The sequence below is a fragment of the Salmo salar genome, chromosome ssa03 (genome assembly GCF_905237065.1).
Source record: "Salmo salar chromosome ssa03, Ssal_v3.1, whole genome shotgun sequence".
Taxonomy (NCBI): domain Eukaryota; kingdom Metazoa; phylum Chordata; class Actinopteri; order Salmoniformes; family Salmonidae; genus Salmo; species Salmo salar.
In genome coordinates, this window is record NC_059444.1 from 33,673,022 (window position 1) to 33,745,110 (window position 72,089).

The window sequence follows — 72,089 nt, forward strand, 5'->3', positions numbered from 1 at the left end:
CTCATAGACTGGAATATCTGCTTTATTTGCTATCCAGGGAAAATAACCCAATAGCTGGGTGGGCGATCTGAGTATTTTTGTAGCGCTCTTGAATAAGATGAATTGTGCAAGTATATCAACCACTAGATGTCAGCATTGTGTAATGAAATTATAGTTTTACTTCTCATTGAGTATTGTTCTGTTGAGTTTCCTTGTCTCCTTTTGTTATATAGACTATATTTAGATTACTGGCAACAATTATCAGACATAAAACAAACAGATCTGACAATCAATAGTGGATAATTAAATATTTGCTCATTTCCTGCAACAGTATGTGTTCTCTAACAAAGAGATATTAAAGTATGATTTGTTTTTTACAGACAAGATAACAAAACAAAATGTCAAGCTACAAGTCTAGCCAAACTGCATGTCAATCACCAACTCCCAAAAATTGGTTTCAGGTTCAGTTACAAAACCATGCTTATGCAAAATCAGCATTCAAACACAAACATTGACAACTACAACGGCAATTGACCAAGATGTGTACAGTATCCCATCTGAGCTGTAACGGCACGGTCAAATGTTTCTTGTCTGGACCACAATTCCGCTATGTCCTGACTGTGAGTGAGTTCAAATGCAGTCAACAGGAACACATAGCAGCGGGCCAGGCCAGGGAGACACAACCTTTTGATTAAATACAGCCATCCATTTCTCCAGCGCTGCTGCTCTGTTTACATTACAAAGTTCCCAAGGAAAAGAGAGAAGGGAGTTAGCTGTGCCTTGATAAGTGTCAGTCTAAGTCAGGACACACCCCAGGAGAAGCTCAGCTCACACCTGGAAACTACCCATCAATTTCCCCTTCACTTAAAGACATGGGAAACGCTGCTCCTCTTCGGCAGGATAGGCGCTGCCATTGGTGTTGACACCACTATGTCTCCCTCTGAGGTCCGGCCCTAGCCTTTTGAGGGTCCTAGGCGAGATTTGGTCAGGGGGCGCCTCTACCTTGCGGGCAAAACATTTTAGTGGTGGCTACCCTCTAAATGGAGGAGAGAAACGTTTTAAGTTCAAACGGCTAATTGAGTGACTGTCAGTGACTGACATAATATTAATAAGACACATCATTGAAGGTGACCTCCACTCTGGACACATCCTCTCTGGACAGTCTCTAGGACAGTAGAGTCACCAACATCTGTGGACTGGGTGTGTATGACATCATACTATGTCAGGACGGATGGACATGGTCGTGGCCGTTGTACTTCCAGTTTCTGAGGACTAAGGACACAAATTGACAGGCAGGCGTGTGTGTGTGTGTGTGTGTGTGCGCACGCATCTGTGTCAGGATGAGCTATGATCCGGATGGGTGGGAAGGGAGGGAAGCTGTAGGTAACCTGTATAGCCTCACTCCGCCCATTGCTGTGCCCTCCATCTGCAACTGGTCTTAACCCATTGCTATGCCCTTTATCTGCATGTGTTGCCTTAGCCCTGGCCTTTGATCACTGGGCTCTTCCTCTAAGGCACTTGGACAGTTGTGTCAGAGCTGAGGTCACAGATAAAGCAGTGGAGTGTCTGAACAGGAGAGTCAGTCAGTGGAGGTTTTGACATTACAGGAACACCCTCCTTGTCAACTCAGGACAGAATGGCTTTCATCAGCTGCAGCTTGTCAGGACGGACACAGGGAGCAGGGACACAGGCATCTCTCCTCCACGTATTCTACCTCCCTCTCTCTCTTTCCCTCCCTCTCTCCTGCCTCCCTCTCTCCTGCCTCCCTCCCTACAGACAATGACAATATCTCCGGGTCCTCCCGAATCATCATTGCTGACTAAGAGAGACGCCAATGACCACAGCTGTTCCTTTAGTTATTCAAAAAGGAAAAATAAAACTGAATCATGTCAACACCATAACACATTCCAATGGATACACATTAACTCTATCAAATAAAATGACTTACTGTTTAACATCTCGCAATGTTCAATGCTTTTTCCTGTTTAAAAAAATGTACTTGGGTGCTCAAGAGAGTAAAGGCAAATAGCAGATCCTGGAGATTTGTCACTCTGTATACATGGTTTACACTGAGTGTTCACTGTTTGCTTGGCAACCACTGGACTGATCATATCTTGTGGTTTTGGTGCATAACTGAATAATATGTAAGTCCGATGGGGGTCAATGCAAATTACAGACTGTATGTTCTGGGTTTATAATGCACAACGAGTAACACTTGCTTGAAACGGAATGTAGTCAATTGAGTGAAATGTAAATTTAAACAAATCCAAACATTAAGATATAGTGTTTTGTTAATAAATAGACCTTTGAAATATGACATCAACTTGTTGTGCTTCCTAGGCTAACCCGCATGCAGTGTAATTCTCTACTGTCCATGATAACGTACTGAAATATGGACTTTGTTGAACTAAGATCAAACTTTACTATCATGAGGAAATGTTTCATCTCGCAATGTTGATGTTGTTATTCTTTGCTTTGGAAGAATAACAAGGCAAAGAAAGACTAGCACTTTCAGTTGAACTCAACCCTCACCCAAAAACATTGCAGTACTCCATTAGCAAAGTCTCCATAGCAAGGTGTCATTTAAACAGAGATTTTCGAGAATGGACATGCCACTACATGCACATACAATTTGGCTCACGTATGTCATAACATTTCACTAGAAAATGTGCAGGGACCATAAGTTACATGTCACAAATGAAGTCTTGGGATTAAGTTCCATTAAAGTATTCATTGGGACTGGAGAGCTCCCACTTAAATCTGCTATATAACCTACTGTATTATCTTAAAAGCTATAGACAATCTATATATATATATATATATATATATATATATATATATATATATATATATATATATATATATACAGCACCAGTCAAAAGTTTGGACACAACTACTCATTCAAGGGTTCTAAATTGTAGAATAGTAGTAAAGACATCAAAACTATGAAATAACACATATGGAATCATGTAGTAACCCAAAAAGTGTTAAACAAATCAAAATATATTTTATATTTGAGATTCTTCAAAGTAGTCACCCTTTGCCTTGATGACAGCTTTGCACACTCTTGGCATTCTCTAAACCAGCTTCATGATGTAGTCACATGGAATGCATTTCAATTAACAGGTGTGCCTTGTTAAATTTCTTTCCTTCATAATGCGTTTAAGCCAATCAATTGTGTTGTGACAAGGTAGGGCTTGTATACAGAAGATAGCCCTATTTGGTAAAAGACCAAGTCCATATTATGGCAAGAACAGCTCAAATAAGCAAAGAGAAATGACAGTCCATCATCACTTTAAGACATGAAGGTCAGTCAATCTGGAAAATTTCAAGAACTTTGAAAGTTTCTTCAAGTGCAGTTGCAAAAACCATCAGCAGAAGTAACTCTGGGTCTTCATTTCTTGTGGCGGTCCTGATGAGAGCCAGTTTCATCATAGCGCTTGATGGTTTTTGCGACTGCACTTGAAGAAAGTTTCAAACCCTGGAATGAGTACTGTAGGTGTGCCCAATCAATCTGGAAAATGTCAAGAACTTTGAACATTTCTTCAAGTGCAGTTGCAAAAACCATCAAGCGCTATGATGAAATTGGTTCTCATGAGGACCGCCACAGGAAATGAAGACCCAGAGTTACCTCTGTTGCAGAGGATAAGTTCATTAGAGTTTCCAGCCTCAGAAATTGATGCCAAAATAAATGCTTCACAGAGTTCAAGTAACAGACACACCTCAACATCAACTGTTCAGAGGAGTGCGTGAATCAGGCCTTCATGGTCGAATTGCTGCAAAACACCAATAAGAAGAAGAGACTTGCTTGGGCCAAGAAACACGAGCAATGGACATTAGACCAGTTGAAATCTGTCCTTTGATCTGAAGAGTCCAAACTGGAGATTTTTGGTTCCAACCGCCATGTCTTTGTGAGATGTAGAGTAGGTGAATGGATGATCTCTGTATATGTGGTTCCCACCGTGAAGCATGAAGGAGGAGGTGTGATGGTGTGGGGGTGCTTCGCTGGTGACACTGTCTGTGATTTATTTAGAATTCAAGGTACACTTAACCAGCATGGCTACCACAGCATTCTGCAGTGATACGCCATCCCATCTTGTTTGCGCTTAGTGGGACTATCATTTGTTTTTCAACAGGATAATGACCCAAAACACACCTCCAGGCTGTGTAAGGGCTATTTGACCAAGAAGGAGAGTGATGGGGTGCTGCATCAGATGACCTGGCCTCCACAATCACCCAACCTCAACTCAATTGAGATGGTTTGGGATGAGTTGGACCGCAGAGTGAAGGAAAAGCAGCCAACAAGTGCTCAGCATACGTGGGAACTCCTTCAATACTGTTGGAAAAACATTCCAGGTGAAGCCGGCTGAGAGAATGCCAAGAGTGTGCAAAGCTGTCATCAAGGCAAAGGTTGGCTACTTTGAAGAATATCAAATACAAAATATATTCTGATTTGTTTAACACTTTTTTGGTTACTACGTGATTCCATATGTGTTATTTCATAGTTTTGATGTCTTCACTATTATTCTACAATGTAGAAAATAGTAAAAAAAATAAGAAAAACCCTTAAATGAGTAGGTGTGTCCAAACTTTTGACTAGTACTGTATATAAGCACTTTGTGACAACTGCTGATGTAAAAAGGGCTTTATAAAATAAATGTGATAGAATTTAATTAGTGTACAGATTATACAGTACTGTCCCATTTTGAAAAATATGAACAAAGACCTCTGCATAATCTCTATACTACATGTATAGTGAGCTACAGCTCTGACGTTAATTCAAGTATTTGTTATTGTAAGATTTCCTTTTTACCTTTACTTCATTATGTAATACATGCCAGAAACCTACACTGTGAATAAGTACATCATTGGGGAGTTCAGATGATGAGGTGAAGTTGCATGTGGGAGATCCTGGTGATGTCACTAATTTACAACAGAACTAAATACCTGTTGCCTGGTTACACTACTCCAAATCCAGGCCCCCTAGATTGATTACAGTATTTGTTATGATATTCAATCAAGTCTGCAGGTCTGTGGTTAAATAATGTGTAATTAACAGAGTTGATGAGGGTATCTCCCCTCCCCCCACATAGTTACCTCACTCCTCCCCATTTAGCAGTGTTGGGTAAGTGGATGAGTTATGTCATTTAGAGTGTACCCAGGGACACAATCAAAACAATCCAGGGATTGACAGTGCATGTATTGCCGTTTCAAAAACAACAGTTACTTATCCGGTTCCGAAGGAAGAGTGACTGGCTGGCTGGTCCTGAGAACTGCACAGTGCACATGGTGCGACCCGAACAACCGGACGCCTGAAACAGCAGTGAGCGCAGACGCACCGTCAGCCTACATCCCAAGCCACAAATTATGTCTGGGGCATGGAAAAGATCTTGTGGGCTGGCCGGGCAGAGTAGGGGTGGTGAGTTCAAGAGAGGAGGTTGGTGGTGGTGGTAGCAGAGCCGGATTGGACGGATACGGTATCAAGACAAGGTCAGAGCAAGGCTAATACGCAAGAGACTGGAAGTACTAGAACCCTATGTTAGAACTTCTCTGGCGTGTCCTGAGCTCACTGTTTCAGTCACAGGACTGACAAAGGACAAACTGTTGAGGGCATCACTGTGGGCATCAGTTGTGTCTGAAAAAGGTGCAGATATTCTACACATGTTAAGATATCTGGGGCCATGCAAACATTGGCCATTGGGTTTAGGTTTAGCCTGTTGCTGAAAGAAATACCTCGAACTTCATCAACATCCTACAGCACATTCCAGCTCATTGGAATAGTCTGTGCTCAGAAGTGCTCCTAACCTCAATGCCCAGAGGAAACTCATTGTAATTGCAAAGAAATGCAACACTGCAGGCTAACTCCTAATCCTGTCTGAGTATTGTAGTCACACTATGAGTTGAGACTAGGTTGGCTTTTTCACAAGAAAAGACAAAAGCTACACCCGCATTTAGTTACGGATACCTTTCACGTGATATTTGATATTTCGACGTACAAAATCATTTATATTATTCATGTTCCTCAATGCAAAAGGCATAACAAATTGATGAAAAAAATTCAGTCAGGCATCATATCCGCCATATCAGAGGTGTGTGTGTGTGTGTGTGTGTGTGAGTGAGAGAGAGAGAGAGAGAGAGAGAGAGAGAGAGAGAGAGAGAGAGAGAGAGCTTAAAGTCAAGAGGAGTAAAGAACAGAGGAGTAGGGTAGAGTAGTTGCAACACGTTTAAGGGAAAAGTACTGACACACACAAACACACACCAGAGAAGGACTGTTTTCCTGGTTTCTCAGTCTGGTGTAATGAGAACGGCGAGCATTTAACGTAAGCAGGGTGTGGGAATCAATTACCCCACTCACCAGACATGCAGGACCAGTGGGTAATGCCTGCCAGGATTACTGTTCATTCTTGTCATGTACTGTAGCCGACAAACCCTCCAGCTGATCTCCTTTAAACAAGGTGTTAATAAGAAGCAGACCGGGGACCTCTCGCTTACTGGGGCGCAGATTCAGAACTGAACTGACGGACAAAAGTGGGATGCAAATGGACACCTGTATGTAATCATACCAAGCACAACACTTCCTTGGACTCATTTCTCATTCACTCTTATCCCCTTATTTTTGATGCTTGTCTATCTAGCAGAACTGGCCATTCGGTAAACAGAAACTTGGCAGAAGCTTGGCTGTTCCTGGTACAGGTGTGAACGTTACTGTGATCTTTGGGATGAATGGGGATGTATTGTTTAATTTGGGGGATGAATAGACTTCATCCCCGGTTCTGGCATGAGTTTTCCCCAAGTGCAGGCTAGGATAAGAAAGCTGGATCATTCCCAAGCCCAGATCCATATCTATCTTTTACTCCTAGCTTCATAGATTAAAGTGTGGGCGCACAAGATGTCATGCAGCAGGTTACTGTTAAAAACAAAACGACGATCCTAATGCGTCTGAAAATCATCCAATGTATTGATTACGTGTGTAAAATTATGACGACGAAAGTTTCTATTATGCAACCGAATACTATAGATCGGAATAGAAGTACCAGAACGAGCATAGACAATCTTTTCCTAAGCATGCTTGCCAAAATCCTATTGATTTATGGCTTTGAGTATGAATTTCTGATTACTAATAAAAGGTTCCATCTTCTGCTCTTGCGAAATATTAGCCTAAAGAAATATGCTTTGCACATGCAGTTGCGAACTACAAATGAACCGTACTTAGTTCAGTTTGTACCTAGTTCAGTTCAAACTTAGTTAAGTTTTCTTCTCTTGTGAGAAATAACACTGAAAAGGATATTCCACAAATGCTATAGGCACATACACTGATCTTTGATGTAGGTGGAGAATATTTAACCAAAAAGAATGAATAAAGGTTATACTGTCTGTGATATATTATGTTTTCGCTATACATATGCAGGCCAGCTGCAGGCTTCTGCAGGTGATCTAAACAGTGTTTCTCTCCGTGTAGACAATACATTCACTTTTGGGAGCAGAGCAACATGGGCGATTATATTCGTCCATAATATCTTTTTGACAGATTTTCCCAGCACCAGAACACATTTTGAATGAGCATATAGTGCCAACTGAGAATACAAAACATTAAGAACACCTGCTCTTTCCATGACAGACTGACCAGGTGAATCCAGATGATCACGTATGTTCCCTTATTGATGTCACTTGTTAAATCCACTTCAATCAGAGTAGATGAAGGGGAGGAGACAGGTTAAAGAGGGATTTTCAAGCCGTGAGACAATTGAGACGTGGATTGTGTATGTGTTCCATTCAGAGGGTGAATGAAAAAGACAAAATATTGTAGTGCCTTTGAATGGGGCATGGTAGTAGGTACCGGGCGCTTCGGTTTGTTCTAAGATCTGCAACGCTGCTGGGTTTATCATGCTCAGCAGTTTCCCGTGTGTATCAAGAATGGTCCACCACCCAAAGGACATCCAGCAAACTTGACACAACCGTGTAAATCATTGGAGGGGGGCATCTCATCTCATGTTTGGTATAGTCAGTGTAGTCACTGCTACACAGAATACCGTAGCAATAGAAGTGATGATTCAGTGAAAAATAGGTAATGCATAAACTTTTCCAAGCCAAGCCATTTAGTAGTGTAGGCTAGGCTACATGCAACTATTGCACAACCCCTAGCCCCTAAAGGCTAGCTTGCCATTCCAGAAATGACATGTCATTGACCAATTGGCAGTAAAAACGAAGGATATAGCAGACTGACACCTCTGCTCAGCTGACCTCAGTTAGCATGCTGCACAACGACTACTGGACACCTTCCAACACAGAGGGACAGCTCATGAATGTCAAAATCAGGTGTTGTTGACTTCACTAGCTTATACTTCAAAGGTCCTAAACATGCTCTTGACAAGTTCACCCAGTTTCAAAGTTCATTAGGCCTACTGTCTGTATGCAAGGAAATTACTCCATAAAAATAATATTGTTGGGTTATAACAAATACTTTTAAATTAAAAGGTCTATTGTCAGTCTGTAAAGTAAGGCTGTGGTTGTGTGTGCATGCTCGTGCCTGCGCACATTTGGAAACATTTCACAATATCATTGATTTCATAATGTAAAATATTGAATATTGAACATAATGTATAATTATAATCTCTAACAATCAGCTCCACAAAGCAAGTGCTCTCTCTCTCTCTCTTTCTCTGTTTCTCTCTGTTACCCACTCCTTCTCTCTCTCTCCCTCACTCAGACTTGCTCTCTGCTAATGGGAGGAGCGCAAAATTCCTCTCTGTATAAGAAGTGCCGAACGTACAACAAGGGATTTTACACAGCTACTCAGGAGAAACGAAATGATCTGCCTTGGAGCCGCAGCAAAATGCTGGATGGACACCTACTCCTGGGATGGTTATCGTTCACAGTTATAGTGTACCTTTTCAACTTGCCCGGACCGACCACAGCGTATTTCGGGTAGGCACTGGATCCATCCACATGTTCATGACACTGTCATTGATTTGAGTTTGTTCCGAGATATGTCATGCGCTCTTAGATCAACTTTGATAGACCGGATAAATTACGTTACTCATATTAGCCTACCGTTCATTGAAATGTTTCTACTTTCGTATCGCGCAGTCCTAAATATGGCAGAAAATAATAAGTATCCAATGAAACTTCTTACATTCATCACTGTTGATGTTTCCTCTAAAATCAAATGCGTTGCAAATTAATCAGATACTGGTGTCCTTGTAGCTACATTGTGATTTGTTTCAAGTATCTCCAACGTTGTTGCATAGAACTGTCAGTTCAACAGCACCTGTGTAGCGCAGTAGGCTGTCACAACCGGCGGTGAGAGCAGGTTGACGTGAGATGATTCCGTCGCGTTGAAATGGTTGATTTAACTGACCAGTGTAATAGCTCAGGCTACCGAAAGTGTATGCCGAAGCAGATTTTTAAAGGGATAGGGAGGGGTTGGGGGTTCTCAAACACACTTAGAATTAGTGGTGGCTGGAGGAACCCTGGAGATCCTCAAGGAACACCTGGAGTTCCGTTAGGAACAACATGTGGTCAGTGGTTCATATTTGCATCTTCCATTAGTTGAGGGGTTCTTGGAGGAACCTTCAATGTTTCAATGTGTCAAAGGGTGTTCCTGGAGGAACCCTGGACTGGAGGTTTGCCTTAGTAGCGGTGTGGCTTTTAGATAGATCTATTTTGGCCACCTATTAGAGTAAATGTCATTCCTGTTCTGTTGTATTGTCATTACATGTTAATGATGAACACTGACACTTTTGTAGCTTCAACTTGCTGCTTACAGAGGTGTATGAGTTCCTATGCAAATCCCCCAGTTGGAATGGTTAATGCTTTATTACTACATGTAATCAACATTGTTAATATTATATTAGAATATGTCATATGCGTTAATATTCAAGGAACATTTAAATTTGCAGTGCACAAACTTAACATAGTGAACAGGAATGACATTCACTCTAACGGGTGGCCAAAAATAACTGTCTGAAAAGCCACGCCTCAAATAAGCCATGGCTCCAATCTTCTGATAGGCTGCCACATCTACAATATATTATTAAAAAAGTTCCAAATTGAATCTCACCCATCACAAAAAGAGAGAGAATTTCTAATGATCGGTCATTTTTTAACACAACAGGGAACACAACAGGTGTACAAAAGTGAAATAAAACACCCAAAATATAATGAAAATCATGAAAATGTGTTTTGTGTGTTCAGATGCCCTGTGTGGACAAAGTCATGGAAACTTATCACAATCAGATTATATGAACTACATTTTTCAGAGAGAAAACATGTAAATCTTCTGTTAGGCTGCCACATCTACAATATATTATTAAAAAAGTTCCAAATTGAATCTCACCCATCACAAAAAGGTTCCAATTTGAACCTTCACACTGGGGTTCCTCGAAGACCCTTTTCAGAGGGGTTCCTCGAGACTAGTTTTGACAACCCATTCAGGCCCTAAGTGTTGTTTAACAGAAAGGTGATCCCGAAAGCTAGAGATACAGGTATGCTCATTACTCAGACATTAATACCAGGCATATTTAAATGACTGGTAGCAGAAATCTGTGTGAATATTTTGTTGAAACACTTGTAATACTATTGTAAGTCGGCTCTGAAAACAGACATGGAGCGAAAGGTGAGTGTAGGCTTCAGTCGCAACAGCTGGTAACAATAAAGAAATGCAGCTCAACCGGTGGATGAAACGTCTCTTCAGCTTGCAGAGAAAATTCCCCATCCAGCATAAACATCGGGATAGAGAGAATTCTGGTGTTGGGTTCACACACCCACTAAGTTTAAAAACAGTTTAAAACACAATAAATAATGTGTCCTGAATGTATAGTTCATTTCCAAATCTTATGAGATAATCTCATGTCAAGGACAGTATTTTTTAAAATTTAATGAGCACTTAAAAACGTTATTCCCACGCAACGCCTTGTTTTTTTTAAAGGTGTAGCCTGCACCTCAATATACCGAGGTTGCTAGCAGCCTTTGTCCATTCTGACGAATTTCATTCATTATCCTTCAGACTTCTTCTGAAGACTATTAACCTGTCAATGAACCCTAAGGATAGCTCAAATGAATGCAATATCAACAGGACCTTCAAAGCTCTTGTGTAACTATGCTATAACAGAAGGCTCCTTCCCAGGTTGTGTTCTGTTTTCAGTGGGCACCTGCAATCTCACAGCAACTACGAGAGAGTTCAGTCCGAATCTTGATATTCTTTTTTAATGGATCCTTTATTCTACCAACGAACACAGATATATCGTTCTCACATTCTGTCTGCGGTAGGCAGACAATGTTGACGACGGCAGTAATCGATACCCCCTTGTGTTGCAAACAATACTTGTTATGAAGTTGAGGTGAGTCATGCACCCAAACACATTGGAACGACTGGCAGCACCGAAATATTGTGGCTGTTTTAACTGTAGAGTGATGAGAGTGAGTGATGACACCAGCAGTAGTTCCAGGGGTATTAGGTGATAAGGACATCATTTAGCTGTGAACCAGTGGGGGAACACGGGGACGGGCCCCCCAGGACCTGTTGTGGACATTATGAAGTTGTAAACTGGTTTGTTAGGCCTCCGGGGCAGCTGAATTGGATCTTTCAGATCTCATGTAAGGAAACCAATCAATTAGGGAGGACTGGACAAAGTGGACTAGGGTGGAAGGAATAGTTCTGTTTGGAAATAATGACTTTTTGGATAACGTTCGTGGTTTGAGTTGCCAGAAGTTGTTTGAAATAATAGGGGTGTTCATTTAGTCCTAATGTGTCACTTCTCAAAAGGTTAAGTCCCCTGACAGGTACTAGAGGAAGTTATTATCACCGTAAATCAGACATGTTATTGCAGATAATAAACATATGTCACCTCTTCATTTTAGGGTAACTGTCATTACTTAGTGTTTTTACTTTTTTACTGTGGTGTTCAGACCTATTCTAGTTTTGACTGAAGGACTTGGACTGCTATGCTGTCTTGAGGCGTGAAAATTCTCTCTCTCTCTCTCTCTCTCTCTCTCTCTCTCTCTCTCTCTCTCTCTCTCTCTCTCTCTCTCTCTCACTCTCTCTCACTCTCTCTCACACTCTCACTCTCTCACTCTCTCTCACTTTTAGAGGCATAGAGACTTAGTGATAGTGGTAGATCATAACCATCCAGCAACACTACCAATGGCCCTCAGTAACTAGCCAGTTGCATACAATTAAGAAGCGCAAAACTGTCACTCCGTTTAAAGCTGTCTACTTATTCAGGTAGAGCTTTCCAATTCCTTCTAATCAATCTGATCTGTGGCCTTGGAAGTGCAAAGGGTCATCTGGTATGAGGATACAAGTCCAGACTTATGTCCTGAGGATGATGGAGATGATTGTCAGTGGATGATTGAACACTTTAAGCCAGAGATCATGAGACAAACAGAGAGACCCGGCCCAGGTGACATAGATACACGCAACATCTTACTGCTACTTCCCCAAAGCTAAGCTAGAAACCAGACACCATTGACACTGTGCAACACACACACACACACACACACACACACACACACACACACACACACACACACACACACACACACACACACACACACACACACACACACACACACACACACACACACACACACACACGCAGCCCTGGGATGGCTGACATTGAGTGAAGTATACATACTAACACACTCTTGTTCAAATAAATATCTGCCATGAGCACGAGGACAGCACATCCTCCGGCCCTCTTCCTGGGTACTGATTTACTCAATATAGATGGTCGATGTTGCATACCCAATTTCCAGAGTGCGGTGGAGTGTAAGTGTAACATAAACACCGTCTCTGTTGCCCGCAGTCTGCAGCGGCAGAGGGCGGGGCAGGATTCCTAGCGTAGTCAAGCACCCGCTCAAATTGTCATCCTTTGCCACAAGAATGTGAGCACTCATTTACTTTCCCCTGTTCAGCCTGTTGTGGCAGGTGCTGCCTCTCACTCACATCCCAGTATCATTAGGCTTACTATTGGGGAAGTTTGCTGCAGTTTCATTCTTTGGCTTTGACCAAATTGTACCTTGAGGGAATATTCTTTGTTGGGTGGTATTTTCAAGAAGGAAGGGAAAGAGTGAGATTGTTCACTTAGTTAACCCCGACTGAAGGGTTCCTGTTAAGGAGTTTCAGCAAGATGCTGTTAAACAAGCGAACTCCGTTCATTTATACGCTACTTTTGGCCCATATAAAGGCAATTTGTGGTTTTGTTAACTGCGTTCAATGCAAGTCTTAAACTGACTAAAACCGACTTTGTTTTTATTTAGTTCACATGCTGCGGCATATACAGGAATCCTACCCACAGCTATGGTGAATCACCAATCACTATTTCTGCGACAGCTTCATGTACCCTGCCCTCAGTTCAAGCTACCAAAGGTCATGTCCACCTATAGTTTTCAGCCTCGTTATTAAGAGAGTGGTAATTTACCTAATACAATGCCATAAAGCAGATTCATTCATAGCCTGCAATAGATTCACTGTGCTGCTTCTCTACATTCTCCAGTGTTAATGCCTAGGCTTTAGCTCAGCTCGCTAAAACAGTTGTGGTGGGCGGAAGACCCGCGTTCGAACACTAGTTGGTTGGTTTTCAGTGTTGCATGGAGATGAAACAAGAGGTTATAGTCTACTCAACAGTCAGTCTCCATTTAAACACTTCCCTCCTGCTCCCACCCCAGTCTACTGGTTAATGGGAGTGCTGCTGTTAGTATCCCAGTGGTTTGTGGAGAGATGCCGGGTGATTACCAGTCATCAAGAGTGAGTGTGGGCTCAGGGCTGACGTCGGCGTGGGGCTAGGCTGGCAGACAGTGGTGGCGGGCTTCTCATTACAGATGCCTTAAGCACTGATTAGCCCTGATGCTAGAGTAGCTCACAGGCAGGGCACAGGCAGGGCACAGGCAGGGTGGGGAGCGGCTCCCTGCCTGGGATAGAGGGATTTCCCAACATCAGAGGATATCCTGTGGCTGCAGCCACACCTCAAAGGGTATCACTTTACCGTGAGCCAAGAAGATAGGATTCTCTCTCACCGCTGGCTGCCTGGGGTTAACTGTGATCACATGGAGTCTGGCTGGTGGTGAGATCACACCGCGCAAACCTGCTGGAGTCTTAGCTTAAACCCTTTGTGTTATGCCCTTTGTGAATACAGAGAGAGAGAGCTTTGTTATCTTTGTATTTCTGTCTGACCTAATATATTTGGCACAGTATTGTTTCCAGCTTGTCTTATGAGTTAGAGTTTTCACTGTGTAGTGTTTGGTCTATGTCCGCTCAGTCAACCTGGTGAAGGGAGTGCTGGCCACCACAAGGGGGAGCAGCCTCTTTGTGGAGCCCAGGATGGGTCTCAATCAGCACTTTATAACCGCTTTGTGTAACCTTAGGAGAGTGGGAAATGAGATGTGAAAACAGCCAAATCTAAAGGCACCGGACACTGTGTAAATTCAAATTCAGGATAAAATGGTTTCATGTATGCTTAGTTGTGGTCAAAATGCATTATTTGATCCACTTGGATGCCCAATGTCTTTCAACTTAACTCACTCATAGCAGGGCCTTGCTGTATTGTGCTGTAAAAGGAATAATTCATTTCACTCCACGATTGCTCCTTGAATAAGCAGGTTAAGGCAGTCTGCCATGGAAATGGTTCCTCTACCAAATGTTGCCTGTTGGAGTGAGATTGTAATTATATTTTTTAGAAATGAATTATTTGGAGGTTTATATACTCACATACCTTTGTTGTGAAGGTTTTAATGGATGGTGTCTGCAGTGGCTTGGGCAGTGGATAGTCTGGATACACACTGTGCAGTATAATGACATGGTTCTACTGTATGTGTTGAAGATTACATTGTTATTGCATTTGGGAAGGTCTTTAAAATGTGTGTTGGCCCACTCACATCCGAAGGGCTTAAGGTTCTGGTATCGTCAGCATGCCGAGACCGACCACAGTTAAGAAATATTGGCTTTTAAAAGGAGGGAGCGGCTGCTGCTCCTATCCAGCCCTTACCAGTCAGCTGTGTACTTCATGGCTGGGTAGTCCACAGATATGGAATGGAAACATATTCTCATTGGTAAGAGAAGGTATACAGAGTTAGACACATGATGTTCTTTACAGATGGGACTTGGGACATAGCCTCGACAAGGATAATTTGCAAAACAGGAAAGCCAATATAGAATCATAATACTTTTATTGGTCTGAGATTGATGATCTGACGTTAATTAGCGGGTTTGCCATGTCATATGTTGTCCGTCCTTAACCACAGGCCAATTTCCTCCTTTACCCTAGTCTGTGGGAGCATGCTGGTGTGTGTGTGTGTGTGTGTGTGTGTGTGTGTGTGTGTGTGTGTGTGTGTGTGTGTGTGTGATACATGCAGTCTTGCCATGCAGGCAGTCAGCACAGAGGAAATGTATATATAATTGGGTGATAAAGTCTCAGTGTGTGATGATTCTTGCCCATATGGAACACCATAAGAATCTCATTATGACTAGATTGAATGCAGGCGGATGTATGTAAGGTGAGACAAAATGACATCTCTTCCAGTTGTAACCAATGGTTAGTACCTTGATGTTATAACCAGTGTGTAGCTACAGGATGGTAGTTGATCACATGAATGAATGAATGAATGAATGAATTAATTCATGTTTCTACTAAGACTGCAGTGCAGTGGCTCAGTTGGTAGAGCATGGTGTTTGCAATTCCAGGGTTGTGGGTTCGATTCCCACAGGGGGCCAGTACAAAAAAAATGTAAAAAAAATGCATGAAATGAAATGTATGCATTCACCACTGTAAGTCGCTCTGGATAAGAGTGTCTGCTAAATGACTAAAATGTAAATATACTGTACCACTACCACCCTTGGTGGCGTTACAGCTTGAGTATTGAATTTCCCTTCTGCTGGCTTTTCAGCCATTCTAATTTGAATTCCCAGAGAGAGAGAGAAGAAAGGAAACCTTGTCATCTTTCATTAGCAACTGTAAATAACCGTTAATAATATGACTAAACTTAGCCACTTGCAGTTACTAATGCATGGTTGAAACCAGCTACTGTTCATTTATTTTTTTACCCCCTTTTTCTCCCAAATTTCAATCGTCTCATCGCTGCAACTCCCCAGCGGGCTCGGGAGGCGAAGGTCGAGTCATGTGTCCTCCGAAACATGACCCGACAAACTGTGCTCCTTAACACCCGCCAGCTTAAACCGTGGTCAGCCTGCAGGCACCCGGCCCGCCACAAGGAGTCACTAGAGTGCGATGAGCCAAGTAAATGGGCCAATTCTGCGCCGCCCTATAGGACTGCCGATCATGGCTGGTTGTGATACAGCCGGGGATCGATCCCAGGTCTGTAGTGACGCCTCTAGCACTGTGATGCAGTGCCTTAGACCCCTGTGCCACTCTGGAGGCCCACAGCTACTGTTTTTTTGATAGTGGTTTGACATTACATGCTTGGATTACCCCTGGGAAGTGCTCACTCTACAGTAAGAGTAAATTAATAAATGTGTGCGTTACAAATCTATAACCTACATAACCAATTACTTGCTGTACAGAGTATGTACAGAGTCTTATTTAAAAGTACACTTTTGAAATACACTGGTTCCCTTTCTATCTGATTCTCGTAGCTCGTGTGTGTGTGTGTGCGCGTGCGTGCGTTTGTGTGACTGGGGTGTGTGTATCTGAATGGGGTGGGTGTGTATGAATGTGTGCCGTGACTGAGCGTGTTTGGTGCGTCGGTCAGTTGGTGTGCTGGTACAGGGGTGCCCTGCGCTGCTCTGTACCATGGCATAGGCTAGAACAGGGGAGTCATGCGGACACTGTTGCGTTGCGCCCAATCTGTGCCAGTCACACAGTGACTACAATTGAGCCGCTGACCCTAGGAGACTTGAGTTCTCACATTGTAGTTAAACCTCTTACCAAGCTCCATGCTCCCATTCCCCAACCAACCCTTTATGAATACATTACCGACCGCTCAATGGCTAGGGTCTACAGTGCAGTCAGCACCCAGCATTGCACGTTGAACAGAGCCAACAGTTCAGATCAGGGTAGAATTTTGAAAAAAAGGTTGGGAAAGAATACTCTGCTGATGTCTAGCAAAAGGTGATGTATTTAATTTGCTGGATTAAAAAGTATACAGTAGGTCAGGTTCATAATGACTCTCTGGTAGGGGGGAGTGGTCCTGACTGCTGTACAGTACATCCTACATATGTAGGATCTTAATTTGAGCCAGTTTGCTACAGAAGGAAAAGAATCCTGCAGCAACAGGAAATATTATGGGGATTATAATTAATGGGCATTTTTTTGTAGGCGTTGATACATTTTCCGTTAGGGCAAATAAAGTTGGACATTTTAAAGTGGAAATTACAAACTTTAGAAGCCTTTTTAAAACTTGAATACACTACAAGTTTGCATTTGCTGCTGTGCAGAATAATTCTCAGCAACAAAATAGTGATCAATAACCTTGGCTTCTTAAATGACTGTCTCGCCTGGTTCACCAACCACTTCTCAGATAGAGTTCAGTGTGTCAAATCGGAGGGCCTGTTGTCTGGACCTCTGGCAGTCTCTATGGTGGTGCCACAGGGTTCAATTCTCAGGCCGACTCTTTTCTCTGTATATATCAATGATGTCGCGCTTGCTGATGGTGATTCTCTGATCCACCTCTACGCAGACGACACCATTCTGTATACATCTGCCCCTTCTTTGGACACTGTGCTAACAAACCTCCAAACGAGCTTCAACGCCATGCAACACTCCTTCCGTGGCCTCCAACTGCTTTTAAATGCTAGTAAAACTAAGTTTGCCCGACTAGCATCACTACTCGGGACAGTTCTGACCTAGAATATGTGGACAACTACAAATACCTAGGTGTCTGGTTAGACTGTAAACTCTCCTTCCAGACTCACATTAAGCATCTCCAATCCAAAATTAAATCTAGAATCGGCTTCCTATTTCACAACAAAGCCTCCTTCACTCATGCTGCCAATCATACCCTCGTAAAACTGACTGTCCTACCGATCCTTGACTTCGGCGATAGCCCCCAACACTCTACTCAGCAAACTGGATGTAGTCTATCACAGTGCCATCCGTTTTGTCACCAAAGCCCCATATACCACCCACCACTGCCCTCGTTGGCTGGCCCTCACTACATATCCGTTGCCAAACCCACTGGCTCCAGGTCATCTATAAGTCTTTGCTAGGTAAAGCCCCGCCTTATCTCAGCTCACTGGTCACCATTGCAACACCCACCCGTAGCACGCGCTCCAGCAGGTATATTGCACTGGTCATCTCCAAAGCCAACACTTCCTTTGGCCGCCTTTCCTTCCAGTTCTCTGCTGCCAATGACTGGAACAAATTGCAAAAATCTCTGAAGCTGAAGTCTTATATCTCCCTCTCTAACTAATCATCAGCTGTTAGAGCAGTTTACCGATCACTGTACCTGTACACAGCCAATCTGTAAATAGCACACCCAACTACTTCATCCCCATATCATTACTTACCCTCTTGCTCTTTTGCACCCCAGTATCTCTACTTGCACATCATCATCTGCACATCTATCACTCCAGTATTAATGCTAAATTGTAATAGATTTTTCTATTTTTCTTTTCTATTGTGTTATTGACTGTACGTTTGTTTATGTGTAACTCTGTGTTGTTGTTTTTGTCGCACTGCTTTGCTTTATCTTGTCCAGGTCACAGTTGTAAATGAGAACTTGTTCTCAACTGGCCTACCTGGTTAAATAAAGGTTTCCATTTCACATGTAATTTCAGCCAGATATGGGGGAAAGAGTAAATGGTTATTGAGAAGGTAAAGCTAAGATTAGCCATTGGTTGAGAGAGGATTGAGTGATACGGTTATAGCCTGAGATTGATACTGTACACTCGCAGGACACATGACAGATCCTCTCTGTGCCAAAACAGACCAATATCACTTCACATTTCAGTAAGGCATTATCGTTTGAGTAATGCACCTCCCCGAATGAGGAAGATATGATGCATAGTCTGTTAACACTACACAATCTTGTTCACTAAGTCGTAGAGGGGGTGAGGACGGAATCTTCAACAGCTGACCCACAAAGGAAGTGACCAAGCACGATGTCATCTCTGACCCTCTAGTCACTTTCCTATATGGGACATGTCAGAACTGTGACTCAACTTGGACATAATGATGCAAAGTATGATGACAACAATTGCAAAGCGATGTTCATTGGTAGAGTTCGTCAAGTTGTAATGGACCACGTGTTGTTTAATCTCCACTAGTACAGATCAAATGTGGACCTAAACATTCAACATTCAACATTCAATGACCTGGATGCCACAGTCAAAACGTAGTTTTTTTTCCCGATTACTCGAGCTTCAGTTCAGTCAGTGGTAGTACATAGCCTCGGCAGCAGCCTTGGTTTCAGGCTGGGCCAGAGGGAGTACACCACACTGACATTCCTACTACCTCTGGCAGGGCCTGTGAGACACCAGATGGGACGAGGGCTTTGGGCAGGGTGGTCTGAAGTGAATCCAAAACCTTATTTCTGAGGAGAGGAGGACACTTCTTTTCCTGCAGGGAGCATTTAGCTGAAGCATACAATGGAGGAGGGAAGGGGAAACCAAGCAGGGGAATGGTAGGAGGGAAGGAGGGAGGAAGGGAAGGAAAAAACAGGCACACACATGGATCAGGGCAAGGTCACACCAGCCCAGATTTTATTTTCAAAACTCCCCCTTACATCTTTACAATAGCCTGGCTACCACCATAGGGTTTGACAACATTTACACCTTTCTGAGGTGAGCATGGGGGTTTGTCCCTAACAGTCAGGGGAGAAAGGTATACTAACCAAGGGTTTGTATTTACAAACAGTCTTACAGGAGTGCTGATATAGGATCAGTTTGGCCTTTTTGATCATATTGAATAAGATTATATGGACAGGGGAGTGCTTAAATACGGGCAATGGTTGTGTCTGCTAGCCTTACACACTTTTCACACGTCTGTCTGGCTGGCTGCCATTGTTTTGGGTTACCTTTAGTAAGACAGCTGGGTGGTTCGCTTTGTCTGGGAGCAGGCTTTGTTTTGAGCCAACAGCTGGAGGGAATGATTGGCATTTGTTTAGAGTAAATTGGCCTGTGGGGGTAGGTAGGGAGGAGGAAGGGGAGAGGAGGGGGGAGGCAGCCTTGTGAGGGGAGAGGGAGGGATAGGGGATGGAGATGGGAGGGGGAGGCAGAGGGAAAGAGAGAAAGGGGGAGAGGGGGAGCTAGGGGGGTAGGGAAGGAAAGGGAGACAGGGAGGGAGAGAGGAGGGAGTTGACCTTAAAGACACCAGCAAGTTGAGACTAGGCTTGTACGGTATACCGTTTATACCATGTACCGGGGGTATTTTAAAATACCGACGGGAGTGCGTGCTACGCCACTGCTTAAGTTACGTATAACTATAAGAAATCTAAGATATGTCAGATAAATTAAATCGAGCTCAGGGCTCTGTCTCTGCATTTGGTTTGCTAACTTGCTAACTAAGTGGCTAGATGTCAAGATCCACCTTCTTGGTTACAACAGAAATATTTCATTCCCTCCTGGATCGAGATCCCTGTTGCCTAAATGATTGTTCCCCCCCAAAATGCTCTTGTTGTTGAGAGGTTGGGGTGGCAGGTAGGCTAGTGGTTAGAGTAGTTGGACTAGTAACCGAAAGGTTGCAAGATCAAATCCCTGAGCTGACAAGTTGATAATCTGTCGTTCTGCCCCTGAATAAGGCAGAACAACAGGCCGTTGTTGAAAATAAGAATTTGTTCTTAACTGACTTGCCTAGTTAAATAAAGGTAAAAAAAAATTGTTCCAAGCTGTCATTAAGGCAAATGGTGTCTACTTTGAAGAATGTAAAATATATTTTGATTTGTTGAACACTTTTTTTGGTTACTACATGATTCAATATGTGTTATTTCATAGTTTTGATGTCTTCACTATTATTCTTGACTTTAAGTAGCAGCACATGCACCCACACCCACACAGACACACAAAAAGCAGGCAAACGTACAAATGCTGCACACATGCGCACACAAACGCAGACACGCAGTCACATGTACGTACACAGAACCTGTTGGTCAAGTGGGGTGGAGATGGTGAACGGGTACACACTAGCTGCACATTTGTCAAACCTTCAGTAGCCTATGTTTGATATATAGAAGCTGTAGTGAACCTGACCTCAACTATGAAAAGCAGTGGAGAATTGAAGTAGTTAAGACTTTTAACCTTTAACGTATATGCCCCAGTTCAGTTGTGCTATTGTGCTCCTCACAAAACAAACTCCCACACACGTACATGTAGGAATGTGTTTATTGAATTGTCTGACATGTCAGCTTTGTTACAAAACCTTCAACCAATGTTGCTGACCAACCAGTGCAACCAGAATAACCATGCATGGGCAATGGACATAATGATACTCAAGTGTAGTATGCAATGCCTTGTCCCGAATCTCTATTGGAACTCTCAAAACAACCAATGGTGTACAGTCTAAAAAAAGCACTGATCTGATTGGAGTAGGGGGGGGGTCTCTCAGCATCATTGTATGCCAATCAAATCCAACACAGCCTGACACTGTTACTGAACAATCTGTGGAGATCTAAATAGCAATAGTCATTGTCTTCTTACATTCATCATGTAGTTCACAACAGAAAGAGCATGTTTGTTACAGAGCGAACAGTGTGTTGCACTGCAGCTCTCCCTGTCACAGCATGTGTTTTTTTATGTGACTCTGCAGAATTTGCACTGAGCGACCCTTTTTACATACAGCTGTTGTGAAGTGTGACTGACGAGCCAAAATCTCTGCACGTGTTTGCATATTTCCGATTAATCGCATGCTTTTCTGTAGCTAATCGCAATTTTAGAATTTGCAGAAATTGGGCACTAAAGAAAGATTTTTCCATTTAAAAAGCAGTGCACTGAGTTACAGACATACTTTCATTGTAAGGGACGGAAACACAAAATGATCTATGTTAGAAGGTTTTAATAGCGTTTTCACCATAAACGACACAAAAGTCACTGTAACATACAGCTATTAATGCTCCCAATGTTTAAGTAGGCCTTCTCTCTCTCTCTCTCTCTCTCTCTCTCTCTCTGTTTTAAGTACTGTTAAAGCTTCAGGCATTCTAAATGAGTGTGACAATAGGAAGAAAGAACTGGCTCTATGGATACAAAGAGCATTTAAATCCAACAATGTTATGAAAACACTGTAACCATCTTTACTGTTCAGATAACTTTACACACATATGCCTACAACACCCTACATCCCTCCTACACCTCTCTCTCTCTCTCTCTCTCTCTCTCTCTCTCTCTCTCTCTCTCTCTCTCTCACTTACTCCATACACACTCCACTCTAAGAAGCATCTCTTTGAGTAGCCTATTCCTTTTGAATTCTTCTTGTGCCATCCAAATGTGTGCATAGCCTAGCCCTAGTTAGTGGTCAAGTTATCAGGTTGCTAGCTAGCTGGCTAAGTAGGTAACATGACTAGCTAAACAATGTTGTTTGTTATCAAACCAAAGAATAGCATACCACAAGTAATTTAAAGTAGCTAGGAACATATGCAAGAATCTGCGTGTGAAAATAAGACAATAGCTCCGGTAATATTGGACAAAACTGATTTTAGCTAGAGGCACACGGTCTTCAGCGATGGAAAAGGGACTGGCATTGATTGTAGCTGTGTTCCGTGTTGTGTTCTGTGCTTAAAAGTTTCCATGCAGTGAAGAAATGGTGACGCGATTAATGGCGTCAACAAAATAAACGGCAATAAACGTTGACATCCCTAGTGATTACATACTCATTAAGATTAACAATTGTATTAGGCCAAAGATTATGTGATATCAAGGATTATCAAGCTGCTAATATGTGATTGAATGTTCTTATACTACCCCTTCACATGTAACCCTTAATAAACTTTCAAAAACCCTTTATAAACCCCAGATGAAGAGCGACATTAACAGCCATAATATAAACCAGTGCAGCAGCAGTGCAGGCCAGGGTCATGGTAGGGGCTCTGACACGAACACAGAAGGGTGATGACGGCAACGTTTAGTTTCAATACATTATTTCCACCAGGGTCCCAGGGCTGTGTGGCTACACACACACAAATACACACACACACACCCTGCGTAATGAGTCAATAAGATGTCACCGACAGACACGTTCACCCTGTTTCTAGCTCCCAGTATTTTATTTTTGGTGTGTTATTTCTTACATAATTTTTTGTATTATTACTTACAGCCAAAAATAACTTTTTGACATTAGATTGGCGGTCACTCAGAAATTCGACTTCCCTGACCTGGACCATTTTTTTTTACTTGAGGCAGCTCTATTCATCCTGGGGGCTGCACAAAAACGCAGATGCCGGAGAGAATAGCGCTTCTGAGTGTATTAGTCGCTAGCGTTCAGTCCCTGGACAATAAAGTATGCGAGCTCAGGGTGAGGATCTCCTTCCAGAGAGACATCAGGGACTGTAACATACTGTGTTTTACGTAATAATGTCTCTCTCCGGATATATTGTCCCCATCCACTTAGCTGTGGGGTTCTCCGTCCATTGCGCAAAAGAAAGAACTCTCCACTTTTTTTCATGATTAACAACTCATGGTGTGATTGTGGTAACATACAGGAACTCAAGTCATTTTGTTCTTCCGATCTTGAATACCTCACCATCAAATGCTGACCGCATTACCTCCCGAGATACTTTTCCCACAGCCGACACTGTGATGTATCTCAAGGAACTACAATGGACTATGTGCAAAATGAAAACGGCATATCCCGAGGCCGCATTTATTGTAGCTGGGGACTTTAATAAAGGAAATAAGAGGAAACGTTACTAATATTATCTCCTGTGTTACACGGACATAACAAACTCTTGATCATTGCTACTCACCCTTCTGGGTCAGGTACAAGGCCCTCCCCTGCCCTCCCTTTAGCAAATCAGATCACGACTCCATTCGGCTCCTCCCCACCTATAGGCAGAAACTTAAACAGTAAGCACCTGTGGTAAGGACTGTTCAACGTTGGTCTGACCAATTGTAATCTATGCCTCAAGATTGTTTTTATCACGTGGACTGGGAAATGTTCCAGGTCGCCTCTGAGAATAGTATCAGCGTATACACTGACTTGGTGACTGGTTTCTTCAGGAAGAGCATAGAAGATGTTGTTCCCATGGTGATGATTAGAACTTATCCAAACCAAAAACCGTGGATAGACGGCATCATTCGCGCCAAACTGAAAGCGCCAGCCACCGCATTTAACATTTTCCTTTTTCTTTTTTACATTTTAGTCATTTAGCAGATGCTCTTATCCAGAGCGACTTACAGTAGTGAATGCATACATTTCATACATTTTTTTTCCTGTGCTGGCCACCCGTGGGAATCGAACCCACAACCCTGGCGTTAACCATGGCAAGGTGACTGGGAACATGGACGAGTACTAACAGACCAGCTATGACCTCCATACGCCAATCAAAGAGGCAAAACAACAGTACAGGGTCAAAGTGAAGTTGCAATTCAAAGGCTCAAACACAAGACGTACAGTATGTGACAGTGACTCCAGACAATCACGGATTATAAAGGGAAAGCCAGCCACGTCGCCGACGCCTCGCTCCCGGATAAACTAAACACCTTCAAGGAAAACTACATCAAGCCTCTGACGTGGGCCCCCTACACTCACGAGAACTGTGTGCGCTATATCTCTGTGGCCGACGTGAGTCATATAAGCATGATAACCCTCGCAAGGCTGCCGGCACAGACGACATCCCAAGGCGCGTCTTCAGAGCATGTGCAGACCAGATGGCTGGAGTGTTTACGGACATAATACATCTCTCCATATCCCAGTCTGTTGTCACCACTTGCTTCAAGATGCCCACCATTGTTCTTGTACCCCAATATAGCGACGGTCACTGAACTAAATTACTATCACCCCGTAGTTCTCACATCTGTCATCATGAAGTGCTTTGAGAAGCTAGTTAAAGAACATATAACTTCCACCTTACCCGAAAATCTAGACCCACTACAATTTGCATACCGCCCCAACAGAACCACGGACAGCACAATCACCATTGCACTGAACACTGCCCTATCCCACCTGGAGAAGAGAAATACCTATGTAAGAATGTGATTAATCGCCTACAGCTCAGCCTTCAACACCATAGTGCCTGCCTCCCAAGCTCATCCCTAAGCGACACAACAGTGGTAGAACTGATTACCAACAATGATGAGACAGCCTACAGGGAGGAGGTGAGAGCCCTAGCTGAGTGGTGCCAGGAAAATAACCTCACCCTCAACGTCAACAAAATGCTTTGCACACTCTTGGCATTCTCTCAGCCGGCTTCACCTGGAATGCTTTTCCAACAGTCTTGAAGGAGTTCCCACATATGCTGAACACTTGTTGGCTGCTTTTCCTTCACTCTGCGGTCCAACTCATCGCAAACCATCTCAATTGGGTTGAGGTTGGGTGATTGTGGAGACCAGGTCATCTGATGCAGCACTCCATCACTCTCCTTCTTGGTCAAATAGCCCTTACACAACCTGGAGGTGTATTGGGTCATTATCCTGTTGAAAAACAAATGATAGTCCAACTAAGCGCAAACCAGATGGGATGGCGTATCACTGCAGAGTGCTGTGGTAGCCATGCTGTTTAAGTGTGCCTTGAATTCAATATAAATCACTGACAGTGTCACCAGCGAAGCACCCCCCTACACATACAGAGATCATCTGTTCACCTACTCCGGTGTTTCACAAAAACACGGCAGTTGGAACCAAAAATCTCAAATTTGGACTCATCAGACCAATGGACAAATTTCCATCTGTCTAATGTTCATTGCTCGTGTTTCTTGGCCCCGAAGAACAGTTCTTATGCTGATGTTGCTTCCAGAGGCAGTTTGGAACTTGGGAGTAAGTGTTGCAACCAAGGACAGATGATTTTACACGCTACGCGCTTCAGCACTCAGTGGTCCTGTTATGTGAGCTTGTGTGGTCTACCACTTTGCGCCTGAGCCGTTGTTGCTCCTAGAAGTTTCCACTTCACAATTACAGCACTTACAGCTGACCAGGGCAGCTCTAGCAGGGCAGAAATTGAAAAGGTGGCATTCTAATGACAGTGCCACATTGAAAGTCACTGAGCTCTTCAGTAAGGCTATTCTACATGCCAATGTTTCTATGGAGATTGCATGGCTGTGTGCTTGATTTATACATCTGTCAGCAACAGGTGTGGCTGAAATAGCCAAATCCTCAAATTTGAAGGAGTGTCCACATACTTTTGTATATATAGTGTATGTATATTTATATTCCTGACTCAGACATTGCTCGTTCTGATATTTCTTAATTTCATGATTATGTACGTATTGTTTTGTATTGCTAGATATTATTACTAAACTGTTGGAGCGTTCCGTTGCACCTGCGATAACGTCTGCAAATCTGTGTATGCGACTAATAAACGTTTATTTGATTTGATGATTTGAGTCGTTTTCACTCAGCCATTCTGTGCATTGAAACATTTATATAAAGTAAATGTCCCGGGCAATGTGAAGCGTTGACAGGTGGAGAGAAATGCCTAAGCAAACTCCACCGTTCGTTTACCCAGTGAGAGGTGCATTCAGGGAGGGAAAAGGCAAGGCAGTGAGTGAGATTATTCCCGTTTGAAGTCTCGGTTGATGATGTCTATGTGTGAGTGTGTGAGGGAGTTTAAAAAGCAAAGCTGAGCAAACAGCAGTAAGAATCCTACCTCACGTATGATAATAGTGAACTTTATTATGTCTCTGTTGGTGTTATGTTCCATGTGTGTTGCTGTGCCAACTCCTCAAACAAAAACAGCCTCCTAAAATGCTTCATGATAGAAAAACACAGGTCTACATGCTCTTACATTCTAATGTGTAAGACCTAGACCTAGCAGTAGCTCCTAGACCTAGCAGTAGCTTCTAGACCTAGCAGTAGCTCTTAGACCTAGCAGTAGCTCCTACACCTAGCAGTAGCACCTAGACCTAGCAGTAGCTCCTAGACCTAGCAGTAGCTCCTAGACCTAGCAGTAGTTCCTAGACCTAGCAGTAGCTCCTAGACCTAGCAGTAGCTCCTAGACCTAGCAGTAGCTCCTAGACCTAGCAGTAGCTCCTAGACCTAGCAGTAGCTCCTAGACCTAGCAGTAGCTCCTAGACCTGGCAGTAGCTCCGTACACTGCAACCTATACTCCCTTTAGTTCATATGCCTTACATTGTCAACATGTACTGTACACACTGTAGTTTGCACATGTTTCAGGACCATAGAGATTAAGGCATTGTGGTTAGGCTTTCCATTATTCCTAATCAGAAGCTATGTGGTCCTGTGTCCAAAATGGATTTAGAATAAATACTTTTTGACCAAAGATGTGCACCGTACTCTCCTTTTGATTCCATCCTTTGCTCTAAGTCAGTTTAATTAGTTTAGTTCGCTCTGCTGAAGCCAGCAGTGCTCCTATTGAGTGTGTGACACTGGGTTCTGCTCAGCATTGTCCGAGTATGTGTGACGTTGGGTTTCTTTTGGGTCACGTTATGGAGGTAAAGTGATCTTTAGGGATCCAGTACCAGCTAGCTAGTTTACCTGTATGGTTTTGTGTTCTCCTTCTTCGTCTTACACTTCGTCAAATGTGCTTGTTAGGAAATATGCAGTAGCACAATTAATCAAAGCACTGTAACTACCATTGTGCATATTTAGGATAGCTTTAAGAAGTAAAATAATCATTTCCATCAGTGTTTTTAAAAGCCCAAAAAAGTAAAACCTTTCAAACCCAGCCTCCCCTCAGCTAGATATAAGAAATCCTTTAGAAGGCAGGGAAACTGAAATTAAAGCACATCTGGGATATCATTTGACTATACACTGGTCTGCCACAGAGCGGAAACATGCACAAGAATGGAGCCACAGTAGCTTCTTCTCCCGAGACCTGAAGAAGTGTTTCTCCATTCTCTGAAACTTCTCCTCCTATCCACACTTTGCCCCCCCCCAGCCTTCTTGGTAACTGGCAAAAAAATATGCCTTTGTGTGGAAGTCAGTAACAGCTAGACAGGCAGAGCAGTAGTCCAAAGCATTCATATTGTCTCTGGCCTCCCTCCAGCTTCAGAGTATCTTTTTGTCTCAGACAGACGTCACAGCACAAAGACACTTTTGAGAAATTGCATTTGATTTGACTCTTGTTTTGGAGGGCCAGGCAGGCAGCCATCTGTGATCTATGGAGAGGTAACACTAAGGAGACCGTGATAGTGATAGTGGCAGTAGTGGTTGAGGAATGTAACACGTCATGGTGATAGGATTCGGAAAATTAAGACAACCTTTTTGTCCGTGGAGTTTCACCACTGTTGTTATTAATAATAATGGCACACCTATGTATATTTAGTGCAACAGGTAGTTAACATTCTAGAGTTATGCCATTAGCAACAATTGTACCAAACATAATTGAATTGTTGCGTACTATACAACGCATAGACTATATATCAGCATCCGGTTGCTGTTTCTATTGCTCTTACATTCTTCAGAAGCATGATGCATACAACTGTAAAATCTCTAGGAATTTGAAATCATACCAAAAAAATGATGCTTAATTTACTGTGGCTGCCAAGCTTCACAAGTAATCTGTTCCACTTTGCATCTCCTGGGTAACGTCGTTGTTTTCATTTCTCTAGTGATATCTACATTCAGTTAAGTTTGTTTATTGTTGCATATTAGGCATCAATCATAGGACTTGAGTTTATCACGGCTGGAGTTTATATTATCTTGGCTCTCCTGATGACATGTCGAAATTAATTTGCCAGGTACTCTAAATGGTGTTGCAATCAATCAAATATTGAGCCTCAGCCCACAGCAGAAATGTTGTGGAAATGTTGTCAATCACGATTACAACAGTTCGTCAATCACGATTACAACAGTTCGTCAACTGGTACAATTTGCTCTTGAGTTCCTTCTTTTTCTCCTCACGGTGTTGTATATACAGTGGATACACATAGTATCAAAAGGGATAACAATTAAGATTGGATAAATACAGCATTTGTATGTATGTCCCTATACATACAGTGCAGAATGTGGCACAGTCAGACCAGAGTACCGTACTAAGTATTTTAGCTCTTTTCCACCCTAAAGCCAGCCAGGAGAACCATTTTTGTCAAGTCACAGCTTGCCAGGTTTCCATTTAAAAAATCTATAGTGATCAGACAAGTTAGGAAAGGCAAAAAAGAGAGACAAGCCATTTGACTAGCCTCTTCACTCCGGGAGAACTGTAATGTTACACATGGATCTTCCCTCGCTGAAGACGACAATCCCGTACCCAAAAACAGATTTACCATCCCTCTGGGATTACTTATTTCCCAGAAACTTAAAAGACAAATCAACCGAAGAGAAATGTATAATCTGCAATGCCTTACCAGTCATTTCAGGCTATACAATGTGTGAAAAGAACTGTTTATCTCCAACTTTATATCCAACACAATATCTCCCTAAAGGTACGCTGCCATCTGGGATTAGGGGAAACACGTTACAATCAGTTATTATCAGTTCTGAAAGATTTCTCTCTCTCTCTGTAACATGACCTCTGTGACCTCTTCAGTGAGGCCGTTTGGCTCTGAATGGTGACAGAAGACAAATTAGGTCATAAGTGAACGTGTAGCACCATTGACTAGAGAAGTACACAGACGGGAGAAATACACAGTAACTCTCTTGAGGTACAGACAGTGAATCAGTCAGCGTTCACATTCACTGCAACACGGTCTATGCCTGGGACATCTGGAAGGAAGCCTCTATGGCTGTGATTTGGTTAATAGTTGTACCCAAATGACTCATGGGCTGGAAATGGAATTGAATAGGTTTCTAATTCATTGGCAGCAGTAACACGCTAGCTAAATGCTAATAGTGTCTGACTGGCTGGCTGTGTCTTGTTCACTCTCTCTCTCTCATTACCTTGTGTCCTACCAGGCCTGAATCCTTCCTCACTGAAAAGTTACTGTTCGGTTCATAGTTACTTATTAGACTAGCAATCACTTCCTGTTCTGGCCATGTGACTGGTGACGTCTGCATGGGCCTCTCATTGAACATGGCATAATCAGAGCATTGTTTTGTGAATGAGACGCAGCAGGATTCACTTGGACATGACAATTAAACTAAAATAGGATCCTCTCCTCCTCAGCTCTCCTGATAACATGCTAAAGCAGCTAGATAAAGTAAACCTCTGCTGTTTTATCAAGACTGATAGAAGGGATGTTCACTTAAGCTCAACAACATAAATGTCAACATTTTGATGGCAGAGGCCAGAGACAGGTCACCGTGTGGCACTGAGCAGAGCAGTTCAGTTATATAGAGGAGAGAAGAAGAAACAACCTCACATTGTCACCTCCAGAGTACATCTAATATGTTTATCCCTTGTTTACAGTTGTTGTCAGGACAACCTCAGATTGTTAGCAGGTGTCAATATTAGCAGGGAAATGTTGACACTTAAAAGGCATCAAACTCTTTCAGTAATGGCATTATGTGCCAGGGCCCGTTGCAGGAATGTGTTTGTGAGTTCTTCTGTAAATCCATTTATTCTTCTTTTACTTTAACGGTGTAAAAGAGGCCCCGAAATTGCACATAATGAGCAACTACCCTGCCAATCCTGTCAGATGGTGTGACCAAAATGGTCACAGGCTGACAGTCATGTCCCCTGCGTGTTTTTGTGAAAGTAATGCTTCTGCTTTTCCCCATCCATCGCAACCTCAGAACACTAGTTGGTCAGGGAGGGTTTTGCCAGCTATGTGGCAGACCCGGTGCTAGGTTGTGTGTTTTATATACACTTCCTTTAAATAAACTGACGAAAGGAGTGCAACTCTGCCACATGTTCTCCTCCTATACCGTGTTTAGAAACTAAGCTTATACTCATTATATTCCAAATGAATTGCAGCTTTAGGGTCCTGAATACTGGATGTTTGTATGGGGATTCTATAATGAGTGTATGAGAGCCTGCTATGTGATCGTGTTTACATCTATACACCGCTGGTCTCCGTGAGTGACGGTCAGTAGTCCCCGGGATATGATATAAATATTAAGCAACGTTTCTGTTGGTTTGGCTACTGTTTAGCATGCCTGTGATGCCTGTGATGTGACGGACAAATTGAATGTGTGGGACCATTGTTTTAAATCTGTCATATCATCTGAACTCTCTATACTGGCCCCCAAAAAAACGTAATTAAAATACACAGTTACAGTCAGTAACACTCTAACCAGCTCTGTATGGCAAGTAAAATGTTCAGAGTGAGGTGTTCTCATTTGTGTCTGGAATTAGCTAGGAAGCTAGCCAACTTTAGCTAGTTAGCTTGGGTGCTTGACTTCCGTTGTGAGGTCAGAATGTTCGAATCAACCCTACTCCGCCAGAGCGTCCAGTGTGCGAAACGCGCTGAATTTACTAACGGACAATCTGACAACACTCTGAATTTACCAACGCCCAGAGCGCACTCTGAGCTCACTCTGACACCCTTGAGTGAATTTACAAGCGCACCCTTAATGTCCTTTAACCAACCTGTGTCAACTTAGCTAGCTGGCTAGCCAACGATGCTATGATGAGCAACCTTACTGGTAGCTACCCTAAAAGAGACAAATCAGCACAGAACGCTCTTCACCTGCTGAGAATGTGCTATATACACAGCCACGCCTATACTATTATTTTTTTAAATATATTTTTGAACTTTTACCCCTAATTGGTAGTTAGTCTTGTCCCATCGCTGCAACTCCCCTACGGACTCGGGAGAGGCAAAGGTCGAGAGCCACACGTCCTCCAAAACGCAACTCTGCCAAGCCGCACTGCTCGCTTAACCCAGATGCCAGCCACACCAATGGGTCGGAGGAAACACCATCCAGCTGGTGACTGAGGTCAGCTTGCAGGCACTCACCCCACCACAATGAGTCGCTAGAGCACGATAGGAGGAAAGTCCCGTCCGGCCAAACCCTCCCCTATCATGAAAGACGCTGGGCCAATTGTGCGCCGCCTCATGGGTCTCCAGGCCACGGCCTGCTGTGACACAGCCTGGGACCGAACCCAGGTCTGTAGTGATGCCTCAAACACTGCAATGCAGTGCCTTAGACCGTTGCGCCACTCAGGAGGCCCAGACTCACCTATCATATGGTGAATGTTGATCTCAATCTCTAGAAAGTGTTGCATTCCCCTGCACATTAACCATTAAGTCGATTACAACCTTCCAACAATTGCAGCCAAATTCCCTCGAACATTAACCAGCTCTGACTTAGACCATAAAGGTCAGCGTTCTATGTTTGGGACTTAGCATACCATTTCCTCATATTCTCAGTCCACTGTACTGACTGAGTGTTCCCATAAATCATTTTTCATTCTCCGAACCCTCCAAACAGTGTGTTACAGTACAACATCTCTCTCTCTCAACCCCAGATTGACAGGTAATGCCTGTAATAAGCCTTAGGCAGACCTTTGGGTACAGCAGAAGCATCTGACAGTATCTAAGGGGTGTCTATTTCTCTCCCCAGATTGACAGGTAATGAACCCCTGTCCATTCTACCGCTGAGCTCTCAACCCGAGGAGAACGTGGGAAGGGCCCACTACAAGCTGTGCGACCGGCTCAAACTGGAGAAGAAGCAGCGGCGGATGTGTCGACGAGACCCGGGCGTGGCCGAGACCCTCATGGAGGCCATCAGCATGAGCGCCCTGGAGTGTCAGTACCAGTTCCGCTTCGAGAGGTGGAACTGCACCTTAGAGGGGCGCTACAGAGCCAACCTTTTGAAGAGAGGTAGGGAAAGAAAGGCATTCCAACTTCATACAGAAGTATAAATGTAATATGTTTTCAACTTACAGATAACTGGTTTCTGACGTTCATGGGTGGAGGTGGAGATAGATCTTTGTAATTCCATAGTAGATAGTACAGTAGAGAAAGGCCATAGTAGATAGTACAGTAGAGAGAGGCCATAGTAGATAGTACAGTAGAAAGCTGAGGTGTATTTGCCCAATAATGGCAACTTTCAATTGCTCATTTTGAGTGTCCATTAGGAAGCTGGTAGCTGATATCCTTCCTCTTGCTCCACACCTCACTCTAGGTTTTAAGGAGACGGCCTTCCTGTACGCCGTCTCCTCAGCAGGCCTGACTCACGCCATGGCCAAGGCGTGCAGCGCTGGGAGGATGGAGCGTTGCACCTGCGATGAAGCCCCAGACCTGGAGAACCGAAAGGCCTGGCAGTGGGGCGGCTGTGGCGACAACCTCAAGTACAGCAACAAGTTTGTCAAGGACTTCCTGGGCAAACGCTCCAATAAGGACCTGCGTGCCCGCGTGGACATGCACAACACTAACGTGGGCATGAAGGTGAGTGTGGATGGAGGGGAGCCTTGTTGGATGAAGCGGTACATTTCATCTTGTTGAATTATGGGATACAGTAATTAGTGTATCCCGCTAATAGTCCTTTTGTCACAACTTGTCCTGTAAAAAAAAACGATGAATATTTTTGGGTTGGCTGGTTGATTGATTGACTGACTGACAGTGTAGTTTGCTATACCTGGGCCCTGTACAGCTATTTTAAGTACATAGGCCTATGTTGTCCTCTCTTGAGATGGTTAAGATCCGTGGCTGTATTCTAGGGTGAATATTTTGTGAATCTCCTACAGACAACTATATACTGTAGGGTTGGTAAATTATTGTTCTCCAAATGACCAGAACCAGTGAAAATGACCAGAGAGGAATTTAATGTGACCACGAGAGGAATAACAATGACAGAGTTTTTACAGCTATATTGCCATGGTCGACAGAGAATCGTTTACCCACATGCTGCGGTTATTAAACAAATACTATAGATCCTCAAGCATCCCACTTAATGGTGAGATAAAAGGCCAGCCTAAATCACTTAAATTGACTGCTTAAAGTCAGAGGCCACACGTTAATTGCCTTTGTTTGTGCCTTAGCGAGATTCGACAATTGTTTGAGGTGAGGGAGTGAGTTTTTTTTCCCGGCCTGGATGTGATTTTAATAGTAAAATCGAAAAGAAGAGAGAATGGTGTTAAAATGTCATGCCAAAGCAAACTCAAGGTCCTGGCAGCCGCTACCTTTACTCAGATTTTCTCCTATTGTAGCCATTTTAATTTGAGTATGAATATAAATTATAGCAGAAGCACACTTCCCCAAATGTTAGCAGACACAAACCTCTCCCCGAAGACCTGTGGTGTGCTCTTCCTTTTCAGCTTGGCTCTCCAAATCCATTCTCAGGTTCTTTTATTTGTGATAAAAGATTTACAACACTGTTTTCGTCCAGGTTTTTTTCTTATTTTCAGATTTAGTGAGGTGTACCACGTCCCATATGGAGCACAAATCTTGGAATGTGCCAGCCTCTGCATCCCTAGAACATTTAAAGCTGACATTTCACATTTTCCTGAACTAAACTGCAACTGTGGCGAATAATGCAGCACTTCTTTCTTATTCCCCGATCTGTTTCCCAGTGTGTGAGAACAGAACCGGAGAGAGACTGTGTCCACTCCAGGCCTCCTCTGGAGAATATACGTTATGGATTTTAACACATAACTTTTTAACGTTGTGGTCGGCTGATGCTGACTGAGCTGTACACAAATTAATCATTCCCAGCCACAGAGATTTCAAGCAATGTTGCAGCGTGTACTATTCACTGCTGTGCTGTATCTGACCAAACAAGCAGCCTTAAACACACCCATTCACCCCCCAATAGTTAAAGTTTGTCGAGCATTAATGGTCAGAGGTGTTCTCTCAAGTTCAACTGAGTCCACATTCCATGTCATCTGTTAGGTAGATCCCATTATATGTGTTATGAGAAATCTTCAGGCCTCAACATATTTGACGTAAAATGGATTTGTTTAGCTTTACACTTGCTAGCCTAAAGTTTCCCCCTTACTGAATCGAAACAGTAGAGTTATGAAGTTGGCCTGGTGAACGAGATGGACCTCGGGGGTTCTTGACTCCCACATACCTTAAAACAAACCAAGAACAGGGGCCAGGGTCTGAATTCTGTCTCCTTCTTTCCCATGGCCGAGGAACTCAATGGATCTTTTCTTCAGAAAATGTGCCTCTCAGCGTGTCCTCCACTTACTATTAGTAATAACCATGATGACTTTAATCAAAGTCGATTACCGAATGTTATCGTAACAGTCCGTATGGACACCTTCCACCCACAAACATTATCTTTCAAACTATTGCTTATAGTGTAGCACATTTTGTATTAAGAGTCTTTGGTTGGGGAGTAATGTAAATGTTGTATTATGTTAATGACAGTTTATCAGCAATAATTAGAGGCTCTAGATCGTCTAACTCTGTGGTATGTATGAGTATAAACAGAAAAGATAATTATAGCCTCTGTTCTCATCACATTTTAATACATTGATGTCCTGTGTGTGTAAAGGCTTCATATTGGATCCATTTCTTATGAAATTAGGACTTATTACATAGGCCCATTGTGCTGCAGAAATGACAGGGGAGTCTAGGTCATTTTCTTCTTCTTTGAAATCTTGCTGTCCATACAAAGTACAAAATGGGTCAAAGTTATTATTATGTAGTTTCATGCAGTCCCTTTGATGCCCTGTGACGGTTGACTGTATGTTCCTCTCCTCTCCCACAACCAGGTGATCAAAGCCGGGGTGGAGACCACCTGCAAATGCCATGGCGTCTCGGGCTCCTGCACCGTCCAGACGTGCTGGAGGCAGCTCTCGCCCTTCCACGAGATCGGCAAGCAGCTGAAACAGCGCTACGAGACCTCACTGAAGGTGGGCAGCTCCACCAACGAGGCCACGGGGGAGGGGGAAATCTCCCAGGCCCGGCCCCAGCAGCAGCAGCCCCCAACGGGCCCCAGCAATGATCCGATCCCACGCACCATGGACCTGCTCCACATTGAGGACTCACCCAGCTTCTGCCGGCCCAGCAAGTACTCGCCGGGCACCTCGGCCAGGAAATGCTACAAGGACAAGAACTGCGACGCCATTTGCTGCGGCAGGGGCCACAACACCCAGAGCCGCGTGGTGACCCGGCCATGCCAGTGTCAGGTGCGCTGGTGCTGCTACGTCGAATGCAAGCAGTGTACACAGAGAGAAGAGGTCTACACCTGTAAAGGTTAGCCCAGTCTTAGCTTCCTGCTCGCCCCTTGCCTCTGACCGGACTTAGCAAGTGGAGGTGTTCTAGGACAGAGGTTTGACTCTCACCCACCCCCCTTGTGGCTGTCAGAAAGAGAGAGAGAGAGACTTCTGCGGCAGAGGAGAGAGCAAGACGATGGAGATGGAGGACCTTTATAAGCACTTTGAGGGATTTTCTGTTCTATGGGTTTGGTTTTAATACCCTGTGGACCCAGCCAATGGTGGTTGGGGTTGCAGGAGGAGATTGGCCTTGTCTGACAACAGGGTCAACATGGGTCTCATGTTTTCTTGTTGCAGAGTTGGAGCTTTGGAGAAAGGCTACCTCACCTATTCAACATGCAGTCAGATGTGTCAGTGAGAAAAAGCAGCACTTGGCCGCTGTCTCCGGCTAGCATGCTGTTAATAAAAGACTGGCTTTTGGGCCTTGCCCAATGTAGAAATGTGTGTGTGTGTTAGCGAGTGAGGGTGCAGAGGGGGGTCAAATTACAACTCATATGGCAATCATGGTAACCATATTCAGAAACTGTTAAGAAGACAGGGTGTAAGATGTATTCTACACACACATATTTACACGCATACACCACTGTGTGTATGCATATGTATGTAAATAAATTAAATTGTATTATAATGATGTTATATACACTTTCTACTTATCTGAATATGTTTCAACAAACCACTAACCACACAAATGTTTTGTTGTTTGTGTGTTCTCGCTCTCTTCTGCTTTTTATTTTGTTTTGACAAGGCCCTTTGGAAAGCAGCACATGTGTGTCCTTTGTCTCACTCTGTGGATCATTTATGGACCCTTTGGGAATACTCCTTCACGAGGAGAGAAAACACGCTCATTTGTCTTTGATTCTTTTACACTAGAGTGAAATTGTTGGTGAATACATTTTGCCAGTCATTTTAGGCTACTCTTGGCCTTGAGCGAACTCAACTAATGTTCAGGGAATAACTGAAACCACTATATCTTATTTGGACTGATGGTAAAAAAAAAGAGAAAAAAGAAGAAAAACTGTATGTAATGAAATTTCAATGAGAGAATGGACTTGCTTTTCTGAGTTTAGTGTCTACTACTGTCACCGTGACAACAGGAGACCACCTGACCAGTGGAGAATGCATCTTCCAATCAGATGAATAGTGCTCTAACTATAACAGCTTCTTGGTACTTAGTTAGCCCTCTATTTAAAAAAGAAAAGCAAATCTTGCTAGTAATAATACTATAAAGTTGTAAAGAAAACAGCAAAGTGTGGGGAACAGAAGAGATGTAACCCCTATACCTAGTCTCTCATATCCTTCCTTCCTCTCTCTACACCCCCCATTTCATTGAAAAGTATTAATGGTTGAGATTGAAAATGAACAGTATGGTCCAATGGAAAAAATGGCTTAAACATTTACACCCTCAAGCAAATTTGGTATTTTAGATATAGTCCTGCTGAAGCTCACAATAATAAGGTGACAAAATGTGTTTGCGACGACAAAGCAAATGTATGCTCTAGCTGTATGCCTATGCATTGTCTATCCATTGTTTTGGGCATGGCTACCACAACTCCACGACTGCAAAGGTACAATCTCCTTTTTGTGTTGTTTTGACAGTAATTCTCTCTCAGGCAGGTTACTGTTATGTTGTACATGTCTAAAATGTAATATTGGATGCTTGATGCTTCAAATGACTGGTGGAAAAGGCAGAGCCAACCCTGTAAAACACCTACAATAACTCATGAGATGCAAAGTCATCTATAGATTCCCTTTAGATATACAACCTTTGCCTGTTTTAGGTGGGTGAGAATGAACTACTGAGTGAGGAACCCAACATTGTAAGATAGCCCCATTCACGCACTGAAGCCCCAGAAGTCCTTTATCATTTCCCCTTTAAAGTATTTAAAGATCCTGTATTTATGAATATAAACAGTGCATATGTTTTTATTTTCCTTTTGCTTGTTGTAAATAACAATGGGTTATTCTCCTGTGGTATAGAGACAAGAGTGAGGCACATGGTAAAATCTCACAGGCAAGTAAAGAGGAAGTTGGTAGCAATAAGGAGGTTAGGACCAAGACGTTTGATGCTGGAAAGGCGAGTGGTCAAATTTAAGTTGATGCATAAGGCTATGGCTAAATCATGAATATGGAGTACATTGCTGCTGAAAACTTTTGATTGTACGTGATCATCAGTAAGTGAAAAACATTAGTTAGATAGCTGTGGTCCAAGCTATTTTCGAGGGCATTGGCATGCTATGTTAGAAACGGTGACACTCACAGGATTGATATATGATTCAACCCACCGTGACTGATCAAGGAAAAGCAGCATGCTTTGAGAAGGGAGTCTAGCCTAGCGAAGGTTGGTTGGTTCATCCTCTAGAGCTGAATTCCAAACATGCCAAATAAAGAATGGTCAAAACCTATATAGAACTTTGCACGTTACATGGAATGCATAATGGCTATGCTAAGAGCCTGAGCATAAATGCCTGCTTCCCACAGCTTCTGGTGAGTGTATTCTACTCACGCTCCTCTGCACAAGACTGGTTCTCTACAGTGGTAATTTATTGAACGTTATACAAAAGGTCAACAGAGTCATGACGAGAGGAATACAGTATGCACATTGCATGTATTTTGTATGTTTTATACTGTACATATACACACGTTTTTTTTCTTCTTCAAGACAAAGGACGGCATGATACAACGGTTGTTTTCAATATCATTGTCTTAGTCCTTCATATTCTATTTTTGAACTCATAGCTCGGCACTGTGTAGTTGTCAGTGGATGATGTATAAAAATCTATTTTGTAGAAAAAATGAAAATAAAAGAAAGATAAATTATTTTGAGATATTTTATGAGCATGTGTTTAATGTAAATAACATAAAGTCAAAACTGATTTTATATACCTGTATTTTTTACTCTGTTTTTTTCCCTTTAGGCTTGTATGGGTGTTTTGCTTCTTTGGGGTGGAGGCTTCAAGAGGCAGTGTATTCTATAAAGTCAGTTTCTATAGATAACTCTAACATTTGCAGTTCCTAAGCACAAAACAAATCCTTACAAATTGAGTAACTAAACACTTCTCTTCCCTTTTTCAACTGTTACATACAACACATAATACAACACATCTGAAGGCAATTAAATAGATCATAATCAGCTGGGTTCTTTTATGTAATTGACATCGCACAGTACTGCGCAAGTATTTTTCTAGCATTCCGATTTGTAGGGTGATCAGTTTGTTTGAGGGGTTGGCGAGAGGTGTATGGGTTCTGTCTGTACCCCGTAACATAACCTTCTGTGCAGATAAACATACTGACCAAACATAGAGTGGTATTGGTGTGAACTCATTCAACTTTTGGTATACTCTGATGAGAGGGTCACATTCACTGTGTACATTTTGTATTAGGATTTGTGCTGTGCTTGCCAATAAACAAAACAAACATATATTCCTCTTTGTGATAATACTATACCAGCAAAGCTTTGTCCATGTTCACTTATTCATGTCTTATGGGAACCTAAATTATTGTCCTCTACCTCATGTGTATAGCTTGTAGGTATAAACAGATCACGAATGACTGGTAAGAATGTATTTAAGTTATTTAACATCTTTGTATAACAAAGGCAAGAAAACCTGAAATAATAAATGAATTTTTAAATTATTTGAATGTTTGGTCTCATTCATACCCAGTGGTTATACAGCCATTGCTAAGAGGAGTTTGGTTCAAGTCTAAGCAAGCAAACAGTAAAAGTTCTACACCACTAATAATCCACCTTTCCTTCTACACATAACTCAAAGCGACTTGTTGATATTGGTTCCAATATGCTATGCGATAGCATTTCCAAGCTGTTCAGAGTTCTGGAGACTTAAGGGGTTGAGAGTAGTGGAGCTAAATAGAGGGAGAGGTACACACCGCCGTCATCAAATTAAAGACAAGTACGTCCGGCTATTAGAGACACTCTCCGTTGGAAAATGCTGTACATCCCCTGTTGTGGAGCGATGTCACAGACAAGGAAGGCCACGTCTGCGACGTGTTATGTCATGTTGAGATAAGTGTTTATTAGAATCTGATACCGACTCCTGTTGGATTACCATATACATCATGGAGACGCACTCTCTATTTGCTATGACATTTCAAATGTCTTCCTTCGACGCCCAAGGGTAGCGTTAGATTATCAAGCCCTACAACCATAGTCTTTCATCGTACAGTACACATTTCAATCTGTCACGGCATCTGCTTACCAGAAAGTCAAACACATTTATTTTGTAGCTCATTACTATAGGATATCAATATAAACATTTCACTCTATTTTGGATTAGACAGTACGGGACATACTTGCCAAAACTGATACAATCTCCCTGTTGAACTAATATAATTTAAACAAACTCAATTCCCCTACCAGATGTGTAAAGAATTAAGGGAGTTTTCTTTCTCAACAAGCTACGTGGACGAAGCTTCTCATGGCTCAATGCGCACATGCCTGGAAGCCCTGACTTAATCCAAAAGAAAGAGACCTTGAGTCCCTGAATCTGCATCAGTGAAAAAAAATCTCACATCAGATTGCGAAAACAAAACTCAATTACAGGGAGTGTATCTGTTCTAATACCTAAAACATCACTGGAAAAGCCCAGAGATATCCTCAACATGTGTAGTTGTATTACCCAGCCACTAAAGTTACAAGCAGGAGGGCCCTGGTGTTAGATATGCCTCCCCAGGGTCCTACTCACCTTGCCCTGAGGAACAGTGTGGCCTGAATATTCCCCACTCGGCCCCACCCCTCAATACTTCCTGCCCAATACCAGGCTCTAATACGAGCCGTAGCTCTGCGGTGTGCTGTAATCCAGCAACGTTTTGACAGCTGTTACCATATAGGAAGTTGGTGCCACTAGAGCACAGACTAACAAAAAAATAGCAAAACTTGAATACACCCCTCAAATACACCCCCCCTTCTTTCTCTCTCTCGTTCTCATCCTTCTGGTCTGCTGAGGCACACAATAGGATAGGCGGATAGGACCAAGATGGTCAAAGCTTAGTGAAGAAGGCTATGAGATGATGCTAACTGAAAACCCTTGAACTGCTGAAAACGGCATAAAATTGTTAAACGCTTACATCCCATCATGCCCACCTCCACCCTACAAGAGGATAGTGTACTTCTTATAGTTTGTAGATGTTTTACTGAGGACTGTTGATTGTGGTTTAGTTGATTCCTCTGTAATTAAATGCAGTGTTGAGGCCTAGGAGGTGCATGGCCATAGCTACCACTTAGCTGCTACTAAGTGTGCTACTGCTGCTTGGTGAACTAGAATGCAACCTAAAAGTGACTGTCAAGACTGGCCAGTAACAGACATTTAACAATTACCTGAGAGAGGCAGAGTTTTACCAGTAGTACACAGCAGTACATTTGACTTCAGACCGTTCATCAGAATGATTCAACCCAAGGACGATCTCAGGATGAAACAGGGAGTGAGTTCCCTGCCCTGTAAAAACACCTTAGCTCATACAGGTCTGTGAATTGAGATTTTTTTTCTTCGTCTTTTTTAGCTCTTTGGGAAAAAGTTAGTTCCTGTCTGGAAAGTGTGATAGGAGGGGTCTATGCTAGGCAGTACTGCCTTAGCTCGCTCACTTCCTGCACCCTGCCCAATAACGTCCCCTGTTTACAACTGTTTTTGATTGTTGTTAAGTATCTGTCAAGGTTCCCACTTGTCCCTCATGCCTGGAAAAACATGTGAGCTCAGCATCTCTCAAAACAGGCGCAAAATAAAATGCACCAGGTGGAGGGAAAATACTTGCGCATCTGGCTGTGACTCGTGCTAAGGTATCTGCTGTGAAGACAAGGATTCCTTTGTTTAAGCTCAAATGCTGGCGTGTTATGTGATAGAATTGGAATCTTTCTGTCAGTTAGCTGTCTGAGCAAACTGGTAAATACTCCGCAATTTGAAGCCACTAGCAACCTATATCACTCATGGCACCTGACACCATGGTAATGAGGATCAATAGTTAGTAAACATGTATGACTAATGATGGGTGTTTGTTTTTGCCTTTACTTGTCGTATGTTGAGAGACAAAGGTCCGAGGCAAGTCAACAGACAATTTACTTTAAAGATGTTCAGCAATGTTCTTTTAGCTGTGTTCAACACAGTTAGTCTAGATGGTAAGAGCTCTAATAAATCCGCATCACGGATGTTCAGCTTTACATCATGATTGAAATCGAAAGGCAATGTTCCCGACGTAGCTGAGGCTGCATTCATGGCAAACGCTGCCTACGTCGGCTCAATCGGAAATTGCCTTCACATTTCTAGCGCGGAATCTGTAACACTTCAGCTTCACAGATTGAATACAGCCTTAAGCGTTTCCACTTGTAACTGCTCTGCCACTAGTCAGGAGGTCTGCTAGCACTTTCCTTCCCACCGCGAGGAGAACCCTAGCAGACGTTGTCTGAGGCAAGACGAGATGGATAATGATCATAACTGGCTCAGGAGGTTTTCAACCGTTGTTCACAATCATAAAAATGTCAACTTCACATGACAAAGCCAATTGCTCAAAATCCCCACCCAAATCCAGGAGAATAATTCAATATAGAACATAAATTCTATAATATTCAGATGGGCCTATGTCAACATTTTCCTTCAGGAAAACTATAATCATAATAAATAAACAAATAAATCTATAAATAATAGTGGAGCATGTGTTTCTTTCATTGGCATACATACTTGGGGAGTGAGGAAAGCCCTGGAGATCCCATAGCTGGGTTTCTAGGGGGATGGGATAAACATAGAGCTGTGTAGAAGCCTGTGCGTTTGGCAGGGCTGATGTGCTCGCGATTGCACAGGGGGAATTGGTGCACTTGCCAGGAGAGGTGCAGGGTTAGCAGCATTTTATTCTGAGAGGAAATTCCTTCTATTACTCCGTTATTCATCCCATTCTCTGAGGGGTTGGATGCCCTAAATGCTGTAGCAGAGACGAGTCCGAATAAAAATGTTTCATCCCCATGGATATCCAACCAGGAAAGTAGTGCATATGATTTGTCAGAGCTGAAGGATATGTGGGATACACACTTCCTATTGAGTTTATCATTCAAGAGTTGTACAGTGCCTTCTTCGGAGGATGTGAATGTACCAACAGCATAGAGGTATCTGGGATAAGTATTGACTATAACAAATGTTTGCTATCACAAAAGGGAAAACTCCCTTCACCGGACCTAACATATGTTGTTTGCATCAGGGAAACATGAAATATTGACTAGTTGGAGAGGCTGTGCTTTCTCACAAAATTCCCAGGTACTGTACAGTACATTCAGCTGTACAGTACTGAATGTACTGAGCAGCTCACAGATCATTGCACCTGTACATAGCCCATCTGTAAATAGCCCATCCAACTACCTCATCCCCATACTGTATTTATTTATTTATTTATTTTGCTCCTTTGCACCCCAGTGTCTCTACTTGAACATTCATCTTCTGCACATCTATCTCTCCAGTGTTTAATTGCTATATTGTAATTACCTATGGCCTATTTTATTGCCTTCCCTCTCTTATCTTACCTCATTTCTACACACTGTATATATACACTTCTTTTTTTCTACTGTATTATTGACTGTATGTTTGTTTATTCCATGTGTAACTCCATGTTGTTGTATGTGTCAACTGCTTTGCTTTATCTTGGCCAGGTCGCAGTTGTAAATGAGAACTTGTTCTCAACGAGCCTACCTGGTTAAATAAAGCTGAAATAAAAAATAAAATAAAAAAATTCAATTACATGACAGGCCTGGATGAATTAGTTACATAAGGGTGTGGTAAGATTCAACATGGTAAACATTAATACTGTATAACACAATTTACTGCAAACATCTAGTCAAAATAAAATACAAAAACATTGGTCAACTTCTATACCCACTTTAGCATGTAGCCAATTAGTGAACATAGAATCGTGGCTCTGCTCTCTACGTACATGATCATTGACTATGGGATATCAGGTTGTGTCTATATGGGGGTGTCTGCCTGCAGCCTGTTGTACAGCCTGATGAAACAGGGGGTTCTTGTGGGATGGGGATGGGGATGGTGAGATCCTGCTAACGTTTGTCCAGTAAAGATTCCCCAGCTGTCCCAAGGATTAGGCTGTGTGCTTATGTGATTAGGCCACATGGCACTGTGGCTAGACCAGGCGCCTCTGGCCCACCCGGGGAATGTGTGATGGGACATGGGATGGGTGATGGCTTGTACCAGTAGTGATGTTTAGAGTTGTAGTGACATGTTTTGGGGATTTAGAGATATCTGTCTATTATTTTGAATGCCAGAAATTTAACAGAAGTATTTAATACACTGAGTACAAAACATTAAGAACACCTCAAATAAAATAAAATAAAATAGTATTTGTCACATGCGCCGAATACAACCTTACAGTGAAATGCTTACTCACCACCCCTTTTAACCAACAATGCAGTTTTAAGAAAAATAAGTGTTGTGTAAAAAAAAAAGATAAGTAAAAAATGACCTTCCTAATATTGAGTTGCAAGTCACTCATTGCAAAGATACACAAGGACCTTCAGCGTTCTCTGTTACGGGGGGAGGGGTCTATTAGCTAATCACACCCTTTAAGTATGTCATCAATTTGAGGATTCCATTCATAATTTGGTTTGTCTAAATCCAAAGTGTCACTTGGTGTTAGTCAATTTAAATGAAGGGAAATAACAATTGTGAGCAATTTATTAATCATATCACTTTGGCAAATTATTTATAAAGGATTTATGACCTTAGATTTAAGCATTTGTGGCTTCCATTTCAGAAAATCCTTATTTACTAAAAATGTGTCATTGGTGTTACTGTCATTAATGTTACCATATGGCACAATGATGGCACAATGTCATCATAATGGTAAAAATGATTTAAAGTCATTAAGCTACCATATTACTTTATTTAGAATGGGAAGATGTACCTAAATACATTTAAATAAAATACATCTTGAAAAATGAGGTACATTTTTTTCAAAATCAAATGTGACCGTAATTCAATCACCCAGATGAATGTGTTGATTCTAATATAGTCCAAACGACCATAAATGAGAAGTCCCCTTTGCATACAATTAAACATCTAATACATGTTCTCACTGAAGAGTAAGCCTTGTGAAGTTATTGATTTCTACAAAAATAACAACTGACAAAGGTCCTAATGGGAAGCATGGGAAAGTTTTAAAACATGGGAAACATTGATGTTAACGGGAAGAACTCTAGCTTTCCCCTGTATCCTCTTACCGAAATGTGTTAATGTTGGCTGAGAGCTCAATTTTGATTGACATGTGGAATGACAAACAGTGTGACAGCATGGTGCGTGCTGTGAGCGCCGCATCCCTCCAGCTCAGAGCCCTGCACAGCTGCACACGGTGGAGGAAGTCCACACACACACTACCAGACACTATGGCACAGAGTCAACAGAAACGCTGACCTCATGGGTCATAACCAGCGTTAGCTAAAGTAAGGTAGTGAAAGCATTTGAGTAGCCCGTAAAATCAGATATTCTAACACAAATATTCTCTGCTCAACCTGTGAATGTGCAGTGCCGCTAACTTTTACTTGCTCTCTCTCTCCCTCTGACTCTCTCGTCCTCTCTCTCTTTTTCCCTTTCTCTCTTCCTCCCTCTCTTTCTCTCACTCTCGCTATCTCTCTCACTCTCTTGATGACAAAATATTTCTGGTGGTCTATCAACAGTATTAAACGGTATTATTAAACAGTTTTACTGTATAAGGAAAACCATTGTAGAGCTGCAGCAGAACAGACATTTACTGTTGGGGGTGAGAGGCTGTGGGCAGACACCCTCTGTCTCACCAGCTGTGCAATTCAAACAGTCTATTTAGCTACCTACATTTATAGAGTGTCTCATGGAGCACTGTCACATTTGTACTCATTCGAGTCAACGTCAAAGTCCATGATGCCAATTCAAGCACTTTCAATTTACTGAATAAAACGGTGTCTATTCATCTTCAACCAACAGTGTTATAGTTAATTATGTTGTTGTGCAAATAAGGGTCCGTCCCCGTGAGTTTATTTTTCTTTTCCGAGTATTTTAACACCTTAAGACATGCCAATAGTGAATGGCATAATGAAACGTGGTAGATGTGTGATTGAGTTTGAGGAATGCACTGAGCCCTACAGCCCTCCAGCCCTAGCTACTGTTGTAATCCCAACCACAAATGCTAGATAGCTTGCCTTAGTGTGAATTCCCACCCTGGCTGTTTTTTTCAGTCAGGCCCGTGTTTGCCAACCAAATTGAATCCCAGTGGATAGGGGGGTCTTGTTTAACCGAGAGGCACTTAAAGATCTGTCACAAAGAGCTCAACAAGAGTGGCTTGCTGGATTTCAATGGGAGCCTCTCATAAAGAAGGGGGAACTATTCTAGAAGAAGAAAAAACATGGAGAGGGAGGCGGAGCTCCATTTTGTGTGAATTTGGTCATTTGTTGACTGAGGTCGGCCCTTTAAGATTAGGGGGATGAAATGTGTTAATCCATTGATTTTGCAGGAGTTAACACACTGGCCCGGGTCCAAGTGAGACTTAAGTCACAATGAAGAGTGGAGGACAGATATTGAGAGGAGATGGTGGGAAAGTTGAAATGCTGCTTTTCTTTGAGAAAAAGAGGGAATTTGAAGATCAATCTGAAGAGGAAATTAGAACGATGGCCTGCGGTAGGTTTGTTTCACTCTAAAACCAACTCCATGGATACTCTTCCTCATCTCCTCCACCTGATCAATGCAATTGAGTTGAAAATCATTGTTACCGATTTAGTTAACGTACATCTTTATTGTTACACGTTTACGTGGATAAGAAGTGTATATATAATATATGAAGGGTAAGGTATCAGACAAGGCTGTCAGATGTCTGTAATCAAGGTTATCCAAACTATGTTGAACTAGACCAGGTATTCCCAAACAGGGGTACGCCAAATAAAAATGTTATTCACATTTAAAAAAAATATATATATACACCACCGTTCAAAAGTTTTGGGTCACTTAGAAATGTCCTTGTTTTTGAAAGAAAATCTAATTTGTCGTCCATTAAAACTTTTGAACAGTAGTGTATATATTCTTTTGTCACGGGTGTCGTAGAGATTGGACCAAAACGCAGCGGTTACGAGTAAACTCATCTTCTTATTTTATTAAAGAAGGAAAACAAAAGAAACACGTATACAAAACAACAAACGACACTAAACAGTCCCATCAGGTGCACGAACACAAAACAGGAAATAAACTACCCACAAATCCCATAGAAAAAAACACCCCTCTTAAATAGGACCTTCAATTAGAAGCAACGAGGAGCAGCTGCTTCCAATTGAAGGTCAACCCAATAAACACCACATAGAAATAGACATACTAGAACTAACATAGAAATAGACTAACAAGAACATAGCCCAAAAACCCTGAAACACTCTAAACAAACACCCCCTGCCACGCCCTGACCAAACTACAATAACAAACAACCTCTTTTACTGGTCAGGACGTGACATCTTTTTTTTCTTCACATTTTCAAACAGTCCATTTATATTTTCCAACGGGGCTATACATTTGTGTGAGGTTTTTTTCTCGCCTGAGTATCCTCGTTTCACTGCCAGAAATAAAATTAAACCATCTAATGTTCGGCGAAATAACAACACAATGTCAAATACAGGTAACCTAGTAAAATAATTAACATCCAATCACATTAACCGTTGTAGCTAAACGTAGCTGCTGCTCATGTTGGTATCTGAACTGATGGCGCAAAAGCCATGACAGGGAGACATAGTGAAGTGGTAACGCGCATGCAAGCAGTTGCTCCCGATGCCACTTGGGTACACTGCAGCATCCACGAGAGGCTTTTGATGCCAAGGGAATGCCTGACAGTGTGAAAGACGTTTTGGACTCTACAGTGAAAATGGGTAACTTTGTTAAGCAAGGCCCCTGAACTCTCGTGTATTTTCTGCACTATGCAATGATATGGGCAGCGACCATGTAACGCTTTTACAACATAAGTGCGCTGGTTATCAAGGGGCAAAGTATTGAAAAACAGTTTTTTATTGAGAGACGAGCTTAAAGTTTTCTTTACTGCCCATCATTTTCACTTGTCTGACCGCTTGCATGATGACGAGTTTTGCACACGACTGGCCTATCTGGGTGATGTTTTTTCTCACCTGAAGGATCTGAATCAAGGATTACAGGGATTCTCCATAACTATATTCAATGTGTGGGACAAAACTGAGGCTATGATTAAGAAGTTGGAGCTCTTCTCTGTCTGCATTAACAAGGACAACACACAGGTCTTTCCATCATTGTATGATTTTTGTGTGCAAATGTCAAATGTGATATAGTGAAGCACCTGAGTGAGTTGGGTGCACAATTACTTTCCAGAAATGGATGAAACCAATAACTGAATTCGTTATCCCTTTCATGCCCTTCCTCCAGTCCACTTATCTGAACAAGAGAGCCTCATCGAAATTGCAACAAGCGGTTCTGTGAAAATTTTATCAGAAGCCACTGCCAGATTTCTGGATTGGGCTGTGCTCAGAGTATCCTGCCTTGGCAAATCACGCTGTTAAGACACTGACGTCCTTTGCAAGTTATGTGCATCCTTTCAAGCCCACCCTTCTCATTAACCTGTGGTGAGTTATTCACAATTTTCGATGAACAAATAAGGTTTTATATGTAAGATAGCTAAATAAAGAGCAAAATGATTTATTATTATTATTATATTATTATTTGTGCCCTGGTCCTATAAGAGTTCTTTGTCATTTCCCACAAGCAGGGTTGTGACAAAAACTCACACTCATTCTTAATTTCTTATATTTAATAAATGTATCTTATAGTGTGCATATGGCAGGCTTACAATGATGGCAAAAAACAACATTTGAGAGTGCGCTGACCCTGGTGCTAGAGGGTGTACGCAGCTGGAGGTTGAATGTTTGAAGGGGTACGGGACTATAAAAAGTTCGGCAACCACTGGACTATACGAATTGTCAAAAAGACAAATTGACTGAGGAAAAAAATCAAGCTATGAAACATTGCCATCTCGTACAAATATTTATTGTCAAAACATACCACCCAAAAATATTTTCCATAGCGATGCTAAACATTCAAACATTGTCATAATTTGTATCAAACACAAACATAATGACAGATCATTTCATTTGGAGAGAATGTTAGGAACAAGGGATGCATTGTCAAACACACTGACCCGTAGACGGATTGGGAGATTCTTGCAACGTGTTAAAACAGGAGAGCAAACACATACATAGCAGACGAGGACAAAGATACATTCCTTGTGTCAGTGGTTCTTGTTTTCCTTCACAATGTTTTCAATTACGTTAGCAGACCTGTTGAGAGAGACAGGTGAGATTACCATTAAAAAAACTCACAAGCCTGACAGCTATTTATGGTTTTGCTGCAGTCACACAGGAATGGTCCTCCACCTTGACTTACGGAATTATGGAGACTCTGTTGACAGGTTGAGCAACTGTCTGCCTCGCTGTGTGTTCCTATGTATTCACTTTACTCATCACTATTCCACAGCTTGACAGCTGTGCCTTCTCTCTCTGTGCTCTCCATTCCTCTGGCTGTAACTATTTGGGACTGGGACCGGGGGAGTTAGCTGGGTGCACCTTGCATTCTCTGATCACAATGACAGCGGGTCATGATTTGGGTAAGCTCCACACAACACTAGTCAAATTATCTGGCTGACGAATGAGCTCTTGTGGAGCCGTTTTGTAAATTTTTTTGGTTTGGAATGAAGTATTCAAATCAAATCAAATTGTATTAGTCACATGCGCCGAATACAACCTCACAGTGAAAGGCTTACTTACGAGCCCCTAACCAACAGTGCAGTTTCAAAAAATATGGATAAGAATAAGAGATAAAAGTAACAAGTAATTAAAGAGCAGCAGTAAAATATAAAAGAACAATATATACAGGGGGGTGTCGGTACAGAGTCAATGTGTGGGGGCACTGGTTAGTTGAGGTAGTATGTACATGTAGGTAGAGTTAATTATAGTGACTATGCATAGATGACAACAGAGAGTGGCAGTGGTGGGGAGGTGGGGGGTGGGGGGGGCGCAATGCGAATAGTCTGGGTAGCCATTTGACTAGATGTTCAGGAGTCTTGGGGGTAGAAGCTTGGGGGTAGAAGCTGTTTAGAAGCCTCTTGGACCTGCTTGCCATGTGGTAGCACAGAGAACAGTCTATGACTAGGGTGCCTGGAGTCGTTGACAATTTTGAGGGCCTTCCTCTGACACCGCCTGGTATAGAGGTCATGGATGGCAGAAACCTTGGCCCCGGTGAGGTTTTGTCGTGCCCTCTTCACAACTGTCATGGTGTGCTTGGACCATGTTAGTTTGTTGGTGATGTGGACACCAAGGAACTTAAAGCTCTCAACCTGCTCCACTACAGTCACGTCGATGAGAATGGGGGGCGTGCTCGGTCCTCTTTTTCCTGTAGTCCACAATCATCTCCTTTGTCTTGATCACGTTGAGGGAAAGATTGATGTCCTGGCACCACATGGCCAGGTCTCTGACCTCCTCCCTATAGTCTGTCTCGTTGTTGTCGGTGATCAGGCCTACCACTGTTGTGTCATCGGCAAATGTAATGATGGTGTTGGAGTCGTTCCTGGCCGTGCAATCATGAGTGAACAGGGACTTAAGGAGGTGGCTGAGCACGCACCCCTGAGGGCCCCCTGTGTTGAGGATCAGCGTGTCGGATGTGTTGTTACCTACCCTTACCACCTGGGGGCGGCCCATTAGATGTCTAGGATCCAGTTGCAGAGGGAGGTGTTTAGTCCCAGGGTCCTTAGCTTATTGATGAGCTTTGTGGGCACTATGGTGTTGAACGCTGAGTTGTTGTCAATGAATAACATTCTCACATAGGTGTTCCTTTTGTCCAGGTGGGAAAGGCCAGTGTGGAGTGCAATAGAGACTGCATCATCTGTGGATTTGTTGGGGCGGTATGCAAATTGGAGTGGGTCTAGGGTTCTGGGATGATGGTGTTGATGTGAGCCATGACCAGCCTTTCAAAGCACTTCATGGCTACAGATGTCAGTGCCACAGGTCGGTAGTCATTTAGGCAGGTTACCTTAGTGTTCTTGGGCACAGGCACTATGGTGGTCTGCTTAAAACATGTTGGTATTACAGACTCGGACAGGAAGAGGTTGAAAATGTCAGTGAAGACACGCTCGCAGTACAGGTCCTGGTAATCTGTCTGGCCCTGCGGCCTTGTGAATGTTGACCCGTCTAAAGGTCTTACTCACATCGGCTGCAGAGAGCGTGATCACACAGTCTTCCGGTACAGCTGGTGCTCTCATGCATGTTTCAGTGTTATTTGCCTCGAAGTGAGCATAGATGTAGTTTAGCTCGTCCGGTAGGCTTGTGTCACTGGGCAGCTCTCGGTTGTGCTTCCCTTTGTAGTCTTTAATGGTTTGCAGGCTCTGCCACATCCGACGGGCGTCAGAGCCAGTGTAGTACGACTCGATCTTAGTCCTGTATTGACGCTTTGCCTGTTTGATGGTTCATCGGAGGGCATAGCGGGATTTCTTATAAGCTTCCAGGTTAGAGTCCTGCTCCTTGAAAGTGGCAGCTCTGGCCTTTAGCTCAGTGCGGATGCTGCCTATAATCCATGGCTTCTGGTTGGGGTATGACGTACAGTCACTGTGAGGACGATGTCATCGATGCACTTATTGATGAAGCCAATGACAGATGTGGTGTACTCCTCAATGCCATTGGAGGAATCTAGGAACATATTCCAGTCTGTGCTAGCAAAGCAGTCCTGTAGCTTAGCATCTGCTTCATCCGACCACTTTTTCACTGATCTAGTCACTACTGCTTCCTGCTTAAATTTTTCAATTTTTGATTGTAAGCAGGAATCAGGAGGATGGAATTATGGTCAGATTTTCCAAATAGAGGGCAAGGGAGAGCTTTGTATGCATCTCTATGCGTGGAGTATAGGTGGTCCAGAGTTCTTTTCCCTCTGGTTGCACATTTATCATGCTGATAGAAATTTGGTCAAACGGATTTAAGTTTCCCTGCATTGAAGTCCCCGGCTACTAGGAGCGCCACCTCTGGGTGAGCGTTTTCTTGTTTGCTTATGGCGGAATTCAATGCTATCTTAGTGCCAGCCTCTGACTGTGGTGGTATGTAAACAGCTACAAAGTATATGGATGAAAACTCTCTAGGTAGGTAGTGTGGTCTGCAGCTTATCATGAGAAACTCTACCTCAGGCGAGAAATAGCTTGAGACTTCCTTAGATATTGTGCACAAGCTGTTGTTTACAAAAGTACATAGACCCCCGCCCCTTGTCTTAACAGACGCCACTGTTCTATCCTACCGGTACATCGTATAACCAGCCAGCTGTAAATTGATATTGTCGTCGTTCAGCCACGACTCCATAAAGCATAAGATGTTACAGTTCTGATGATGCCTCAATGTAACAAACACTGTTGGAGGACTGGTTTTTATCCTGTTAGGGCTAGGGGGCAGTATTGACACGGCTGGATAAAAAAACATACCCGATTTAATCTGGTTACCACTCCTACCCAGTAACTAGAATATGCATATACTTATTACATATGGATAGAAAACACCCAAAATTTTCTAAAACTGTTTGAATGGTGTCTGTGAGTATAACAGAACTCATTTGGCAGGCAAAACCCTGAGACATTTTCTGACAGGAAGTGGATACCTGATGTGTTGTATTGACTTTAAACCTATCCCATTGAAAAACACAGGGGCTGAGGAATATTTTGGCACTTCCTATTGCTTCCACTAGATGTCACCAGCCTTTACAAAGTGTTTTGAGTCTTCTGGAGGGAGATCTGACCGAACAAGAGCCATGGAACGATGATGTCCCATTAGACACCTGGCGCGCGAGTTCATGTTGGGTACCCTCGTTCCAATACGTTATAAAAGAGTATGCATTCGTCCACCTTGAATATTATTCATGTTCTGGTTAAAAAGGCCCTAATGATTTATGCTATACAACGTTTGACATGTTTGAACGAACGTAAATATATTTTTTCCCCTCGTTCATGACGAGAAGTCCGGCTGGCTTAGATCATGTGCTAACAAGACGGAGATTTTTGGACATAAATGATGAGCTTTTTTGAACAAAACTACATTCGTTATGGACCTGTGATACCTGGAAGTGACATCTGATGAAGAGAATCAAAGGTAATGGATTATTTACATAGTATTTTCGATTTTAGATCTCCCCAACATGACGTCTAGTCTGTATCGCAACGCGTATTTTTCTGGGCGCAGTGCTCAGATTATTGCAAAGTGTGATTTCCCAGTAAGGTTATTTTTAAATCTGGCAAGTTGATTGCGTTCAAGAGATGTAAATCTATAATTCTTTAACTGACAATATAATATTTTACCAATGTTTTCTAATTTTAATTATTTAATTTGTGACGCTGACTTGACTGCCGGTTATTGGAGGGAAACGATTTCCTCAACATCAATGCCATAGTAAAACGCTGTTTTTGGATATAAATATGAACTTGATAGAACTAAAAATGCATGCATTGTCTAACATAATGTCCTAGGAGTGTCATCTGATGGAGATTGTAAAAGGTTAGTGCATCATTTTAGCTGGTTTTATGGTTTTGGTGACCCTGTCTTTGAATTGACAAAACATTACACACAACTCTTGTAAATGTACTGTCCTAACATACTCTAAATTTATGCTTTCGCCGTAAAACCTTTTTGAAATCGTAAAACGTGGTTAGATTAAGGAGATGTTTATCTTTCAAAGGGTGTAAAATAGTTGTATGTTTGAAAAATTTGAATTTTGACATTTATTTGGATTCAAATTTGCCGCTCTTGAAATGCACCTGCTGTTGATGGAGTGCACCACGGGTGGCACGCTAGCGTCCCACCTAGCCCATAGAGGTTAAAAGGCATCTAGGACTACATAATTAATTATGGATCTATGCACTCTATCAACCCTGAATACAATAGGCCTATACTTTTGTGTGAGGACAGACGCTGGAGATGAGAAGTAAGTACAGGGAGTGAACATTTCATGAAACACGGACAGGAACAGAACACGGACAGCGTCTAGACAGGCGAAAACAAAACAACAATAATGCTGACATGGGGAACACAACTGAGGAACAAACAGATATAGAGGGGGCAATCAACGACATGAAGACGTCCAGGTGAGTCCAATGAGCGCATATGCGCGTAATGATGGTGACAGGTGTGCGTAATGAAGGGTTAGCCTTGCAGGCGTGAAACTTCTGAATATCTACTATAGATATTCAAAATACGGTTTCATTATTTACCTGTTAAGAGGTTAAATTGGTGTTAGTTGAAAAATTCCATCTCTGAAATCCAAGATGTTTCAAGTGTGATGTATTTTGGAGGGGGGATTTCAAAAAGGTTGTATGACATTTCCACTGGCTGACTAAGACACTAAGCACACAGAGAGCACATATTTCCTCTAGTCAGGTGTCGACAGTTCACTAGAGTACAACCTGCTGCACAGGAGTGTCACAGAGTTGTTTTGGAGTGCTGCGTACTCCAACGATCATGACAAATCTGACTGCTAACAACGTTATACTGCTACAGCCACTACAAGGGGCTCTCCTAATCTGCAGCTGTTTAAATCGTGTAGATTTTAACCCTCCTGTTGTGTTCAATTCCTGTTAATTAATTCTGTGTTCCCGGTCCAAAATGACCGCCCCATTATAGCTGATTATAAATCCATAATAATACATATATTATCACCTAATGTTGTGTTAGATCTTCTTATCAACTTAAGTTCTTGTGAACATTACACGTTTTGAACTTCTATTTGCCTCATTGACCTGAGCTCATACAACTCGTTTTTGAGTAAAAAAAAGCATAATGTATGGATTATTTTGACTATAACAAATACTCAGATGTGTGAGGGGTGCGTAACTGGTGGCAGGGAAGTCAGACGCAGTAGAGCAGAAGTAGGTAATTTAATTGCAGTTTAATTGCAAAACCAACGGCATAAAGAATACCAAACATGGGTACAAAACCCGTCGCGCACCAGTAAACATGTGCACTTACAACAAACAATTCCACACAAAGACGTGGGGGGAACAGAGGGTTAAATACACAACACTTAATGAGAGAAATGAAAACCAGGTGTGTAGGAAAACAAGACAAAACAAATGGAAAATAAAAAGTGGATCGACGATGGCTAGAAGACCGGCGACGCCGACCGCCACCCGAACAAGGAGAGGAACCGACTTCGGTGGAAGTCGTGACAAGATAAAACATATTGAGCTATTTATCACAGACTACTTTTATCACAGACTACTTTTGAAACCATTTCAAATATTTAAATAGTGGCAGGATTTTATGTCATCAATCCAGGATATGACATATCTCGTTGGCCCTGGGGTAATCCTGATAACATTTTCAGCCGACAGCTGACCTCTCCTCTAAGGTAGGGATGAAGACCAGGACAAATTCCTATTCTTTGACCGGAATGTAACAACAACCTCAGCGGGGCCCTCTTCCTCATCACTGGATTGTTCCACATTGGTTCTCTCTTGGTCTGGATCATATTCTGTGTTGTCTTCAACTCCTGACACTTCCTCATCTTAACTGTCAGTTTCCTGGCCTCTCTCCTCACCAGTGTCATGATCAAAGATATGATCAAGAGCCTCACATACAGTATATATTTTGGTCATTGTGCTGCCACAGAATGAATTGTGAGCAAGGCCTCAAAAAAGCCTGATATACCAGAGCTGCGGGAATAGTTCTATATATTATTGAAACAATGTTGCGATTGTTTGTGAGAATGCCAACAGGTGTGGTTCCCGTGGGGGAAAGATTATATTGGGGAAAGGTTCCCATGGGGGTTGCCATGGAAGCCATGAAGGGGAGTGAGGTGTGTGTGTGTGCTCAAACACACATGCATGTGGGGGTCTAGGAGAGGAAGTCTGTCCATCTGATGAATGGGCATGTGCCTGAACTCAATTTTAAACACTAATTGTAGTCTCACACATTAATCTCTAGTCACCGGTCATTTTTGAACACAACAGGGAACACAACAGGTGTACAAAAGTTGAATAAAACACCCAAAATGTAATGAAAATCATCAAAATGTGTTTTGTGTGTTCAGATGCCCTGTTTGGACAAAGTCATGGAAACTTATCACAATCAGATTATAGGAACTACATTTTTCAGAGAGAAAACATGTAAATCGGTCCAATTCAACCGGAACACAGCAGGAGGGTTGTAGGGTTAGACACATACGATGTGTCACTGTTAATTAAAGTATGTGAATTGTAAATTATAGAGCATGCCTTGGATTAATTTATAAGTGCACTTACCATTTTCATGTTGTGCATATACAAAGAAAAAAGGAGCACCTAGACCAAGTGTGAGCCATACTAGATCTTTCAAAATAAAAGTGCAGTGTCCCATAAACTGGGAGTAGGTCGGATGAGAATGACTACTTCCAATGGGGTGGGGTAGTGCCTGGGTCTGCTCTGGCTGTAGGAAACAATGATGTTGGTACTGCAGGCTGGTGAAGAGGTGGCTGGTGAGAACCAACCCCAACCCTGCAGTGGGTGGACAACTTCCAGAACCACACTCCTTTCTTGTGTAAAGAATATGTCAGTGTTTGACATCTGCCAACAAGTCGGCAATGCACCTGCCGACTTGTTGGACGTGCCGTCCTTGGCCAGCTCTCTTGCTATCTCTCTCAGAATGACCTTCTTGATCCTAATCAGTCAGGTTTCAAGACTGGGCATTCAACTGAGACTGCTCTTCTCTGTGTCACGGAGGCTCTCCTCACTGCTAAAGCTAACTCTCTCTCCTCTGCTCTCATCCTTCTAGACCTATCTGCTGCCTTTGATACCGTGAACCATCAGATCCTCCTCTCCAACCTCTCCGAGTTGGGCATCTCCGGCGCCGCCCACGCTTGGATTGCGTCCTACCTGACAGGTCGCTCCTACCAGGTGGCGTGGCGAGAATCTGTCTCCGCACCACGTGCTCTCACCACTGGTGTCCCCCAGGGCTCTGTTCTTGGCCCACTCCTATTCTCGCTATACACCAAGTCACTTGGCTCTGTCATATCCTCACATGGTCTCTCATATCATTGCTATGCAGATGACACACAATTAATCTTCTCCTTTCCCCCTTCTGACAACCAGGTGGCGAATCGCATCTCTGCATGTCTGGCAGACATATCAGTGTGGATGACGGATCACCACCTCAAGCTGAACCTCGGCAAGACGGAGCTGCTCTTCCTCCCGGGGAAGGACTGCCCGTTCCATGATCTCGCCATCACGGTTGACAACTCCCTTGTGTCCTCCTCCCAGAGTGCTAAGAGCCTTGGCGTGACCCTGGACAACACCCTGTCGTTCTCCACCAACATCAAGGCGGTGACCCGATCCTGTAGGTTCATGCTCTACAACATTCGCAGAGTACGACCCTGCCTCACACAGGAAGCGGCGCAGGTCCTAATCCAGGCACTTGTCATCTCCCTTCTGGATTATTGCAACTCGCTGTTGGCTGGGCTCCCTGCCTGTGCCATTAAACCCCTACAACTCATCCAGAACGCCGCAGCCCGTCTGGTGTTCAACCTTCCCAAGTTCTCTCACGTCACCCCGCTCCTCCGCTCTCTCCACTGGCTTCCAGTCGAAGCTCGCATCCGCTACAAGACCATGGTGCTTGCCTACGGAGCTGTGAGGGGAACGGCACCTCCGTACCTTCAGGCTCTGATCAGGCCCTACACCCAAACAAGGGCACTCCGTTCATCCACCTCTGGCCTGCTCGCCTCCCTACCTCTGAGGAAGCACAGTTCCCGCTCAGCCCAGTCAAAACTGTTCGCTGCTCTGGCACCCCAATGGTGGAACAAGCTCCCTCACGACGCCAGGACAGCGGAGTCAATCACCACCTTCCGGAGACACCTGAAACCCCACCTCTTCAAGGAATACCTGGGATAGGATAAAGTAATCCTTCTAACCCCCCCCTTAAAAGATTTAGATGCACTATTGTAAAGTGGTTGTTCCACTGGATATTATAAGGTGAATGCACCAATTTGTAAGTCGCTCTGGATAAGAGCGTCTGCTAAATGACTTAACCTCTTGGGGCTAGGTGGGACACTAGCGTGCCACCCGTGGTGCACTCCATCAACAGCAGGTGCATTTCAAGAGCGGCAAATTTGAATCCAAATAAATGTCAAAATTCAAATTTTTCAAAAATACAACTATTTTACACCATTTGAAAGATAAACATCTCCTTAATCTAACCACGTTTTACGATTTCAAAAAGGTTTTATGGCGAAAGCATAAATTTAGAGTATGTTAGGACAGTACATTTACAAGAGTTGTGTGTAATGTTTTGTCAAGTCAAAGACAGGGTCACCAAAACCATAAAACCAGCTAAAATGATGCACTAACCTTTTACAATCTCCATCAGATGACACTCCTAGGACATCATGTTAGACAATGCATGCATTTTTAGTTCTATCAAGTTCATATTTATATCCAAAAACAGCGTTTTACTATGGCATTGATGTTGAGGAAATCGTTTCCTCCAATAACCGGCAGTCAAGTCAGCGTCACAAATTAAATAATTAAAATTAGAAAACATTGGTAAAATGACAGGAACAGGAACGTGTGAAGCAGAACTGGCACCTTTTTAGATTTCCCCATGAGTACACCTCCAAGCAGCCCCAAGAAGCCCCAAACACCCCTCCTCCTGACCGGCCTAGTTGATGTGGAGGCTAAACCCACGCTGCTGGCTGGTGCTGCATGCTAACCCTTTACAGAGAAAGTGTAGGAGTATGCCACCGGCCCTGCAGGGGCCGGTGGCCGTGTTGTCATGTCCGATGTCCGTGTTGTCATGTTATCCAGCTGTATCCAGCAGCTAGGGGCTATTAGAAATTAATGTGTAGCAGGTGCTGGGTGTCTAGACTATTAGAGAGAGAAAGAGAGAGGAGTAACAGAGTAACGCTCCCTCCTCCTTTTGCCCTCTGAATAATTGAATGTGCAGGTGCATCTTGGGTAGTTGCCAGCACTTGGGGCTGCTGTAATGTTTTTTTGCTTCTTGACATCTCACTTTTCAGGCTTCAGATAAGTTATTACATAAAGTAAGTACCTCACACCACTAGGCTAACCCTGTTTGAATGACAACGCACCATGAGAAATGCCAGATTTACTTGTAAAAACATCTCACAGCTATTAGAAGACTTTACATTGAAAGCTATTAATGTTAGTCCTTTACATGTAAACAGTTTTTTTTCGTCTTTTTTGGCTCCTTTTGAGTGATATAAAATGACTTGGCAAGGTGTCTGGAATAGGACCCTCACCAAATTTCTCCATTTAATCATAAAAACCTGGTGGGTTTGGCTTCCTGTATTGACATGGGGGAAGTGAGCCAAGGTATTCAATCAAATGTTCCTGAAAAAGTAGTCCAGGCAGACAAAACTAATGGGACCAATGCCACCCAATATTTATTGCCATGGGGTAATGGTTTGTAGTAACAATACGATACTAATGGTGTTTTTGTTATTCATTGTTAGTGTTGTGTTGCAATGTATGGGTGACCACCACAGGTGACCACCACAGGTGAACAGAGAAGTTATTTATGAATTCACACTAAGTGACAACCTAACCGATGTGTGCAAAACTCCCCCATTTCATATTAATATGGGAAATCCATTCAACCTGTCTGTTTCTTTTTTCAGTGACATCATGAATACATAGATTACCCATTTTTGGGATAATTAATATGGCACAATAATTGTATAATCCTTCAAAGTCTGCATTTACACAGGCAGCCCAATTCTGATCTTTTGTCCAATAATTGGCAAAAAAGCTGATCTGATTGTTCAAAAGATGAATAATCTGGCTAAAGATCAAAACTGGGCTGCCTGTGTAAACGCAGCCATAGTCACATAAAATTGTTTGACCATTGGATGATAATTACAGTGAGGATCACAGTAGTACACTAAATACTCTATTAAATAATGCACAAAAATATGAAATTGACATAGCATTGGTTTAAAGCCTATCCACCATTATGGGTAAGATTTATTGGGCTACAGTATATTGTCAGGGATTTCTTCGTCGGAGGACGATATAGCGAAACCATCATCGGAAAATGAGGACCAATATGCAGCAGAGTTGAGATGGTTCATTTTGAACTTTTAATAAATTCCAAAACGAACATACAAAAATAACAAAAAACGAACGCACGATACACTGACAGTCCTGTTAGGTTTACACACACTAAACACGGAACAATCTCCCACAACTACACAGACAAACACACCCAACTAATATAGGACTTCCAATCAAAGGCAACACCACACAGCTGCCTTCAATTGGAAGTCCACCCCAATTAACTCAACATAGAAACAGATCAACCAGACTACACATAGAAATACATCAACATAGACCATAACTCAAAACCCGGAAATAATAAATCAAACGCCCTCCTAACTAACACACCACCCTGAACCACATAAAACAAATACCCTCTGCCACGTCCTGAACAAACTACAATACCAATTAACCCTTATACTGGCCAGGTCGTGACATATATGAACATGCATTGATTACAATTGGCCAGTAAGTGTGAATGGAAAACCTTATTTGTGACCAATTGACAGTCTCTGTGATTGTGACGCCTGCTCTATTCACCGGCATCTATGGCCGCTCTTGGCTCTAGGCCCTTGCTGGCTATCAGTCTCAGGGGCTAAGAGGATAATGTGTTAGCTGATATCTCAGTTCAGTGTGGTGCTGAAATGGGAAAAGGGGAGTCTGGAGAGGTAATGATGGACCACTTTGATTTCTCCTGAGAAAGAGGAATTCAACAGCCCCACCCTGACAGATGGGGCTCTCCATTGGACCTAGGACACACAGCAGGACCAAACTGAGAGAGTTAAGGGGACACATTGTGATTGTAGTGTATGTGTATATTGTATGTGTAATAAAGCTGTTAAGTGGACAGCTGGGAAGTGTTATAGCATGTGAATACATAGCTTTTTGAAATTAACTGTTTAATATCTATTTATCTCACAGGTATTGCTTATCTTTGGCATATCGGAAAACAGACCCTGATTAATGATCTTGTATCGAATTCCAGGTAGGAGGCAGCCCATATATCCATTGTATGCTCGATAATGAAACAAACAAACACCGCACTAAACGTGACTTCACCACCACTCCCACACACTGACTGTTGGCTTGGAGAGTGAGCTGACGGGAATGAATCGGTGCCAGGCTGGGGTCCCCTTTCTCCCTTCTGACTGAGACTGAGGCTCCCCAGTCATGGATCACAGAGCTGTAGAAGAAGCTAATAGCCCTCTCTTAGCTGGCCTGTGCTAAATTCTCCCTCCACTAAAATTATTCCTTGGGGAATCAATGGGCCCATTCTTTTGTAAGCTGCAGTTTGCTTGATGGTCCTAACCTCGATGTGAAACAGTAGACAGTAATGGGGAAACATAAAACATAATACTTGTGTGACCAGCTTGTCATTGGCTCTTCAGGCTGGCTTGTGCTAAGAATTTTGCCCGAGATAGAAGATTCAGTGCAGGGATTACTGGGGTAACACAGCCCTCCTAACGTTGGAGATGGAATCACAGAAACCAATTAATTTGTGTTGCACTACACACGTGATGTTTGGACATGGGGTTGATGGGAAGGGGACAGAGCTTTTGATAGGTGACACCACAATCGAAATTAACACTGAGGTCACCCATTCATTTACTGCATATTTCAAGTTCTTTGCAAATAAAATCACGGATGGTGAAACCCTCCCAGGTTTACGTTTTGACAACCCTTTTATCTTGTATTCCCCAAAACGTCAGTTTTGTTTCATGTTTTGTAGGAAACAAAACCCTTTAGGATAATTTCATCATTTAATTCTATTTCCCTTATTTTGGACGTTGTGGTCTGCGGCAGCACCTTGAAAGAAGGGATCAAAGATTCAACCACAGGCATTCTTTCTCTTTCTGCATTCCGCTTTTTGATTGAGATCCACAAAAATGTCTCGACATTTAAAACAGACTACGGTGTTTTGGAAAAACAAACATCTCTGTTTCAACTTCTAGCCTAATGCTCATTGTGTTTTCTCGAAACCCTTTTTATGGCTTCCAGTAATTGTTCCTTCAGGGCCTAACCACAGGGATAGCTGCACTTCACCCAAAGAGCTTAGCCTAGCCCTTCACCACAACATCTCCGCTGTCTCGCCACCAGAACCTGGTACTGGATCTCTCATTTACCAAATAGACCAGTAGATTGACGCTCAGACAGAAACCCTCGGCTCCTTGGCTCCTCAAATCAATTATTACAGGTCTGCCCAGACTTTCCCAACTTTCTAAGGAAGAAAGAAAGCGTTCCTCTGATGATCTCCAAAAACACCAGACCCAATTCCAAAGGAAATCGCCATACCCCTGACACTGTCGCCAAGGCAGAGAGTTTAAAAAGCCACATAAAATCATAAACCGTCCATAAATCCCCTATTAAATATTTAAAAATCCTGATGATGTAACTTGCCAAATCAGGCATTTATATTGTCCCAGGGAGGATGTGAAGCTCGCGCAGAGTGGCACAGTACAAATTTAAGGAGATTTAGCCTTAAGTGTTCATGGCAGACCAGCAGAGTAAAGTACCCAAATCAGCTTAATGTGGATAAGCCTAAATATTTACAAAATCAGTCATAATGGGCTACTCCCCTGGCAGTACCATCCTTCGGTGTCAATGCAATATATCATGTATAAGAATAGAGAGGATCCAACAGACTTTTAATATCACAAAGACCACTGATACTGTACAGTGTTAAAGTAGGTTCTTAAGGCTGTCACACATTTCTGTCCAGCAAATCTTATAGTACAGAACTGAGTATATCTGAGAAGCAATCAATTATAATATCCAAATAGGACAGCTCTTGTCTCTCTCTCTCTCTCTCTCTCTCTCTCTCTCTCTCTCTCTCTCTTCCCTCTCTCTCTCTCTCTCCTATAGTGTACTGCGGTATCTGTGTATGAATACTGTGTGAGGATGAAGAATGAGAACCCCAATTGAATTGACATAGTGTATTCTACTGTATAGACTGTGTCTGACTGCAAAATGTTCGCTCTGGGTGGCTGGTTCTGCATCATTGCAACATTCACACGTCCCACAATGTCTCGGTGTCTTGGCTCTAGTGGCAGGGCTCTTGCTCAGAGCATGTCTCTTATTTGGTTACTATTACTGAGCCTTTGTTTGGACTTCAATGGAAGCTGATATGAGTTGTAAGGGGAGCCTGATGGTACAAGAGTCTCTTGAAAAGGTCAAACACTGTGGTTTGTTTTTCTAGGATCCCTTTGGGATGCTGGGTTAATGTCTTGAAGGCCTGTTACCTGTGAGCAATAAGGAGCTATATCACCTCTGCCAGTTGGTCAATTAGAAACAAGCTGGTCTTTATCAGCCTGCCAATCTGTAGAGTGTAAACAACTCATATCATGTTGAAATGAAAATCTGGAGGTGACAAGGCCCATACCTGATTTAAAAGATAGCATACCTTTATAGGAAACATGATTTTTTTCATTTTACTGTACAGAAGAAAATCACATATGTCATTATGTAGATAAAAAAAATCAGGTCTTGATAATATATAAGAATTGGCATTAGCTGAGTCTTGCTGCAACAGAAATGTATTGTATGCATGCATCAAGGAAGGAGTTTCCCCTTGAATCATGACATGATATTATTCAGTTTTACAATTGAAGTCGGAAGTTTACATACACCTTAGCCAAATACATTTAAACTCAGTTTTCACAATTCCTGACATTTAATCCTAGTAAAAATTCCCTGTCTTAGGTCAGTTAGGAGCACCACTTTATTTTAAGAATGTGAAATGTCAGAATAATAGTAGAGAGAATGATTTATTTCAGCTTTTATTTCTTTCATCACATTCCCAGTGGGTCAGAAGTTTACATACACTCAATTAGTATTTGGTAGCATTGCCTTTAAATTGTTTAATCTTGGGTCAAACGTTTTGGGTAGCCTTCTATAAGCTTCCCACAATAAGTTGGGTGAATTTTGGCCCTTCCTCCTGGCAGAGCTGGTGTAACTGAGTCAGGTTTGTAGGCCTCCTTGTTCCCACACGCCTTTTCAGTTCTGCCAATCTGCCAACAGATTTTCTACAGGATTGAGGTCAGGACTTTGTGATGGCCACTCCAATACCTTGATTTTGTTGTCCTTAAGCCATTTTGCCACAACTTTGGAAGTATGCTTGGGGTCATTGTCCATTTGGAAGACCCATTTGCGACCAAGCTTTAACTTCCTGACTGACGTCTTGAGATGTTGATTCAATATATCCACATAATTTTCCTCTCTCTTGATGCCATCTATTTTAATGCACCAGTCCCATCTGCAGCAAAGCACCCCACAACATGATGCTGCCACCCCCGTGCTTCATGGTTGGGATGGTGTTCTTAGGCTTGCAAGCTTCTCCTTTTTTCCTCCAAACATAATTATGGTCATTATGGCCAAACAGTTCTATTTTTGTTTCATCAGACCAGAGGACACATCTCCAAAAAGTACGATCTTTGTCCCCATGTGCAGTTGCAAACCGTAGTCTGGCTTTTTATGGCGGTTTTGGAACAATGGTTTCTTCCTTGCTGAGCGGTCTTTCAGGTTATGTCGATAAAGGACTTGTTTTACTGTGGATATAGATACTTTTGTACCTGTTTCCTCCAGCATCTTCACAAGGTTGATTTGCACTTTTCGCACCAAAGTACGTTCATCTCTAGGAGACAGAACGTGTCTCCTTCCTGAGCAGTATGACGGCTGCGTGATCCCATGGTGTTTATACATGCGTACTATTGTTTGTACAGATGAACATGGTACCTTCAAGTGTTTGGAAATTGCTCCACCATTTATTTTCTGAGGTCTTGGCTGATTTCTTTAGATTTTCCCATGATGTCAAGCAAAGAGGCACTGAGTTTGAAGGTAGGCCTTGAAATACATCTACAGGTACACCTCCAATTGACTCAAATGATGTCAATTAGCCTATCAGAAGCTTCTAAAGCCATGACATCATTTTCTGGAATTTTCCAAGCTGTTTAAAGGCACAGTCAACTTAGTGTATGTAAACTTCTGACCCACTGGAATTGTGATACAGTGAATTATAAGTGAAATAATCTGTCTGTAAAAAATAGTTGTAAAATGACTTGTGTCATGCACAAAGTAGATGTCCTAACCGACTTGCCAAAACTATAGTTTGTTAACAAGAAATGTGTGGAGTGGTTGAAAAACGAGTTTTAATGACTCCAACCTAAGTGTATGTAAACTTCCGACTTCAACTGTATCAATGTTATCAATATGATTTTTTAAATTATTTATTTGAAAAGGTTCGGAACCGCTGAGGCATATGGTCCACTCCGGGTGCTGTCACTGAAAAGGCAAGGAAGGAATATTTATCATTCCACAGACCTGAACCTGTGTCAATTGGCCCATTATATTCAGTAGGTGTGGTTGCATGAGTGCTGCCGGGTTAAGAGTACACTGACCTCCCAGAGCTGGCCTCATTCCGATGACTTCATCAAACAAGGACCTTATCTCAGCAGTATATGATGGCAGAGGGCCAAGAGTTACGGAGAGTTTTGTTTTTATAACTTTTGCCTGTATGGTGTTTGGATAAGTGCACGTTACATGGGTATAACTTCTTTTTTTGTCACTTCAACACACACAAGTGACCAGAAGTACATCAGGAATGTTAAGTGCAGTGTGTTGGAAACATCAGAGGATGTATTAAGCCATAGGGAACTAGTAAAATTAATGACCCAGTCTGACTTCAGGGCAAAACAAAGAGTTGGAGAGAATAGGCTACTGTATGAAAGGGTCACTGCACACGGTCTGTATGTTTTATGGTCAGCTGCCAAGGAAGTGGAACAAATACTTCACCTGGTTATAATCAGGCAAATACTGTACATTTTACATTTTAGTCATTTAGTGGACGCTCTTATCAAAAGTGACATACAACACATGCATTTATCTTAAGATAGCTGGGTGAGACAACCACGTGTCACTGTCGTAGCAAGGTCAGTCTTTTTTTTGCAGATGGGCAGGGACTCTGCTGTCCTAGCTTCAGGGGGAAGCTGGTTCTACCATTGGGGTGGCAGGACAGAGAAGAGCTTGGACTGGGCTGAACGGGAACTGAACCCCTGTAGGGGTGGAACAGCCAAGAGACCAGAGGTGGCTCGGGTTGTGGTGTAGGGCTTTGAGCATGTACAGTATATCCGGAACAGTGTGGTTATTTATACACACAGCTGTAAAGAAATTAAATAGTGGTTCATTGATATCAATAAAAAATACAATAAACCATGAAGCATCCACAAAGAGAAAATGCCTCTATAGTGCAGTAAATTGTCCATATTTTTTTTTTGTAGACAGCATCTACTTGCTGTGTAGAATTGGTCTCAGTCCACAGGTGGTTGCTGTATTAGGGTTCACAGCGATAATCACATTAGTAGAAAGTGACCTGATTTAGTCAACACGTCTTCCACTATTCCAACTAGGTTTTCTCAGTAAGTCAAGCGATGATTCCATGTTTTTTTATTTTTATAACAATCCACAAAAATGTATCAGCCGCACTGTTTGCCAGTTATGATGTAATAGAGTCTCTGAAGAACAGGGAGCCTTTCCTCCACTTGTCCTCCAGCGTAGTAACATTATGTTTTACTTTTCAAAGCCCTGGCTGTGATTAATCCATCAAATGCACTACTTGCCTCTGGAGATGTAATCTGATGTTGCTTGCATATCCTATTTACAATCTGAAAAAAATGTGTGGCTCATTATGTGCTGTCAGTGATGTATCATAATATTACAGTGGGATGGATTACACCTAAACGTATGGTCCGTGGCATGTCAGTAATTCATTTCTACACACAGAGATTAGACGTCAACTGTCATTGACTTGGCCCTAATACTGTATGGTAATAATGGTAATAATGGTACGACAAGGAAGTGTAGAAATAAGTATGAATATTGCATGTCTGGGTGTCTGCTAATCTTTATATGTCAATCTACAAAAGTCACAAGCTGTCGCAGCAGCTTGTGATTTCCCCCGTCCCATTAGGGTACTGGAATACCTTCAAAGGCCTGATTAGCCAGCCCCTGTTTCTAGTCTTGAGATTGATGCATGAGTAGCAATTACTAGCTGCTGTATTATAGCAATTGTCTTTGTGGTAATTCTTTCCAGGGAAAGGAAGTAAAAAGAAATGTGACGTGACTAAGATAGTGTATTAGCTGATGCTTTGTTCAGTTATTATTGGTGTAATTGGTTATTAACGTTCAGGCTATTCTTATTCCAAAGGTAAAGTATGTGTATGTCGCTACTGAAAGATCTGTGCAATTTTCTGTCTCACAATGAATTCAGATAAGTTAATTTATTTCATGTTATACATTTGTATCTTGTTGAATCCCCCCAGTATCATCAGAATATGACATGGAGGTGTAGGGCTTCTCAAAATATGTGATGAACCAGGGTATCATTCTGTCCTGTCATTAGAATAACATTGACACATTCTAGACATGACAGACCATCCAAATCCTAGTAACGATCGAAGATGAACAGCACAAAGGCGTTTCTCTGGTGTCCTCCACATGTCCGACACATCCATCTGCCCACCTCCGGGCCAAATAGAGAGGCAAATTAAATCTGCTGCCTGGGGGAGCTGTGAGCTGCTGCGCTGCGGCTCCATTGGCGCCTGTAGAAGAGCGCAATAAATCCGGACTGCTTTGAGCGTAATTAGTGCGGGGATCAGGGCTAGCGGGGCAGTCTCCCCGGCCTGGCTGGCGTTGAAGAGGAGACAGGTGCCACCAGTCCAGTGGCCTAAGCCCATAAGAAGCCAGCAGGAGTTGGTTGGAGCTGCCCCCTCTGAGCACGGAGCCCAGCAGAGCCGGGCCAGGCTGGAGGCTGCCTGGGAAACTAGAATGCCAGTCAGTCCTCCTGACACTAGACCACTGATCCCACTGCTGATCCTCTACTTTGTTTTACTGTTTATTCTCCTCCCTTTCTTGCGGTTTGGTCTGCTGGAGGTAGACTATTGGGTGATGGGGTTTTGTACGAGTCTTAGAGGAGAAATAGTGGGAAGAGAGTATACATGGGTGGACTATTTGTATCTTGGCCTACACTATGACCCTACAGACACACAACACTCATACTAGATCCTGAACTTCTGATAGGATGACAATAATGAAAGATGTGTTCCCATGATGCATTGGGAGAACAATTGGGCTATAGTCCAATGCAAAGAGATGACGAGAGAATGAAAAAAGAGAGGAGAAGAGACTGAGGACCTTCCTAATAAAGTAACTTGGAAAATCTTGTTCCCATTACATTTAAAAGCTGAGGTGTAGATGGCTACAGTACATTGATCCCATAGATGAAGCAGCCAGAGGTCAAACTGTGGAAATGATAGGGGGAGTTAAGGTGGCCTCTCTAATGACACATTTGTATCACATTGAATTTTAAGGAAATTAAAGAAGCATTTGAACGGTTTTCAGAGGGAAAAACATTTGCAGCGGAAAGCAGTACTTGTGCGCCCTCTGTGTATAGCCCAGGGTTGTGACAAGTTATATAATCCCCAGAGCATTGGTGGGAACCAGGAGAGGTCAGAGGTCAACAAACAGTTAGATCAGTGGGAAACCTCAGGGGTGGTTATGTGATGGGGATTAGCTTGGAGAAAACTGAGAGGGGCTCCAATGGAATTTACATTCACTTTACAGTGATTTTAACATTATGTGAAAACTGTCAGACAAAAGGTAATTTAAATGGTTTTAAAGTGAAAACGGCTCACTTTGTCTTTGAAAAGGTAAATGACATGTCTTCCGCCTTGTACCTTCTACCAAAACCATTTCCTATGACAGCATATCATGCCTTGTAGATACTTCCTATAACTAAGGTTCGAAAAAGCCAAGAAAACACCCCAATTACTAAAGTATCTACGAAAGTACTTTATTTAATTTGAATTTCATTAGGATCCCCATTTTCTCCCATGATGACAGCTAATCTTCCTGGGGTCAGACAAAAATACTTAAATATTTTTTTTTTAAACCATACATTTAAAAAACATTAAGAAGTACATACATTTAAAATACCTGAAAGGTAACATTTAACATTCAAAAAACATATTCAGGGATCAGTATCTGTCCAGTCATATGGTTAATCTTATTAGATGTACTTTTAATGTTTTATTGAATATGAATTCACTTTTCGCTTGGGAAATATGAGTTGGTAAGAAGTTCCATTCAGCGATGGCGATGTACTGTATATAACTGTTGATTTGAGAAGTTTTCTTCTAGGTCTGGGGATATCTGAGGCCCCAAATTCACCTGTCTTGCCTGTTTGGTGATTATGTCTCTTGCCGGCATACACCAATTGGCTTGAGAAATATATATATTTTTTTAATAGGATTGCATTTCAAAGAAAAATCTAAAGACTGGATAGTAATTTACTTTCAACAGATGGCCATGAGAGGTTATGGTGTATTCGGTTGATATCTGCAGCGCAGTGAAGAGCTAGTCTGGCAGATCTGTTTTGAAGTTTTTGAACCATACTGTATGACTGGATACTACTCTAGGTGTGAGAGGACCAAAGATTGAATCACCTAACAAAGAGCAGAGAATGTTAAATACTCTGAGCATTTTATTGTCAGAGCTATACTTTTCCCCATTTTAATAACAATGTTATTAACAATGTTATATGGTCAGACCAGCAGAGCAATGCGTCCAACATAAAGCCAAGTAGTTTAGTCTTTTTCACTTGATTTACAGCCACCCATTCATTGACATGTTTAATTGCGGGTCACCAGCAAGCATATTTCTATGGCTGAACACATTATATTTGGCCTTGGAAATGTTTAACACCAATTTGTTCTCAGCAATCCACTCAGATACAGTTCTTAAGTCATTGCTCAGTACAACAGTTAACTCATTATGTGCTATATATTGTAGAGTAGTCAGCATACATAACCACGGGTGCTTTTTCAATTAGAGATGGTAAATCACCAGTAAAAATGTTGTAGAGGAGTGGGCCTAGGGAGCTGCCTTGTGGAATACCACAGCTTAGACATACTGTCTGAGAAACTTCCATTAAAGCAAACTCTTTGTCTTTTCCTGGATAGATAGCTTTCCATTCAGAATAGAGCTGTGGATGTGAATCCATAACACTTGAGTTTACCTATCAATACAGTTCAATCAATGTAGTTCATGATCAATTACTGTACATCAAAAGCAGCACTAAAGTCTAACAATGCTACAACCACTAACTTCCTGTCATCCACAATTTTTTGCCAACCACCTGCCATTTGTGCTAAGGATGTACATTGGTTCTTCCTGTAAAAGTTGAGTCACACTGCAGCACACCTTGCGAGCTGGCGCAGAATTCTATGGCACGTTATTTAAGTGTCAGCCATTGTTGCCAATAATGCTAGTTAGTGCTAGTTTGACCACCACAGGGCATCTTTCCTTTTTTTATATTGGCTGTACTAGAGAATTTAAAACCTTTTTTTTGTAAGAACATAGTATTTGGGATTGATTTGAAGAAATGTAGCTTAATTAATTTGATTCATATTATGGTGTTTCTTTTGCAATAAAAATGAAAAACGAAACCTTCTGGGTTTCTGTTGGGAAAATATGGCGCTGTACAATGTCGGGAGTAGGCTACTAAGAGCAAAACAATCCTAACATTTCCACACCCAAATTGTAGGCTAACCAATAACCAAACGGAGAATCAGTGAAATACAAATCTCATTGATTTATCAAGACCAGTCCCTATGCTTGTCTCAGAGCAGGGCAAAACAGTGCTGAAATAGTTGACCACATGCAGATATGTAAGGTTCTGCTTTTCTTTTCTTAGTCAGCCTTGTGTTCTTTTTCTTTGTGTTCTTGAACATTGCCCTGTTTCTTTGTGTTCTGGAACGTAGACCTGTCTTTCATTTTTGTTCATTGATTTCACCTGTGTTCGTTTTTCACCTGGTCCCATCAGCTCCCTATTTAGTTCAGTTCTTTCTGTTTGTATAGTTGTGAGGTATTGTCTGTTTTTGACTACCTACCTGTGTTTGACCATTGCCTGCGACCACAATTCCTGCTTTCTGCGAAGGATTAATTAACATCTTCCCTGCACTGCGTGTGAATCTACACCCTTTTTCTCCCTGAGTATTCATTAAAGGGTAGGCTATTACTTCAAATCCTATTGCTTATATCTTCAATATGCTTTAAATGCCACAATTTCACAAATAATTGAACACACACACAATTATTAACTCTGAGAAGGGTAATAGGAGGTGATACGCACTGCATATTAAACTGTCATTCTTATTGCTGTATTCCACGCGTTATTGTTTGTGTTTTGATTCTCTTTCTCGCACACGCACTTGCTGTCATGACCTCTGAAGGCTCGGCTATGAAAAGCCAACTTGCATTTATTCCTAAGGTGCTGACCGGGTGCACTCTATAACCCCTTTTTATATTATTTGACCATGCTGGTCATCTATGAATGTTTGAACAGCTTGAAAAATGATCTAGCCTTTATGGCCATGTACTCTTATCTCCAACCAGTTCGGATTTAAGTATTTATTTTGATCCAAAGCCATTAATGATTCAATAATCCTATAATACTTTTGTCTGGCTTGCCATTCCAAACAAAATGAAATGTTTTGCTCATATAATTTAAACAGGTCGCTAGGTGTAGGCAAAACCATCATTTTAACTTTTATCTAACTAGGCAAGTCAGTTAAGAACAAATGATCATTTACAGTGACGGCCTACACCGGCCAAACCCGGACGATACTGGGCTAATTGTGCACCGCCTTATGGGATTCCAAATCATGGCCACTTGTGATACAGCTTGGAACTTAACCAGGGTATCTGTAGTGACACCTCAGGCACTGAGATGCAGTGCCTTAGACCGCTGCGCCACTCGGGAGCCCGTAAGCAAATAGTTAAACTGTTCCACATGCATATGTTTATACATTTACATTACATTTTAGTCATTCAGCAGACGCTCTTATCCAGAGCGACTTACAAATTGGTGCATTCACCTAAAATATCCAGTGGAACAACCACTTTACAATAGTGCATCTAAATCTTTTAAGGGGGGGGTTAGAAGGATTA

General features: G+C 42.4%; 1 protein-coding gene across 1 annotated transcript; it reads left to right on the forward strand.

Annotated features, from left to right (window-relative positions):
* The first annotated feature begins 8,701 nt into the window (after positions 1-8,701).
* On the forward strand, positions 8,702-39,656 carry LOC106599874 (protein Wnt-9a). Its single transcript, XM_014191225.2, has 4 exons — positions 8,702-8,904; positions 32,420-32,679; positions 32,984-33,246; positions 35,520-39,656. The coding sequence occupies exons 1-4, from the start codon at positions 8,702-8,704 to the stop codon at positions 36,006-36,008; spliced, it is 1,215 nt and encodes a 404-aa protein (XP_014046700.1). The 3' UTR covers positions 36,009-39,656.
* The last annotated feature ends 32,433 nt before the right edge of the window (positions 39,657-72,089 follow it).

Bases quoted from the DNA above. Each gene is read 5' to 3' on its own strand.
- LOC106599874 (XM_014191225.2), top strand. From the start codon at position 8,702: ATGGGAGGAGCGCAAAATTCCTCTCTGTATAAGAAGTGCCGAACGTAC. The intron at 8,905-32,419 runs GTAGGCACTGGA...TTCTCTCCCCAG, and splicing joins CCGACCACAGCGTATTTCGG to ATTGACAGGTAATGAACCCC. The intron at 33,247-35,519 runs GTGAGTGTGGAT...TCCCACAACCAG, and splicing joins ACACTAACGTGGGCATGAAG to GTGATCAAAGCCGGGGTGGA.